The sequence below is a fragment of the Rhipicephalus sanguineus genome, chromosome 7 (assembly GCF_013339695.2).
Source record: "Rhipicephalus sanguineus isolate Rsan-2018 chromosome 7, BIME_Rsan_1.4, whole genome shotgun sequence".
Taxonomy (NCBI): domain Eukaryota; kingdom Metazoa; phylum Arthropoda; class Arachnida; order Ixodida; family Ixodidae; genus Rhipicephalus; species Rhipicephalus sanguineus.
This window is the reverse complement of record NC_051182.1, coordinates 102,584,902-102,656,990: the sequence shown is the minus strand read 5'-3', so window position 1 is coordinate 102,656,990 and position 72,089 is coordinate 102,584,902. Positions and strand designations below refer to the sequence as shown.

The following is a 72,089-nucleotide window of genomic DNA, read 5'->3' as shown; positions in this document are numbered from 1 at the left end:
GGTGTGTACACCAATGACCATTGTTGAAACCCTACACCAGTGGCAACTTCCTTTTGTTTCTTTGTTCGTTTCCGTGCACGTGCACTTATCTCCGCTTCCCTTTCCATGTTTCTTTCCCATTTCTCCTCCCCTTAGTGTAGGGTAGCAAACGGGATGCGACAATTGTGATTGACCCCTCCCTGCCTTACCCTTATGATATATATATATATATATATATATATATATATATATATATATATATATATATATATATATATATATATATATATATATATATATATATATATATATATATATATATATATATATATATATAGCGAGCTGCGGATATATTTCATAAATTTGCATATTTACCTAGTTTTACGACTGTACGACACTGCCCTGAAATTCAAGAGAATCTGCAATAAAGTGGTTGGCTGTAAACTACATACATGTAAATGCTATATGCACAAGTTTCTTCGTTCTTGTACTGCGCAAGTAAACATTGTCGCTATATGATATTTGTGGCTGTAAAGCAAGCTTACAAAATTACGGCATTGCTATGTTTCTCCATTAGACATGATGACGTATATGCTGTAGGATCAAGCCAATAGCCTCAAGGGGTATTTCCTAATAAAATGCCGCTTAGCATCGCCACGCATGCCTTCTTGCGTTATGGGTGGCGCTATTAGAGAACTACGTTATATCGGCGAGAAATGGCGGTGGTAGTATCGGCTCCCGTTGCGTCTGTAAAAATAGGAACGTGAAAATACGTAACGTAGCGTAGTTTTAGAAACGACTGAGCTACATTAGACAACGGAGGCTTAAAATACGAGTTCATAACATTATGGTTTACGTCAAAACAGTGAAAATAAATTTAATTCAAAACTCGCAGTATGCGGGGCAGTTTGTAGATTAAAAAACAACGAACGGGACTCCATGATTCATGGGTGGCTTACGGGGACTGTCCATGTACATGACTGATAAAAACACTTTCCATAAAAAGGCGGGGCTGCAATAGAATTCGCAACCTATGCACTGGGCTATAACAAAAATCATGCCATATCCACGAAGTGAATGATGATTGAGGAGCTGGCTCGGAGATAATCGGGTAAACCGTGAATGCTCCATACAATTCCTCTATTGTCATATAAAGACGTTACACGTTTTTATAGTAGCGATTGTGGTCAGGTTGTTGTCGAGCCACAAGCGGTCGCAGACCTTGCAGCTGTGGCCGAACATGTCACCGAGGAAATCGAGGAAATGTTGTTTTGCCTGCGTTAAAGTCATCACCAAGGCACTAGAAGAACAAGAGGAAGAAGACTTTTCTTTTGCGAGAGCGTGCGCATGCTACAGTTGGCTATGCTATTTGTGGTTTTGCCTGCGTTTATGTCATCATCAAGACGCTCGAAGATGAAGAGGAAGAACACTTCTCTTTCGCGCGAGCTGCGCCTGTAGCGGTCGCCTATGGAACTACTGTTACGCTTACGACGCGGGACATTGCCCCAGCTTAAGAACCTGGCGAGCCAGCTCCAAAACGCGAGGTAATCAATATAAACTCATTGAATGCAGTCCTCATCCATCCTTTGAATATTTCATGGTTTCGTTATGAATAATCGCATTTTTACGTTTTGTTTACAAATGTTCCCCGATTCTCCTTAGTCGGATGCATCTTCCTGGGAAAGTTCATTGCAGCTGGTGAAAGTACAGCACTTGGGAATCCCTGCGTTTTTGTATCATGTTCTCGTAACGGACAAACAGTTTCAATCACTGGGTAAGCAGCTTTTTTGCCTATTTCTCTCTGTTGTATGCTCACTTCATTTTTAACGCTGATTGTTTAGTCCCGAGCACTTATCTTCCGAAAATAGTTTCTTAGAAAACAGTATTTTTTTCAACTTCAGTTGAGACAAAATGTTCTGTCTCGTTAGTTCTGTAAACACTGCTGATGCTGAAATTGAGTCTGATTTAACAAGATATTTTCTTCAGAAGGGCACATGACCACCTAATAGCCGCCTTCGAAGTTAACAATTAGTGTCAACATTATTTAGAATGTGGCGCCTTCGAACAATTTTAGCGTAGAAATTTTTTGTGAGCGCGGGTTCAGGACATGCCGTGTCAGTGTTCTCACTCTAAAATGTGTGTACTTACTATGGAAAATTTCAAAGCTGAACACAAGGCTGGTGCCCAAGTTGAAGACATCTGCATCGATATTTCACATCTAATGTTGCTGCTCGTCTTTGGGTGACAGTCACCAAATCTATTTTCGAGTATTTAACTGTCGCTTATGTACGGAGTATCAAAAGCACGCCACAAACAATAGAAACCAAAATGCGACAAAGAAAGGTTCATCACTCATAGCTGAAAAGCACAGCCACCTTCAAGGTCAGATAATGCTTGTGTACTTTGGTCATTCAGGCGGCACCTTAGGGCGAGATATTATTAGTGGCCGTATGCGTAGAACGAAAAACATACGTTATCGCAAGTTGCGTAGCACTGGCTTTTATTGTTCGGTTAATTGATCACTGTAGCCCTTTTAACAGCGGAGATGTTGTAGCTCGGCGTAAAATATCTGCCCTGACCCAAGGACTATCATCATCAAAGGGTATGTGCCACAGAATTTGGGCAAATCCCAGTACTGAGCGCTCGTCCACTATAAAAAGAAGCCAACAGACGGGGTCCCCGAACACGCGCGCTAATTTTGCCGGCGTATAGCAAGGGAATTAGAGAAAGAAAGCGAGAGAGAGAAAAAAAGAAAGCAATGGAAAGGAAGAGAAAGAGAGAGAAAATCTTGGCGAAAAAAGTCCTCGCGAGGCGGCAGGATTCGAACCCGCGTGCCCACGATCCGGAGGTGGGCGTCTGAACATCTTGGCTGTTCAGGCACTCTGACAGAGCATAGCATAACCCTGTATAGTATCGTATAGCAAGGGGGTAGAAAAAGAAACTCAGGGTGAGGAGGATGGAGAGGAGGAGGAGGAGAGAGAGTAAAGCATAGCACATAACAAATGAGAAATGCAGAAATAGGAAGAAAGAAATGCTGACAGAGGAAACCAGTGAGAACTAGAGAGAGAGAGTGAGACAAAGAAGGGAGCAGAGAGAAAGAAAAAAGAGAGAGAAATAAAAAGAAAGGAAGAGAGAGATATAGAAATAAAGAGACACAAAAATTATGGAGAAGAGAGAAAAGAAAGAGACCAAGAATGAAAGGGAAGAAAAAAATCACAGCATATCCACGGGGTGAATGATGATGAGTGGGGCGAAGCTACGGAGGGAATCATCTGTAAACCGTGAAACTCTTCCGTGAAATGCGCCCAGTACATAATATAAAGAGTGTGAAACATCGTGTATATATTAAACATCAAACTTTTATTGTACTGTTGGTTTACGTGGTCCCTTCATTATCACTTGTGATCGGTGAAATGCAAGGAAGAAGTCCGCTCCCGAGCGAAAGAGCGCCAAGAGCGACCGCATTCCCCGCTCGCCCTGTGCGAATTAAAGGCAAGGCTAGAGGGAAGACAGGACGCGCGTTCCACGACGCGAGGTCGGTAGCATGCCCAACGAAAGCCAACGGAACGCGATCGTGCAAGTGCTCCGGCTTCGCATCGCCTCATGGTTCCATTTAGCGTCCCAAAACCAAATATATTGCTCAAGGTGTGCCTTGCGTTTTTCGTAGAAATAATTTCTTTATCATGTATATTAAGACGAAAAGTTGAAAGCTCACTAGAGTGTATCGCCCGCAAAGTATGTCTTTTAGTGTGATTTAACTCTCGTACGGCAGGGTCCTCGCGCCGTTGCCGGTCCACCTCGCCCGTTGACGATCGGGCGAGGTGGCTACATACAACTACTACTACTACACTTTAAGAAAAACATCTGGCATTCTTTCGTTCTGCTTTTACAAAACATCTGGCGTCTTTCGTTGGTTTATTTCATCAGTCAACGGCGTTTTGAACAAAATTTTTATTGTTTAATCACGCACAGGAGAAATCTCACCAGGCACTACCTTGGAGGTAAACAATGGCTGCTAATGGCAATGAGAGACAGAAGAAGTCGGCTTTTAGCTAACACTTACACTTCTACTTCTACTAACGTTTCCTACTGGAACATGCCAATGGCTGCTAATGGGGAATGAGAGACAGAAGAATTCGGCTTTTAGTTAACGCGCACGCTGCGAATTTTTTATTGTTCAACAACGCACAGGAGAAATCTCCCACCGGCACCACCTTGTAGGTCAAAGCGTAAGACTTGTTACGGACTACTACGATGACGACGACTACGAGGGACGAACGGGTGCCGCCTTAAGGAGCTTCGCCCCTAAAAGAGAAACAAAGGCGGCCGTCCAGCTCCGCCCTTCGTTCATGCTTGGCACCACTATTCCGAAGCTGCCCATCAGCTTCGCTGTCTCTTGAGCACTGCGCCTCCAGCGCAAGCTACGCTAGGTATTTCTTCTAACTCGAAAAGTTGGGACAGATGTATACGCATAAACGACGCCATACTTGTTAGTACGGGCGGATACATCTCAAAGTTTATGTGGAGAAAAGTAGCAGTCGTCCGTAAAAAAGTCTCGACCATTCCAGTCGTGAAGCACACGCACATCGGTCACGCAATCATTCGCAAAAAGTTTGAGCATGCTACGACCCTCTGTAACACTTGAACGCGAAAGCCTCCTGCACACTTGGTGATGCATTCAGTTACACAATCACGAACCAGATCCGCAGTGTGAGAGACATGAAATAAATTACTTTGAATTTCCCAGTTCGTGAAATTCTTCCTTCAAGCATGAAACTTTCTGCGTTTGACGTGGTACTGCACTACCTCCATTATCGGCCCATCAAGCGATGATGCCATATGACGGGGTCACAATATCCTAATGGTAACGTAACAAGTGTCTGCGGCCACTGTAGCTTCATAAAGCTGAGCTCCTATCTCTACACCGAAAGCAAATCATGAGAGAAATAATTGACGCTTACAGCATCAAAAAAGGGCTGAGCAATGTATCAGCGGACCTTCGATTGCCCTACATGACAGCGAGTTTGCGTTTTTTAGAAGGTACTGTATCTTTATGTTCCTCTTCTTAGAGTGTACGCGTGGTCTTTTTCGCGTTTCATTTTCGTATTCAAGATATAGGCTCGTTTGCCGTTTTTTGCCTTAAAATGGTCACATGGATGTGAGAGTAGTAGTAATCTTTTCTGCCATATGCTTCCAATAAACATTCAGTTGCGAGTGAGTGCTGTGGATTGTCCTTTCCTTTTCTTTGTCCATGTCGTATTGTTGCGCTGTATTTCAACATGCTCAAGATATTTGACACCGTTATGACCTGACCTTTTGTGGAATTTTGACCCCAAGTGCTTCCCTCTACTTTCCTTCTTTTAATCTCTTCATCCCTTTCTCCCCAGTGTAGGGTAGCAAACCGGACGCGCGTCTGGCTGACCTCCCCGCCTTTCATTCATTTCGTTCCTCCTCCTCCTCCTTCTTGACCTCACGTTCTGCGACGTCGCTATGACGTCCTGCTTATTTGATGTTGGGGTTATTTTGTGACGTTGTATAATAGCGTGCACGGGGACGTAGGAACAATCGCCGCATTTTTCAGAGAGCTGTCTATACCCTGAAAACTGGTGTGGATGCATCTTTGACTCTGCACCCCAGTTAATGATAATTGCGCAGTTGCACTTACAGAAATATTGGATTGGGCAATTACGTAAACATTACCAAAACGCAGGTGCCCAAGTGTTGCAGGGCCACCTCAGCACGCCACCAGAGTGCCTGCCCAACGTCCTCAAGGTTATCCTGAATGTTGTGAACGTTGCAGACCTCTTTAGCCAACGTCGCTGGTGCCACGGTTATCAAAACAACGATCGTGCTCAGTGGGGGTAGCCTTCTCTGCGAGTATTCGGTCAGACAAGAAAGTTGCCTGAATAAACAAACGACCACTTTCTCTCGGTCACCATTTCGAGCAAACTTGTGTGACATTTAAAGAAGGCATAGAAATTGGTTGGTGTGCCCACTTTTGATCGCCCTGCTCCCCATTATAACCATATCCCCATTATAACCAACAAGACTATTCAGCTACCTTAAACGCGTAGACTGATGATCAAAAACTTACTGCGGATGTAAATCGTCTGGAGAGAGCATGGAAGATGTGTTGTTGAAAGCAATAAGTATGTTGTTTAACAATGACACTATGTCCAACGAACCATACTGAAAAAAAAAAACATCTTCTCTATGGAACCGAACAAATAAAGGATAATAAAAGCCCGCCACGATGTTTACGTGTCGCAGCATAAATAAGCAAAACCGAACAACATAAAACTGGGCATTTCACTGGTTCACTGAATAAATTTCTGGGCGACCCAAAGCGTCGTGCAGACTGCGGGATGAAGATGGTAAACGAACCACAGGGAAAATTTCGTTACGCCACGTTGTTGCCCTTATTACTTACTTTTTGCATGTACACGACAAGAGGCAAGGTGACGGACACGGATGAGCGCCAGTTTTTAGCTAATTCTACTAAATAAAGGGCTGCAAAAACTGGCGTGAAAAATTGGTGATGTTTGGCTGAGTGGAACGCTTTTTTTTTTCAGTTCTTTAAAATCTCATGCGTACTGGTTCTTTCCTATAATGAAAGTCGCTGGAAGAAAGCGCTGGTATATGCGTCTACTACGTGCTTTTGCGTGTTTTCTTGCCCTAAAATTTTGTGATCACGGATTATGCTCTGGCCTGCTTCAAAGCCTTGCTTCTTGTTCGCATTATTAGCATTTAAAAGTGCACAGGTTTTGTGTATTTATTTATTTGTAGTCCTAAAATTACACACTATCAATTCTCTGAATTGCTTTGAAATACTTAGACAAGCCAGTGAAGCACGCGCGCATACTTTAGGCAAATTGATCATTTAGATGTTTATACTCGAAAATTCACATTTCCTCATACAGCCGCAAGTGTAACTCCACAAAAATGCGAATATTCAGGATTTTGGAATAGTTTACTCCGCGAAAATCATATTTAAGCGGAATGCAATCAACAGTGTAAAATATTTTCGCTGTATTGAAAATAAACAACGTTTTTGTAGTAAACACTTTAGTTCTTTATTAAAGTTATTTGCCTCTATAACGATGACGAGACATAGCACGAGGAGCTACGCCTAACATAAGGCGACAACAACAGGAGGATGGACACGGCGTAATGACAACTGTTCGAGTTTTACATCCCAAAATTATGATGTCATTATGAGGGACGCAACGGACGCAGAGCAAAGGCAACAATACGCCTAAATGTATTACGGAAAACTGTTTGACTACAAAGATCACAATGCCTGCTATAGCAACATCCACACTGCAACAGGGATAATTTACAACTTACAGGCAATGTGCACTGACGCTAAACATGCTTCTCAACATCGTTAATGCAGCAAGAGGTAGCTATGAGCGTCGTATGATTGCGATGCGTAGTTCACCGAAAGCCCTAATAGCGACGACGAAAACGAAACGTGACTATTTTGCATGTAGGTTTCCATTTAGTGCTCCTCATTGAGTTTGGTGAGGTCTCCGAAAAAGCGAGACAGAGCCGACATATTTGTACTCTCCAACATTCAGATTTGTGCGCGCACTTGTGAGGTTATTAAAAAGGCAGCTACTAAAGGTCACAGCAAAATGCGAGGCCGTGGGCACAGAAGCGCTGCCAATTATCAAATATCGCATGAAGATAGCAGAAAAAAGAGCACAAGTTTCTGCTTGACCTCACCAGAGCAAAGAAGGAAATATACTCATGCATCTGTCAGCCTTCGGATGAGCCATGCGCCCGAATAAATGCTCTCCGTTTGAAGAAGTCTGAATCATTTCATTTCCTGAAATATTTAGAGGCTGCGACATATTAGAGATGTTCGACGTCACGCGTGGTCTTTCACATGTGACGTAAACCGTGGAGTGGACTGCGAAGGCTGTGCTTGCGCGCTGGCTGCTTGAAAGCAGCTTGATGCTCACGGCCGAGTTGTCCTGCTTGAGTTATCGAAGGCTTAGTCAGCCAACATTTCAGAATAAGAGCTTGTGTAAAATGTTCAAGAGCACCCCGCACTACTGGACGGATTGCAGCCGTCGTTGTGAGCACGTTGAGCGTGGATTGCGGCAGAATTGACGCTGGATGGATAAATGAATGGATGTTATGAGCGTCCCCTTCATAATGGGGCGGTGACATGTGTGCCACCAGGGTCGACCAAAAAAGAAAACTTTTTTCTTTTTCTTAATTGGCGTATTGCCTTATCTACTACGAATAAATCAATTTTACTATAGGGAAAAAAAAGAAATTCACAGCCCACTTCCCTTCCCCTTACGGCAAAATGTCCTTACTTTCCCCACTATTTATTTTTGTCCTTTCTCTATAGCTTTTTGCCACCAGTACTCTAACCGTCTCTTACTTATTTCTATCGCGGACGTGTTCAGCTTTCCATTGTTGTCCCTAAAACCCAAGGCTTCATGTAGGCTCGTGCCCAAACGTACACCTGGGTGGATATCTCCACATTCATTCAGAACATGCTCCGTCGTTTCCTATCTTCCCCACAGCATGCGCACTGTTCTTCTTCTTTACTGAATCTCGCTTTATAACTACGCGTTCTAAGGCAACCCTACCTCGCTTTAAACAGTAAAGCACTTCCTCTCGAATTATCATAAAATGCCCTCTCCTCATTTCCCTTTTGCCTTTTCGGTAGTTGCTCAGAGCCAGTTTTTTTCCATCGCTGCCATCCAGTAGCCCTCTCCGTCTTTCTGACTTTTAGTCTAACGCTCTTTGTTGTCATATCGCTTACACTGCCAGCCGTATATTTACTGGTAAGCCTCCTAGTTCTTTTTCTCCACTTTTTGTCAACGATCTTTCTGTTCAAATACCGGAACACCTTCTCTGCCCACTTACTCTCTATCATATTCCTTAGCCTCTCTTCGAACCTTATTTTTCTCTGAGGTTCCCTCACCTCAAAACCTGCCCCTCCCATATCGCCCTTTACAGCCTGATTTGTCGTCTTCCCGTGAGCGCTGAACGCAAGGCGTCCCACAGTCCTTTGATTTACATCCATTCCTCATTGCACCTCAGACCTCATGCACACCACTGAGTTCCCGTATGTAAGCCCAGGAACCATTACACCTTTCCACAAACCTCGAAGCACCTCGAACCTATTGTATCCCCGTAACGTTCTGTGCTTCATTGTTGCAGCTTTCCTCCTTTTCTTTGCTGCCGATGCTTTTTCCTGTACCTCCATGTACCTATCACCCTCATTTACCCATATTCCGAGCTACTTGTATTTGCTTACCCTCGGTATTTCTTGGCCCTGTACTTACACTGCTTGATCATTAGAATCATGGAATACCATCAATTCACAATTAGTTACACTAAATGCTAGTCCTAGAGCTTCACCTTCCCTACCACATATATCCGCCAGCCGCTGTATATTATCTCGACTGTCCGCAAAAAAGACAATATCGTCAGCATGAAATAAACCTGGAAGCTTCTGCTCAATCAGCACGCCGCCCTGTGTGTGGGACAGATTAAAGCCAATGTTGCTACCTTCTAGCGCTTTTTCCATCCTCACCATGTACAGTATCAATAATAGAGGGGACAAAGGACATCCCTGTCTAATATTCACGTTTTCTTTGCCAGTTTTTTTCTTCCCATTAGATGTAAACTGTATTTTCTCGGTATATCTCCCTCAAAAGTTGTATAGATCCGTCAGCTATGACCATTCCATCAATATATCCCCCAACATTTCCTGATTAACGTTGTCATACAGACTTGTAATGTCTAGAATAGCCATGTACAAGGACCTAGCTGTTTTCTATTTCAGATATTTCTGTACACTGAGCAAGAACAAGTTATTGTCTAACCACCTGTCGACTCGAAAACCATTCTGAATTTCTTCCGAAATGTTGTTATGCTCTGCCCCCGTTTCTATCTTTATTTTCGCTGCCTGCGCCGCCAGCCTGTATAGCACCAATACAATTGTTAGCGGTACTGATGTAAATATTTGCAAAATAGTGAGCGCCCCTTAGCATACACTTTACAAACACCTGTAATTTGGCTTTCCTGCATAAATGTTTACCCACAATACCTCTCGTTCCCAGACTGAATTTCTCGATGTAAGCGCGTTCGTCTCCACATTCCAGCGAATGTGCCGGGACAGCTCAAATGCTTTTCAAAACACACTGCAGGAATGTCACGCCTTAAAGGGCCCCTCACCAGGCCACATAGCAAATTTTAGTTAGACGCTGGAAGTTGTTGTGTGCCGAATGAAGAGCAGTATGCCGCAAGAATTTTTCAAATCTGTTCATTACGAGCTGAGAAAAACAATAATTTGTAGCGGCGCGAAACCATGATGCGAGGAGGCACGTTTCAAACCCTTGCCACTCGCCCCGTCTAGCCTTCGCAAGCCGAATCCCTTCCCTGCCCTCTTCACTTGACATATACGCATGAACACGTCATGCGCATGCATGGTCACGTGCGCATGACGTGCCCGAGCCAGCCCGAGCACGCGAGCGGCGTTGCACGGCCGCTAACTTTTTTTTATGTAGCGGCCATGGGCGTTTTGTCGGCGTTCTCTGTGGTGCACTGCCTGTTTCTGCGGGTCGGGCATGAAAGTTGAGACATTTGTACGGGCACGAGAGTGGCGGTATCATGAGCCAGTGCCGCATTAACGTTTACTTGGACGCGGTAGAATAAACGAGCATAATGAGCGCTCGAACGCGCCAGAACATCACTTTCGTTTCCAGGGCTGGCGTCTGCTCGATGCGCTAACCGCGTGGACACGAACGCATGGGAAAGGGATGCACATTAGCCCTGCATCTCACTGCAATTCACGAAAAAAAAATTAAAAAGACGCACACATTCTCTTTGTGTGTCTCATTATTTCTCTCAAGTTTTATTAATCTATTCAAGCAACAAAATACACAAAATACACATGTCGTGTCAAATACTTATCGCAGCGTCACGTGCTACTGTTGGCGACGTCAGAGCACAGTCGTCTACGTAGAGGAGCGACGTCACAGCACTACCATCTACGTAGGGCCATTTTCTCATGTACGTCATCCCCTCATTCTCTAAAGCGCGCGCCCGCGAGAGGAAGGGCAAGCAGCGTTCACCTTGAAATTTGACCATTTCCGCAGCGCGTAGCGTTGCAAATTTTGGCAGACGTGGTCGTGAACACCCAGTGTATGCTTTGCGCTCGTTAGCTCAAAATTGTGAAACCTGGTGAGGGGCCCTTTAATGTAAGTTTCCTCGTGTACACAGAGTAACGGAGAAACGAAAGAAAGACAGAGATTAGTGGTGAATTGAAACAAGTTTGTCGGCTAGTCCGTGGTTGAGGCTGTTCGTGTGAAAAACATACCTGTTCCCAAACGTGTGGTAACTATCTTGCAAACTGACAATTTGTTTGCACGCGCTGAGTGTCAGTACGCACAGATCCCAACTTGCTTGCTTAAAATATTTAAACGTCGCTGTTCTTTAGGTAGCACCTTATATGAATGTCACAAAAATAGCGCTGTTTGCTAGAGCAGCGAGAAAGAAGACGTTTTAGGAAACCGCGCTCTTTCTTGTGGCTTTTGTTGACGGCACCAATGGAGAAGACTTCATTGCCACACTATAACCAGAGCCGAAAAAGACAGAAAAATAGAGAGAAGAGAAAAAAATAAAGGGCGAGATGAAGAAAAAAAGCAAAAAATAACGACAAACAAAAATCACACCATCTCCCGCTAAAGGGGACCATGAGGCGATGCGAAGCAGCGTTTCGGCATGTCGAGCCCGCGTTTCAGAGGGGGTGTGGGAGTGGAGAGGGGGATGGGAGAGGAGAGGGTAGGGGAGTGGATGAGTGGAGTGTAGGTTGGTGTATGTATTTTTCTGGAGTCTGCTTGGCGTCGTACAGTCCACTGATGTGAGGTTCTCATGTGGTACCTGATACATTTTTCTATTATGCATGAAATATCAAAGAATTGATTAAGATTTGTTGCTGGGCGAGTTAGTTGAAATCTATGGGGTACATTGTGGCGCAAACTATGACAGAAAACATAGGGAAAGAGTAGGAGAAAGCAGAAAGGTTGAGCGCTAAACTCCAACTGTTTATTCAAAAGGTGAAGCCAACAACAAATAACCACACTTTCATATCAATCAAATTACACTTTCATATCAAATAGTTCCATCTCATTTTGGAACAGACAAACAGACGTATCACTGATACAACTCGTCCCTCTCTTCTTAATGTGGAACGCCTCGAATAACTCTCGCGCTCATGTGTCACTGCTCCTGCCTATTATTTGGATTTCATGAAGCAGAGGCTCACAATTGCAGGCTACACAATGCGCAGGTAAGTGCACGTATCCTTTATTCTTTAAGGATAATTCATGCTCCCGTGCTCGGTCGTTGGCACATCGCCTAGTTTGGCCCACGTACGTCTTCCCACACGACAGCGGTATCTCATATACAACGCCCGTCGTGCGTTTCACATAAGGTCTGGTGTGCGTCTTCTGGCAACCGAACTTTCTGTCAGTGCGGCTTCTGTCAACCATGGTACCAACGAGACCTGAGGTCACTTTGACAACTTTGAGCAGTGTTTGAGAAGTAGAGACCTAGCAACAAAAACCCCCGGGCCTGCGCTGAAACCGCAGCACAGTCACAGCGAAAGCTGGAAGAGCGGCGCTTCTAAAGCACCGTTGTAAGCTCTCTTGGGGCTACTAATACAAGTACACTAGCAAGGTACCCACTACGCCATAAATCACAATTTTTGTGAAGTTCGGAAGCACCTACTAAGCCATTATCCATCATTCTGCGGAGAAGCGAGGCACCAGCTACACGTTTGTAAGCATTATGTGCACTTTGTTGAGGCGACGACTGATGAAGATAAAGAATTATGGCTCAACCCTTTGTAATGGGTTGGAAGCTTTAAACGGCCCACCAGTTATGTAATTTGCATTAGGTGACGCCCGGACGCTATGTCCCTCTCCCGCCATACTGTATAACATACGTTGACGTGGGAGAGAGGGGGGAGGGTGAAGAACTTTACTGATACCCCGAGGAAATGGATCATGCGCTTATGGGCTTCCTTGGCATCTAATACAAGTGCACTTGCGAGGAACCCACTATGCTATAAACCATTGCAATTTTTGAGAAGTACTAAAGCAGGCATTATGCCATTTTTCGTCATTCTACGGAGAGCCATGGTACCTGCTAAACGCATGTAAGGCATTATGCGCACTTTGTTGATGCTGTGCCTGATGACGATGAAGAATTATGGCGGAGACCTTTGTAATGGGTTGGAACCATTCAACAACCTTCTCGTTGAGCAATTCGCATTGTGTGACGCCTGATTACACAATTCGCGTTGTGCGACGCTCGGTGTTTATTTTACTCTTCTACCACGCTATATTGCATATGTTAATGTGGTTCCTTCCCGACATGAAGCCTGTATAGGACCTTTTTGCAAAGCAGTTTCAAGCACCGGCATGGCTCAGAGGTTGAATACTGGGCTCCCACGCAGAGGGCCCAGGTTCGAACCTCGTTCCATCCTGGAATTTTTCCTTATTTAGTTTTTTTTATTTCGAGCGACAGTGGGTACGGACACCGGCGGCGGCGGTGGCGGCGGCGGACAACTACGGCGCCAAAAACGGCCGGTGAAATGATCTAATAACAGTTTTTGCTGTAAAAAATGTTCCCTCAGATATGTGGAGTCCACAAGATACATGCCAAAAATACACCGGTATCTGAATTTAATGATTTCACAGCTTTCAAGACTGCAAAGGTAGAGCATTTGAAATTTCCATAATGGGCTTCAAGGAGTTGTCCAAACATTAGAAAGCACTCAACAGGAGGACTTAGCCCACCATTGAAAATACGTGAGAAGCAAAGTGGTATATCGTCACGCTGCTGTGACGTTGATGAATGCAATCGAGCCGGTGAAGTTGAAACTATTTATGGGGTGAATGCCTGCCCAGAAAAAGAATGACACTCAAAGGGCAACGATATCATCGCACTCAGTCGTAGTCGTCGGATAATCTAATAAGAAAAAAGTGCGCGTTGGCATTTATGCATGTAGCATCGAAGATTTCAGCGTTATCGTTGGTGGCCGGGTGAGCTTCAGAATAAACATTTAATGTTCGCGTTTGGCACACAATCTTCTCGGAAGATTAAACGATAATGCAGAATGTTCTGAGGCATTAGGATACGGTTTGCGCGAGGCATCGGTTACATGAGTAACGAGCCGGTTATATAAAAACAGCAAAAGAAGCATGTGTGGCGATATAATGAAAACTTGGACCATCTCCCCGAAGGGAACCCTGATGGAATGCGAAGCAGCAGCGGTGCGCACGGCGTTGACCCGGTTGAAACGGGCGTCGACGCGGGTACTGGAAGAACGGTTTGAAGCGAAACTCGGTGTGCGTTTACTCGAGTAAACGTTTGTTTGAAACGGAAAGACACGGGAGGCGGGTTGGGTTTCGTGTAAGTTTCATTAAAGCGTTTGGCAAGACTTCATAGTCGTTGTTTCTTCAGAGTCGAGACACGGACGCTGGACCGGAGCAGGCGCGCGTTTCGCCTTGACTACTACGGGTGAAGCGAGAGAGAAGTGACACGTTCAGAGGTGCTGTGAGCGGGCGGAGCAGCCGGCAGCTGCGGGCGCTACGGCGAGCATGCTGCCGGTGAGGGAGAGAGTGACGTCAGCGCGCACCAGCGAGGGAAGCGTGCGAGGGGAGCGTGACGTCAACGCAAAGCTGTGGCGTGACCTACTTGGCAACGCTCCAACACCTACGGTGAGGGGAACGCGTTGCGGCGCATTCGTACGGACGCACGTAACGTACGGCGTTACACACGTGAGTCAGAGAGCTGCTTCGCATCTAATAAAGACTAGAACACATGACTTACGAATGTTTTCCGTACTAGAACCCTCGTCCTTTTGAGCATGTTGTGTATCAAATCTTTGACCTGCAAATATACAGGATCTGGAAAAGCCATATGTAGACAAGCTAGGCTAGGAAAATAAGTAAGCACAACCAAAGTAACAGCCAAGCTGAACAACGCTTATACATTAGTAGCCAATTTTACGAATATCTGATATTTTTTAAACGTCCATCCAGCATTCCCGCGTTTTAGTACTAATTCAAAGTTTCTGTCAAGTGCGCTATGCTTCGGTGATCCTACCCAGTTTTAATTTTGTTAGTCGAGACACATTAGTAGCCAATTTTACGAATACCTGTGATATTTTTTTAAATCTTTAAGCACCATTCCCGCGTTTTAGTACTAGTTTAAAGTTTTAGTCAAGCGATCTATGTGATCAGTGATCCTACGCAGTTTTAATTTTGTTACTCCAGAGTTCTTTAACAGTACCTGAAATAACATCTGATGCCACGGTCAAAAAATGATGCAACTGATATCAAGACGCCTAAATCTGGCACTTAATTTTCAGCATTTTCGCACTACGTGCGCATCGTGCTGATCTTAAATGAAGGCGAGAAGTTTTAAAAGTTTTGATCTGGCGTATATGCATGAAATAAATAGGTAAATCACTCAAAAGGAAAACTCGGAGGACGTACAATCGTGCTGTAAAACGCTGACTTATAAGTTTGTTATAAAAAATAAGCAGTTCAGATATTAGTAAATTAAATGTTTGCCGATCATTCACGCTCATCTGGAGGTGCATTAGACAGAAATAACCTAATCACGAATAGTTATATAACCAAAAAGCTGACGGATTGTTCAGCAGGGTGACGTTTTGGCAAGTTGGCATGGCACAACTGTTCTCCAAATTTCCACATTTTCTTTGTGTAACAAATATCAAATAGCCTAGATTTTTGAGTTATGCCACACTGATATTTTGTTTAGTTCTTATGGCAACGTCATGTGAAGGTTTTCTAAGAAGTAAGCTTGAAGAGCTTGTTTTTTTATCGTTGGCGTTCGGGCTTTTCTCAACATGCCATGTCAGAACGTTGGCCTAGTGCTAAGACTGCCCTTTTGTGACCTCTATTAGAATGCATTTCTAGTGATGCACACGTTGCAGGGGAGTCCAACATATGGCCTCAAATAATATTCATATCATTTTCACGATAAAAGTGGGCGGATTGTTTGAGCACAAAGGTCTGTTGTAAATGTCTACAAAAGCAGCGCACCTTCGATAGCTTAATGAGGCTACATGAGAGCCATCTTCACAACTTCATTCTCCTCTCCTCTACATCCAGCAGCCTTCTTACATTCTTGTATCTTGCTCTTTTTAGCTGCTTGTTCGTGGCTCGGTGAAGTGTGTGGACGACTATATCTGTTATAAAAAGTTGTGCCAGAAGCTATCACAGACGCAAGAAATATTTTGCTATCTTCCAAAGGCACTTTGCAGGTTTCTTCGCAAATATCTAAGAAGAAGGAAGACCCTGGAGCAACTACTTTGTTGATGTGAGCAATCTATAGCAGCTGGAAAAGGGACAGGTTGATTTTATTTTTTGCTTTTTCTGTAATCGTCGCAGTCTAGACATATTCCGTTCGTTTTAGGTATTGTGCTGATGGGTGAAGTGGAGATAGATGTGAATAGGTGCTTAGCACAAGGGCCACGAATGCTCTTTAATTTATCTTGCGGCAATAGCCTGTCCCAAAAAACGTCGAACGGGTTGTTGTCTCAGAACTATTGACTATTTGTTGACTCTGAAAGGATGCTTTCAATTCGGTTGTTGCGTTAGCACAACTTGTATGCATAAAGACTACGTGTACATGTCAGTGATAGCTGCTAAACCTGCGCGCTCCTCAAGGATTTTACGAATAGTGTTGGGAAGGCTAACACCTTGGGTGTTAACTTGGTCATGCCCTTAATTATCTAGACTTAGCAAATGCGTTTATGCGCACGACCAAAGCATATGATATTTTACTATATCATGAAGAAGTTATGTTGGCGTGGTATCCTTGATCTGACTTGTGATGAACCTGTGCAAATATTCGTTGTGTACAAGTGGAACAATCTCTATAGACGTGCTAAAGAACTTTTGACAAGGTTGATTTAGAGAATGCGCTTCCTGTTCTAAAGGTCATTTGAGCTCTGACGTCAGCCACCGTGCTCGCCCGATTTCTGTTTATTTCACACAAACCTATACGAAATCATTGTGACTTACAAGAAGTTTTTGGTTGTACTTACACGAGTAGCCATGAGAAGTATACTGTTCTGATTATAAGTGATTAGTTTATTCACTGGAGCAAGCTGAAAACTGTATTTCCTTCTGGTGTATTAGCTGAGGTTGCGATGTCGGAAACGTCACGCGCAGTTCTTCCCGGTTAACTGGTCTACTTAATTCTGTGAGGCTTTCGTCGTGCGGGATGTTAGCTCGGGCATTGTTGTTCTTAATGCCTTAGACGCATTTACAGCTATTTTTAATTTTTTCCTTTATGAAGTCTTTAACTGTAATTGGTGTGCACTAAAGGAGCCCAACAATTGCATATCCTTTTACGCCTCCCATGCTCAAGGCATAAAGCCAGGATGCCCTAGCTGTGAGGCGGATAATTGCACACTCGCTCATATGCTCTGGCAGTGCCCGGCGTTACTTAGCGCAAAGTTCAGCACAAAAGATGACTGGGAGAGGGCTCTTAAAAGCCGCGAGCTCTCAGTCCAGCTGTAGGCAGTCCAGGAGGCCTGCGAACGGGCGGAGGGCCATGGTCTTCCAGTACCGGCATGGGCGCGGCCAGTAACTGCGGCGGACTCCCCTCCAGGAGCCGTCTGATCGGGGTTCTCCAGGGCCAAATAAAGTTCATTTGACCATCATAACGAAGAAGCACACCTTCTGGTCTTCAGACATTGCCGGGTTTGCCTTTCGGATAAGTCGGTGCATATCTTCCACGTAACATCCGGACAGATTCACCGGGCTGTTGTGTGCGTGTTTAGAGCAGCGCGTTCTTTCCTATTTTCACAGGGGAACGATCCTAGGGAAACTCTGTTTCCCTAGAATCGTAGCTTAACGATAGCGTAGCTTAACATTTTTCCAACGAAAAATGATGTGCCGAGCTTACTGTCATCGTCCCACGTGCTAAAGTTAGCTACCTTTGCGAACTTGTCAAGCCAATATTGGGCATGCTCTCACAGTAAGCCACAAAACGTTGGCGGCTCAGTTGGCTGCTGGAAGGTTACCGGTGTCGTGGTTGAGTCGGCCACGCTAGTTTCAGTCTTCTTCGTTGCCAGCTTTATTGCAGATGGTCGAACTCCAGAGATAAATTTTTGCAAGCGGCGGCTTGCTCGCTGGCTGGTAACAACGCCGATTTGAAGCATATGTATTGGTCTTGGACTCCGGCTTCTAGAGCGCGACTTGAAGGTGGTACGTTATCCCCTCCACCAGATGTCACGTAGTCTTGTTACTAATGCAGCAGAATCCCGAAGACGTTCTGGAAGACGACCACTTTATTGTGCGAACATGTGCGCCAATTCCACGGCGGTGACGTCACAGGTGCAGCTGTTGGTAGGAGTGAAGAATACGGTTGCTCGGTGCTGCGTGCTCTATTAAACAAGGCATGCAACATGTTTTACTTTTCTTATCAGAACGTCAAGCGAAGGAATACGTAAAAAGAATGCCATGGTATCACACACTTCGACACACTGGGCGCACATTTCAACGCATACCGCACAAAAACTGATGCAATGATTAAGACGAGAGAATGCACAGACTGCTAAGAACGCCGAAGAGAGCCTTTTTATTACCACTACAAACTGACTTTATATCATCAAATGTTGTGGTAATGTGCCTGAATGATTTTTTACAGCCACAGTTATCAGACGGGCAACGCTGGACGATGTTAAGCCAGATGTTCTACGCTGTTTTTGTGTTCAGATGGATAAGCCCAACTGTCGTAGAATGTGAGTGCTCTCGCAGTTCATTTTTCTCGATTGTTGAAGAAAATAGATAATTTACTACTGATACATATGACACGGCGATAAACATATATTGAATTCCAATGACTGATTCGGGACAGCTGGCTGCATCTTTGGCACTGGCCACTTACGCTCCGGAGAGAGCATACAGGAAATCACCAATAAATACTCTGCGCTCACCGCACATCGCCCGAGATTGTCTTATCCTTTGGAAAGCACATTGGTGATGGCAGTAACGATAATTGTTTAGCAGATCTAGTTCAAATTTACCACTGTGGAAAAATTGTGAACAAAGTGGCAGTTTTAAATAGCGATGGCAACATTGGGTAGAACTTTATGAAGTTAAAACTATGAAGGAAGCCTTAGCAAATGAAATATTGTTCATCATAACCATCAGTCAGCGTTGCTTTGATACGGGGTAGAATACCAATGAGACAATAAGTCGAAAAAAAGAGGGCCATCAAAAAGAGAGAAGTTCGCACTAGCTAACGTAAAATTACTCGCTTCATTTCGTAGACACTTTCTAGGTACACTTCTCGCACCGTGATTTGTGAGAGCTGCAGGTGTATTTTGTGGCGTCTGCTTTGTTAAAAAAGACGACGCACTCTTGCATATTTGGTTTTCAAATTCACAAAATTTATTTCCTTCTGCAGGTTCAAGTTGTGAAGAGAACGGGCAAACAGTTCTCTGCACTGAAGGTGAATTTGTACTTCCAACTATGTATCGCGGTACCAAACCTTTGGTTTGCAAGCCGGTATAATGCAAACGCGCGTGCTCCCCAAAACTGCGAGATTAGACGTTCAGCATCCGTCCCTAAAAATAAGAGCCGAGAGGACAGTGCGCATTTACAGTATGTAATTCCGATGCAATGGCGTTGTGCAAAATAAAATAATTTAAAGAAATGGCAGAATAGCTGAAGAAGTACGAACACTTCGTCTTGCATAAACTTAGACAACGCCGATAAAACAAGACGTTCACGGATGTGCATGAGGAATTTCCTTCGGAAAATAAGCTGAAGGACTGTTGCTCAGTTTTGGATGAAGTCGAACGTATATAGCTTTTTTTTGCAATCCACACTTCTATGGAATGTGGCTACATGAAGACACTTTCTGCAGGCATTATCATAGTTTCGTAGCTGGTAAAGGGAAAACAGCGCAAAATAACAGGGACCAAGGAAGAGTACACACGATAGTGTTATTTTACGCTGTTTTGCCTCTACCAGCTATTATTTTCGTTACCAACTAGCCCAAGTTTCAATCCCACTCATAGTTCCTTTGTTACAAAATGCGTGTCAAGTTTTCAAGTGCTAACTTGATTGACATTTTACAGTACCACTGCAATATTGTTGATGCTGAACTCATTAGAAGGATTATAAAAACAACATGGTTGATCCCTCCGACCTAGGAATCGGTATCGGTCGTTTATTGTCGATCGATGTATAGAGTAGATCGATGTATGAGAGCTTGCACAAAGGCTATTGGCATTTGGTAGCTATAGCATCGTTTGACATGGATGCACCAAGTGACGCCCGGGGGCACATCTCTACCCAAACAACAATCGTTCATGATCATTGTTAAACCTTTGTGGTAGTTCAAATAATTTAAATACACCTGGACACAGTGTATGGTGAATACAGCGCAAAAGTGGCATCAACAACAGATATAATAAACATTGGTACTGAATATGCGCTCATTGAAAGCGTCGTCCATTAAGGACAGAAAACGTCAAGGTGTGCGCTCCGAAGAAACAGGGTAACCTTCGCCTGTGCTAATGCATACACCACCCCACAGCGAGTTTTTAGCTCGAGCCATGACTGCACAATGGCGTTCCGCCTTCCGCTGACGTCTCTCGCTGCAGCAAATGGCACAGGTATGCGCTTATGGCAGCACATTTATCATGACGCAGTTATCGTGAGTGTCATGATGCGTGCCTAACCGTTCCTTGACGGCGATACCGCCCCCGCCAACCAAGAGCGCTTTGAGAAGGAGAAGGTGTGAGAAATATAAGGCGTGTTTGTAAAGCCTCTTGCTTTGTGTCGGTAGCGAAGTGGTTAGAGTGCCCGGCACTCATTGCCGCGCACCGAGAGGTCGGGGGTTTGGCTCCCACGTAATGCGCGTCACCCAAACTCATAATCAAAAGCTTCCTTTGGTATCTATTCGTGTGCATTGTAGCGGCATCATTTCTGGGAAGCAAAGGACGTCAGTGAACCGTTGGTGGACCCCACTTTGAAACACCTTCGTGTTAAAAAAAACGCCGGGCAATATCGTACGTGTGTTGTCCGTGCATTTGCATTTGCATTTAAGATATGCATTTAAGATCGATCAGGCGTTTCGACACGATACCAGTTGGAAAAATCAACATTAGATGCAGAAATTGGGACAGGGCGCGGATAGAGATTTACTGTGGATTCAGAAGAATGCATTTAACAGGGGATAACAGAAACAAAGTTAGAATCTGAACAAATGGATGGCATACGGATGACAGGGCCGAAAGCCAAGACATTGATCGGGCACTCCCGCAGAGTGCTGGAGAGTAGGCTTGCGTCAGATGGGATTGCAGCATTTTTTCCACGAGTCTAGATTCGAAGGCTTCTCTTAAGCATGTGGAGCTAACTTGAGAAGTACTGTACACTTGGTTGGAGCAGAGCAGAGCAACCGTATGAGCACGGCAGACAGACATTGTTGTTGCAGATGCTACTACAGCAAGATGTATCAGAAACTCGCGCCTCACAGAATTTCACGCTATAATGAAGCAGCGGTGAAGCCGTAGCCTAATGTTTCGGACGAGAATTTTAGTAACGAAACTGCAGGAGTACCGAACGTACCGTTTGCGCAAGCCTCTGATTATACGATGGCGATTACGCATTCGAATCGCCAGGCTTTCTGAGTAACCATTGTGATAAAACAAATATCAACGCGGCCTAAATAGACGAGCGATATAGTATAAAAAGAAGTTTGCCCAAGTAATTAGGGAGAAAGATTTACCGCTTGTAAAACAAAGGCATTGTTTCTTATGTGCACTTTGGGTACTACGGACACGATAGATTTTGTACCGTCGGCTCTCCTTCACTATTTCAAAATGCTAACGCGGCAATATGGACACATGTTTGCGATTTCAGCATATATGGCAGGTGTCATTTTACGGAAGTAACTTGCGCTGTCCAATCTTCCACAAGTTATATCGAAGACGTCCCCGACTTGTGTAAGAAAGCCAACGGAACCATCTCTGAGTCTGATAAGATCCGGAACAGTACGAAAGGCAACGACGACGATGCCTTCACCATGCTGCTCGCCAAAAACCCTGGCAGAGTGGCCGAGGTCACAACGCTGTGCCAGAGCTACGAGGAGCTCCGCCGGCAGCGTTCAATGACCCGTCGCTCTGCATCAGGCGATGCAGAGCTTGCTGGCTTGGCGGCGATATGTGACCAGGCCGCGTTGCTGTCAGAAGTCAAGTCATTTGTGCGCGCGCAAATTGCACGCCAGTTCTCTCTTCTGGACAGTGCCCACCCGCCGCACGTTCGACAGTTGTCGACCGCCTATCTTCCTCCCCTCCGCCGAGCAGCGAATTGCGGAGGTCATGCCTAGGTACCACTTTGCCGCTTACTCTGAAAAGTGATGACGCCCCTTTCTGGGACGTCCCTCCGTACCGTCAGATAGAACAGTATGCACTACTCCCGTCGTCATTCAGGATGTTCTCTACGACGTCGAGTTCATCATAATTGTAGCATGCTCTCACGACGTCATCCTGGGATGGGATTTTCTCTCCCGCCACGACGGCGTAATTTATGCGCACCAGCCGAAATCGAACTCTCACCATTCTCACATTTGACGCCGGCAGACAGTCCATCGGCATTGAGCATGATCCTCGTCAAAGATGATACAAAAATTCGTCCAAGCTCGTCAATGGCTTTGTCGGTGTACTGCGCCGGTCTCTCCGACATCATTGCACTCCGTTCGCCAACTGACCCGGTCAGCGTTTGCACTAGGAGAGGGTTGCTGGTACCTTTCGCGACTGTTGAAGTCACTCAGGGCAGCACTGCTATTTTTGTTACCAACACATCCCCGTACGTTGTTACGTTGGTTCGAGGGGAATGGCTCGGCAGAGTGGAACCCGTCGTATACGCACAAGTTCTGGACGCACCCGATGACTCGCATTGTACCAGTTCCCGTACCATCAGTGTTGTTTCCTCCTCTGATTCATCGCCCGCTCATGCATTTGGTCCCTCCATTGCTGAGAACCTTACGTCAGTCCAGCGTTCCCAGCTTCTCTACCTGCTGAAAGAATTTAGTTAGTCTTACGATGTCGGGCAAACTTCTCTCGGCCGCACGTCCGCTCTTACGCATCGCATCGACACTGGCGCCCAACCACCCCTGCGGCAACGTCAATATCGCGTGTCTCCCGCAGAACGTCGGGTAATTAATGAGCAAGTTTACGATATTATTCGACGTAATGTAATTCGCAATGCCCATAGACTGTCGCGCCACCGAGCGGAATTCAGGAGCGTCCTCTCGAGGAGGGTTAGTAGACGACAAAATGTCGGCACTATGCAGTCGCTCCCTTGTTCAGCTGTGCTAGCCTAAGTGTTAACGCGTTGGCAAGAAAGGAACACTACGACTTTGCATGTTCCCTGCATCAGTGAACAAACCGGGCCCTCCGTGACACGAGAAATCTGATTCGTTCTTGCGAGACGCGAAGTTTTCGTGAAAATACGTGGCAACTCGCGCTTTCAGTGCTAGCCCACAGTGTACACATACTATCAGCTTCGCGAGGCTTTCTGTAGCCACGTAGGTAAGTTAAATGTTAACGTCTTACATATTCAGTTGAAGCTCACCCTGTTTTACTTGCATATATAATTGTTCAGTCTTTTTTGTAGTGCATGAGTCCCATAACACTGTACGCGGGAGGGAGGTCGCGCGGGCTCGCGATGTGCTCATGTATAACTGAGCGATCTCAAGTTGGCGATACATTAAAATAGGGCCTCTATCCTTTGTCAGCAAAGCGCTGTTACGAATCGTGCGAGCGACGTTTCAATCATTCGAGGACGCGTCTGCTCGACGCCTTTCATGGAGCGAACGCTTTCCATCCACGCCGTCCTTCGCCAGTGTGTTGGGTTTCATAGCCACCGCTGCGCCTCTTGTTTTTGTACGTTTGTTGATAGGTGGCAGCACACTGCAAGCGATTTGCTTGTTGACCGGTCCGAGAGCAAAACGTTCTCCGCGCCCAGACGTCTCTCTAATTGTAAACCTGGTGACGCGGGGTGGTCGAAGTCGTTCGGCGGAGGAAATTCTTCAGATTGCCTTCAGCAGTGATGTTGAAAGAAACCATCTTGACGATGATTTTCCACTGGACGTAGAAGACTGTGAAAGCGCCGAGAGTGACAGCGACGATGAACCACCAGCTGCTACCGAGAGTGACAGCGACGATGAACCACCAGCTGCTAACTCACGAGGAGCGAGTTGCACTTCACGTCCCCTCGTGCGTTAATGTTCTTTCACGCTCGTAAGTCACTTTGATTGTATTTAATGTATAATATCCTTGAGCGGGATCGAAATAAAATCATAGTTCCTCTTGTGCACTGCATGTATCACAATTATTGTGGATATTATGGAGCGCCGCATGCCGCCAACACGCTCGAGCTCGACCAGCGAAGCGAAATGGTTAGAGCGATGGAACGTGCAGTCACGGCCACAATCCACGCCTCTCGGCGAACTTCTTCGACGTTGCGAAAAGTATACGTGTGCATTCTTTTCGATATTCATGTTTCGATCGTGCTGATCGAACCTGCAACATGCGAGTGAAGTACACACGGCTAGAGTATCAGCATGGCTGTGACACAAGCGATATTGAATGGCATGTGACATGCTTCTGTTCCGTTGAAGATGTAACTCCGCGTTTCCGACTGCTGAAGTAATGACTACGGGGTATTATCACAGAACACTTTTATGTTTGCAAGCCATCATCACACGCGGCAGCGATGGCGCTACTCGCTGGCGGTCTACTACTGCGGCAAATCCGTCAGGCAGGCTCGGTACTTACTACCTCGGAGTGCCGTTCAGCTCATACCTCAATTCTAGGACATACAGGTTTATGTAGCACGCACAGGATTTCGCAAAGCATCGTTATGCCCGGTAACGGAGCTGAAATATAACCTTTCACTTCGCGGCAAATAATTAGGTGGCGAGTACTTAGCACTTTCCATGGTTTGGGAAAGTATTTTACTCTCATATCCATTTCAGCGCAGCTCATGACTTCATCCGGTGAAAGTGGCACGGTCCGTACGTCCGCACGTCCTATCTGTTCCTATGCTAACAAACGGGTTGACCCTCCTCCTGGCGCCATCTTGAAAAGCACGGCGCGCCACCTATAGTTCGTGGGCATTGCGAATTTGGCTCTAGGACAGCCCAAGGGCTTCTCCTGTTCTCGGTGCGAAGGACGGTTCTGTGCGGTTCTGTGTGGACTAACGACGCCTCAGCAATATCACCCGCAATCATGCCTATCCACTGCCGTGAATTGACGACGCGATTGACATCTTCCAAGGAGTAGAATACATTTCATCTCTCGATTTGCGCTCGGGGTACTGGGAAGTACCCATGGCTGACGACGCTCGACTGGAGACAGCCTTTGTCACGCCCGTCGGCTGGTCCGAGTTCAACGTCATGCCATTTGGTTTGTGTAATGCGGCCGCGACCTTCGAGCGCATGATGGACACCGTTCTGCGCAACTTGAAATGGCACACGTGCTTGTGTTACCTAGACGGCGTCGTCGTTTTCGCTCATGACTGCTTTACGCATCTCCAACGTCTGCGGCATATTTTGACACGTTTCAGCGATGCCGGCCTCCAACTGAATGTGATGAAGTGCCGATTTGCAGCTCGGCAGCTGGGAATCCTAGCCTACGTCGTGTCCAAGGACGGACTCCTTCACGATCCAGCCGAGCTTCGGGCCGTGGCCGAATTTACCAAACGTACGTCCGTCACAGAACTGCGCAGTTTTGTAAGACTGTGTTCGTACTTCCGACGCTTCATTGGAAACCGCCACCATCATATCGCCGCTGACGAAGCTCCTTGGAAGTTACGGGCCCCTAAATTCGTGTTCCCCAGAGTGCGAGGACGCGTTCGCAAAGCTCACTCGTTTGTTGACGTCACCTTCCATACTTTGCCACTGCGACCCTACGGCTCCAACGAAGGAACACACGGACGCCAGCGGTGTAGGCCTCGGCGTGTCCTTGCACAGGGCAAACCAGGATACCGCGAATATGTCGTGGCATAGACAAGCCGTACGCTTAGTACAGCCGAAACCAATTACACCGTCACGAAAAATAAGTGTCTCGCGGTCATCAGGGCCCTTACAATGTCCCCACCTTCTTTGTACGGTTGCCCATTTGATGTCGTCACCGACCATCATGCACCATGCTGGTCGTCTTCATTGAAGAATCCCTCAGGCCGTCTCATCCGCTGGGCACTTCGCTTACAAGACAACGACATCCGCGTGCTGTACCGCAATGGACTCCAGCATGCTGACGCCGACGCCCTCTCGCGCTCCCGCTTGCCTGACGACAGTGGACCCTGCTCAGTATCTTATTTTGCTGTTTCTTACATTGACGCTCACACCATCGCTACCAAACAGCGCAAGGATAAATGGATCGCCTCGATGATCGATTTGTTTACTGATCCGTCGGCAACACTATCCACTCGCGCGTTACGCCGTCAAGCCCACCATTTAACCAGTCGTGACGACCTACTGCACCGACGCCAGTACAACCCGACGGCCGCCAGTCGCTACTAGTGATACCCCGCAGAATGCGTTCTGAAATATGCGAGTCCTTCTACTCTGATCCACACCTTACCACCTCATTCGACAACGATACTTCTGGCGAGGAATGCACCGCTAGGTGCAGAAGTTCGTTCGCTCCTGCGTCAATTACCAACGCCGAAAACCTTCAATGCACGTGTCGACAGCTGGTCTACAACCATTACCTTGCCCTAACCGGACCGTTTGGGCGTGTCGGCATCGATTTGTACGGACCACTTCCTCTGACGTCGGCTGGTAACAACTTGGCCATCGTCGCTGTTGACCATCTAACACGATACGCCGAAACCGCCACGTCCTCCCAGCGGCTACAGCGCGTGATGTTGCCTTCTTCCTGCTACAACGATTCATATTGCGTCACACTCCTCCCCAGGACTTCGCAGTGATCGAGGCCGTGTCTTGTCGGAAGTCGTCGAAGCCATTCGCAAAGAATGCCGTGCTGTTCACCCCAAAACTACTGCTTACCACCCGCAGACGACTGGTCTGACCGAACGCTTTAACCGCACGCTCGGCGACATGCTCTCAATGCACGCCGCCGCTGATCACCCATTTAGGATGCCATTCTACCCTTCGTTACCTACGCATACAATAACGCCCCTCAGAGCACTACTGGTTTTAGGGGCGTAGCTCCTCTTAGTCTAAACTTGTCACGTCTCCGCTGTCCGGCGTACCTCCCGGCAGCCGGCAGTAAACGGCAGTATCTGTCCGGTGGTGGTGGTGGTGGTGTGCGGCGTGACCACCCCTTACTGCGCATGCGCATACCCTCTCCCCTTCCCCTCTCCCCTTCCCCTCTCTCATAACCAGTCTTAAAAAATCACAGCATATCCACGGAGTGAATGATGATGAGTGGGCGAAGCTGCGGAGGTTCATCGGTAAACCGTGAATCTTCCGTGAATTCTGCCCAGTACATCATCACCGACGTGAGATCGGGCGCGTTTATACTAAAGGTTCGATGAGTTATGACGACTTGCAGCTCACTTTAATTTTACATGTACGCTGTGAATTTTCATTGTTTAGAAAACCATTGCTTTAGAAAACATCTGGCGTCTTTCGTTAAGCAGCTGGCGTCTTTTCGTTTTGCTTTAGAAACATCTGGCGTTCTTCCGTTTTGCTTTTACAAAACATCTGGCGTCTTTCATTGGTTTATTTCATCAATCAACGGCGTTTTGAACAAAATTTTTATTGTTTAATCACGCACAGGAGAAATCTCACCAGGCACTACCTTGGAGGTAAAGAATAGCTGCTAATGGGAATGAGAGACAGAAGAAGTCGGCTTTTAGCTACCGCTGCGAATTTTTTATTGTTCAACAACGCGCAGGAAAAATCTCCCACCGGCACCACCTTTGAGGTCAAAGCGTAAGACTGGTTACGCACTACGACTACGACTACGAGGGACGAACGGGTGCCGCCTTAAGGAGATTCGCCCCTAAAACGGAGGAGGCGTGCACACATGAAGGCTCCCTAAAGACAATGCGCTGCGACAGTACGGGATGTGAGCCCTCTCCTCTCCTACGCTTCCCCCTCTTTCTCCTCTCCTACGGTCCCCCCCCCCTTATATTGCCTCGCGGCGCAGCGGCGCCGACGCAGGCAGCGTCGCGGCAGCGTCTTGATTGAAAAAACCGACCGCTCGCGCTGCACAACCGTTGACTGACCACCCCGTATTTTGACCTCCAAGGTAGTGCGTGTGTGCGATTTCTCCTGTGCGTGATTAAACAATGAAAATTCACAGCGTACATGTAAAATTAAAGTGAGCTGCAAGTCGTCATAACTCTCATCGAACCTTTAGTATAAACGCGCCCGATCTCACGTCGGTGATGATGTACTGGGCAGAAATCACGGAAGATTCACGGTTTACCGATGAATCTCCGCAGCTTCGCCCACTCATCATCATTCACTCCGTGGATATGCTGTGATTTTTTTCACCATTCTTCTTATTGTACGGAAGGCATCCGTCGCATACCACCGACGCGATACTTCCATGCAAGCCGGATCCATCTGAATTAGCCTATTTCTGCCCCAGCAATGCTTGCTGAAGAGTGTCGCGGGCTTACCCAGACATTTACGACGCAGGAACGAGAGCTGCAGAAGAGCATTCGCGATGGCACCACCACTTCTGAGCCCATGTTTCTCCCTGGAGCGCTCGTATGGCTCTCGGTCCCTACCAGTGCAAGTGGCCTCTCTTCAAAACTGCTGCCGAAATACGAAGGCCCCTACCGGGCCGTCGAGCGCACATCTCCGGTCAACGACCTGATTGAACCCATAGAACCATCTGCGGACATGCGCCGTCGAGGGCGCGACATTGCCAACGTGGAGCACCTCAAGACCTACTATGACCCACTCATAGTGACAAGCAGTTAGGTCGCCGGGCGGCTCCCTTTTCGTACCAGGGGGAATTGTAGCGAAGCCTTAGAACTTAGTAATGGGCTGCGCTCTCAAGCGCCTCATAGTGGGTTGCCCTCTTCGGCTTCTCCTGAGAGGGCGCCGCTCGCGCTGAGAGTCCGTGTGTTGCCGTGAATGTCGCCAGTACGTATTGTCGCTGAGTGCTGGCAGATAAATACCTTAACCCATGCTCTACTTTTGCGCGAATACTGGTGGAAATAATGAAGTATTCATTTCAAGCAAGTCCGCTAATACGTTACCGTTGCGCCCAACGACTCCAAAAAAGATTCGCTGAACTTTAGCATTAATTTAATGAAACTCGTCGAAACAAGACACCTTTTTCAACAGAGTAATCTAGAAAGCGCGAAAACATGGGCTGTGATTTCCAATTAAGCCATTGAGGTATTCCTTATTTACATGCTTGTATGAGCACAGCCGACTAAAATGTATGACAGTGATGTGCGTAGTGTCATATGGTGCAAAATAAACTACGGAAATCGGAATCATATTTCCATATTTATTCCTTATTATTATGAATAAATAAAAAAAGTGGCGACGGCTGGAGGCATCAGACTTGCAACTTGCTATACTGTCGCTTCTGTTCAGCGTGAGCCGTGAGCAGCCATGAAATATTGTATCTGAAAGGCAGAACATGATATTATGATGAGAAAACGGAATCGGAGTAAGAACGAGTTCACAAAACCTGCACAATTTACACAGACATATTGACGGCTCAAAACAAAACAACAGATGCAGACAGACATGGTAAGGAACCAAGTTTTTTGCTGTTATCGTGTAAAACACGACTTCCAGATAGTAGCTTTTGTAACACGTCTCTTGGAGACAAATTGCAACCCCAGATGATGCGAGCCTCTTTTAAACGAAAAACGAAATTGCTTTGGGCGCCTTTGCGTGGGTTGCACTCACCTCTTTTCCTTCGTCGTGTCGCCCAACCAAAGGGAATGTTGTACCGACTTCGTCGTAGGCAGGGCGAACGCCGCTGTTGATTGACGAGTGGTGAGGCGCCAGACCATAGCGACGCCTTCGTTTCCCGGAGTGTGGCTGTTAACTGGAGTGAAGAGGCGGGAGAAGTGATCCGGAATTCTGGGAATAACCAACACACATACTGATTATTTGCATTTAAAACCACCCTTTGTTCAACACGCCGTTACTGTACACACATATCAAAGGTGTGTTTCGTTTAGAATAATTTCACAACGAAAACAAATTTTCACGCAAAAGAAGGAGGATATGCTTTCGCAATAGGCACTAACTATGCAAGAATGAAAGCACTTCTTTTCTGAGAAATCACTTCAGAATTTGGTATCAGAATAAGCCTGGCTTTGCGCCGCCATATTCCAACACCCAAGCGCATCCTCCGGTAGTCACGGGCACGTAGTGAGCGGTTACTCACCGTGTGTTTTACAAACGTAATTCATGCTTAAATACTCCGATAAACACATGCGAGTACGAGTGGCCCAACGACACCCAGCGCGCGCAGACATCGCCTACGTCGACATCAGACATGTCATATGCTAGAAAACCGCTCATAGCTCCCACAGTCACGTATACTCACTTGATTCTGTTATAACGTCAGACGACATCGCAAATATAGGCAAACCACGAAAACAGCAAACAGAAACGAGGGACAAGAGTGCACGGCGGCGGCCGCAACAACGCGCGCCGTCGAAAGCCTCGAGCTTTGCACCTTGCCGGCGAGGCGTGTCCAGCTTAAATGACTACTGCGTACGCGCTGGAAACATCATACTATATCTGCATTGTAAACTACCGTCTTTCAGCTAACAAAAAAACTAACAAAAAAACATATATAGCACGTCTAAGTGTTCCGCAAACAGACTTTTTTACAGCGAAAGCTGTTATGAGATCATTTCACCGGCCGTTTTTGGCGTCGTAGTTGTCCGCCGCCGCCGCCGCCGCCGGTGTCCGTAACCAGTATCGCTCGAAATAAGAAAAAAACTAAATAATGTAAAGGCGTTTATTGACGGCGGGATCGACGGCGACGATGCGCAGCGACGACAGTAACGACAGACCGCAGACTCGCAGACTCTCACGAGCAAGAGCACGAGGGGCGTGCTCTCCGAGAAGAGGCGAAGAGAGCGACCCACTAGAAGGCGCTCAAGAGGACGGCCTATTACGGCGTTCCAATGCTTCTTTACAATTACCCCGGGTACGCAAAGGGAGCCGCCCGGCGACCTAACAGCTGGTCACTATGAGCGGGTCATGGTAGGGCTTGAGGCGCTCCACGTTCACAATGTCGCGCCCTCGACGGCGCATGTCCGAAGATGGCTCAATGGGTTCAATCAGGTAGTTGACCGGGGACGCGCGTTCGACGACACGGTAGGGGCCTTCGTATTTGGGCAGCAGTTTGGAAGAGAGGCCAGTTGCAGCGGTCGGGACCGAGAGCCACACGAGCGCTCCAGGGAGGAACGTGGACTCAGAAGTGGTGGTGCCACCGCGAATGCTCTTCTGCCGCTCTTGTTCGTGCGTTGTAAAGGCCTTCGCAAGCTCGCGACATTCTTCAGCAAGTCTGGCTGTGTCCGAAATAGGCGCACATTCAGATAGATCCGGCCTGTAGGGAAGGATGGTGTCGATTGTGTGCGACGGGTGCCTGCCGTACAATAAGAAAAATGGCGAGAAACCAGTAGTGCTCTGAGAGGCGGTATTGTAGGCGTACGTGACGAAGGGCAGGATGACATCCCAATTTGTGTGGTCGGCTGCGACGTACATTGAGAGCATGTCGCCGAGCGTGCGGTTAAAGCGTTCGGTGAGGCCATTCGTCTGCGGGTGGTAAGCAGTAGTTTTGTGGTGAACGACGTTGCACTCTTTGAGAATGGCTTCGACGACTTCCGACAAGAAGACACGGCCTCGATCACTGAGCAGCTCCTGGGGCGGACCGTGACGCAGCATGAATCGGTGGAGCAGGAAGGAGGCCACATCGCGCGCTGTAGCCGCTGGGAGGGCGGCGGTTTCGGCGTATCGCGTTAGATGGTCAACAGCGACGATGGCCCAGCGGTTACCAGCCGAAGTCAGAGGAAGTGGTCCATACAAATCGATGCCCACGCGCCCAAACGGACGGTTAGGGCAAGGTAATGGTTGTAGACCTGCTGGCGACACGTGCGTTGCAGGTTTTCGGCGTTGGCAATCGAGGCAGGAGCGAACGAACTTCTGCACGTAGCGGTACATCCCTCGCCAGAAGTATCGTTGTCGAATGCGGTGGTAAGTTTTGGATACCCCAGAGTGCGCGCATTGCGGGTCAGAGTGGAAGGCCTCGCATATTTCAGAACGCAGACTGCGGGGTATCACTAGTAGCCACTGGCGGCCGTCGGCGTTATAATTGCGTCGGTGCAGTAGGTCGTCACGAATGGCGAAATGGTGGGCTTGGCGACGCAACGCGCGAGTGGATGGTGTTGCCGACGGATCCGTCAGCAAGTCGATCAGCGAGGTGATCCATTTATCCTTGCGCTGTTCGGTAGCAATGGTGTGAACGTCGATTGAAGCAACAGCTATGTGAGATACTGAGCAGGGGGTATTGTCGTCAGGCAAGGGAGAGCGCGAGAGGGCGTCGGCGTCAGCATGCTGGCGTCCGTTGCGGTACAGCACGCGGATGTCGTAGTCTTGCAGTCGAAGTGCCCAGCGGGCGAGACGGCCTGAGGGATCCTTCAGTGACGACAGCCAGCATAGTGCATGATGGTCGGTGACGACATCAAATGGGCGACCATACAAATAAGGTCGAAACTTTGTAAGGGCCCAGATGATCGCCAGGCACTCTTTTTCCGTGACTGTGTAATTGGTCTCGGCTCTGGTAAGCGTACGGCTTGCGTATGCCACGACATATTCGGGGAACCCTGGTTTGCGCTGCGCAAGAACAGCGCCGAGGCCTACACCGCTGGCGTCCGTGTGTACCTCCGTTGGGGCCGTGGGATCGTAGTGGCGTAGTATGGGAGGAGACGTCAACAAACGACGGAGCTTTGCGAACGCGTCGTCACACTCGGACGACCATGAATTTAGGGGTCCGTTACTTCCAAGGAGCTTCGTCAGCGGCGATATGATGGTGGCGAAGTTTCGTATGAAGCGCCGAAAGTACGAACACAGTCCTACGAAACTGCGCAGTTCTTTGACGGACGTAGGTTTGGGAAATTCGGCCACGGCCCGAAGCTTGGCCGGATCGGGAAGGATTCCGTCCTTGGACACGACGTAGCCGAGGATTGTCAGCTGCCGCGCTGCAAATCGGCACTTCTTCAGATTCAGTTGGAGGCCTGCGTTGCGCAAACGCGTCAAAACATGCCGCAGACGTTGGAGATGCGTGGAGAAGTCCGGAGCGAAAACGACGACGTCGTCCAGGTAACACAAGCACGTGTGCCATTTCAAGTTGCGCAGAACGGTGTCCATCATGCGCTCGAAGGTCGCGGGCGCATTACACAGACCAAACGGCATGACGTTAAACTCGTACAAGCCGTCGGGCGTGACAAAGGCTGTCTTCGGTCGAGCGTCATCCGCCATGGGTACTTGCCAGTACCCCGAGCGCAAATCAAGAGATGAAAAGAATTCGGCTCCTTGCAGACTGTCAATCGCGTCATCGATTCGCGGCAGCGGGTAAACATCCTTGCGAGTGATCTTGTTGAGCCGTCGGTAGTCCACACAGAACCGCACGGAACCTTCCTTCTTCGCTACGAGAACAACGGGAGACGCCCATGGGCTGTCCGAGGGCCGAATAACGTCGCGTCGAAGCATGTCGTCGACTTGTTCATTAATGACCCGGCGTTCTGCTGGAGACACGCGATATGGACGTTGCCGCAGTGGTGGTTGGGCGCCAGTGTCGATGCGATGGGTAACAGCGGAAGTGCGGCCGAGAGAAGCTTGCCCGACATCGAAAGAAGAACGAAATTCTTCCAGCAGGCACAGAAGTTGGGAACGCTGGACCGATGTGACGTTGTCAGCAATGGAGGACCTAAACACATCAGCAGGTGACGAATCGGACGTGGAAACAGCACTGAGCGTACGGGAGCTGGCGCAGTGCGTGTCACCCGGTGCGTCTATAACTTGGGCGTCTTCGAGGGGTTCCGCTCTGCCGAGACATTCCCCTCGCACCAACGTAACAATGAACGGGGATGGGTTGGTCACAAAAATATCCGTGTCGCCCTGAGTGATTTCCACGGTCGCAAATGGCACCAGCAAGCCTTTCCTAGTGAAAACGCGGTCACATGGAGAAAGGAGTGCAATGGCGTCGCAGAAACCGGTGCAGTAGACTGACACAGCCGTTGACGAATTTGCAGGAACTGTGATGTCGTCTTTGACGAATACCTTGGTCGCAGCCGATGAACTGTCTGCCGGCGTCAAATCTGAGAATGGTGAAAGCTCTATTTCGGCTGGCGCGCAATGAATGACGGCGTCGTGGCGGGAGAGAAAATCCCATCCCAGGATGACGTCGTGAGAGCATGAGGAAATTATGATGAATTCGACGGCGTACAGAGCGTCCTGAATGATGACACGGGCTGTGCATACCGCCGTCGGGTGAATACATTGGGCGCTGGCTGTACGGAGGGAAAGACCGGAAAGTGGCGTCGTCACTTTTCGTAGCAGGCGGCTTAGTTTAGCGTCCATAACGGATACGGCGGCTCCAGTGTCGATAAGGGCAGATGCGCGAACACCGTCCACAAAAACGTCTATTACGTTCGATGGGCTTCGCTGAGGGCTTTCGCAGTTCGATAGCGTCGCAGCCCTTGCCTCGTGGACTGCGACGACTAGTTTTCCTGGTCGCGTGCGACCGGACGCGGGCGCATCGGCGACAGTGAGCGACGTCGGGGAGACGGCGAGCGCCGAGTAGATGGAGCTTGGCGTGACGTCGGTGAAAGAGGCGTAGGTGGGGCATAAAATGTGCGGTTCGTCTGGCTGGTGGCGGGCGACACGACTTGAGGCGGCTGGACGCGATTGCAATAACGCGCCACGTGGCCGGCGTAACCGCATGCGAAGCATATGGGGCGGTTGTCAGGTGTGCGCCATCGGTTTGCTGGAGCAGGGCCCGCCCATGGCGCAGGACGTGATTGACGGGGTAGCGACTGATATGACTGCATCGTGGGCTGCGGTCGTGGCCTCTGCATTACGTCGGCGTAGGTAGCCGGCACAGCCGCTTCGAAGGACTGATGTCTAGCGGCGGCTTCGGCGTAACTATGTGGGGCTGTCGTAGGTATTACTGGGGACGTCCTTGCGACAACTTGGGCGTAACTCAGTGGTGCAGGAGCGGGATGGTGCTGGTGGTACTCAGGCATGACCTCCGCGATTTCCTGCTCAATCGCTCGACGGAGGGGAGGGAGAAGAGTGGTTGACGGCTGGTGAACGTACTGAGGTTGAGCAAAGTCCAGCAGAGAGAACTGGCGCGCGATTTCCTCGCGCACGAATGACTTCACCTCTGCGAGCAAGGCGGAGTGGTCGGATATGGTCGACAAGCCAGCGAGCTCGGCGTCGCGGGATGGAGAGCGACGGGTCATGGACCGCTGCCGGCGCAGTTCCTCGTAGCTCTGGCAGAGCGTGATGACCTCGGCCACTGTGCTGGGGTTTTTGGCGAGCAGCATCGTGAAGGCATCGTCGTCGATGCCTTTCATAATGTGCCTCATCTTGTCAGATTCCGACATGGTGGCGTCGGCTTTCTTACACATATCGAGGACGTCTTCAATGTAGCTGGTAAAGGTTTCGCCGGCCTGCTGAGCTCGTTCTCGCAAACGCTGTTCGGCCTGCAGCTTACGAACGGCAGGGCGGCCAAACACGTTGATGATGGCGGACTTGAAAGTGGACCACGTCGGGAAATCGGATGTGTGGTTGTTGTACCACATGCCGGCCTCACCCGCGAGGTAGAAAACCAAGTTGCTCAGCTTGCCTGCTTCGTCGCATTTATTGGGGACACTCACCCGTTCGTAAATCGTGAGCCAGTCCTCCACGTCGGTGCCATCCGCGCCGGTGAAGATAGGAGGGTCGCGGATACGGGGGACACCGGGACAAGCGGTCGGGGCAGGAGGCGGCGTTTGCTGAGCGGCGTCTTGCGGCATGGTAGATGGCACGGTACGGGATCGAAGCTCCAGGGGCATCAGATGGAGACCGAAGTTGTGGGGACGGTACAGCACTCTCCACCACTTTGTAAAGGCGTTTATTGACGGTGGGATCGACGGCGACGATGCGCAGCGACGACAGTAACGACAGAGCGCAGACTCGCAGACTCTCACGAGCAAGAGCACGAGGGGCGTGCTCTCCGAGAAGAGGCGAAGAGAGCGACCCACTAGAAGGCGCTCAAGAGGACGGCCTATTACGGCGTTCTAATGCTTCTTTACAATAAGAAAAAAATTCCAGGATGGAACGAGGTTCGAACTGGGTCCTCTGCGTGGGAGCCCAGTATTTAACCTCTGAGCCATGCCGGTGCTTGAAACTGCTTTGCAAAAAGGTCCTATACAGGCTTCATGTCGGGAAGGAACCACATTAGCATATGCACTATAGCGTGGTAGAAGAGTAAAATAAGCACCAATCGTCGCACAACGCGAATTCTGTAACGAGACGTCACACAATGCGAATTGCGCAACGAGTAGTTTGTTGAATGCTTCCAACCCATTACAAAGGGCTCTGCCATAATTCTTCGTCGTTATCAGGCACAGCATCAACAAAGTGCGCATAATAACTTACATGTGTTTAGCAGGTACCACGGCTCCCCGTAGAATGACGAAAAATGGCACAGTGCCTGCTGCCCTACTTCTCAAAAACTACAATGATTTATAGCGTAGTGGGTTCCTCGCAAGTGCACTTGTATTGGTTGCCAAGGAAGCCCATAAGCGCATGATCCATTTCCTCGGGGTCTCAGTAAACTTGCAATGATTTATAGCGTAGTGGGTTCCTCGCAAGTGCACTTGTATTGGTTGCCAAGGAAGCTCATAAGCGCATGATCCATTTCCTCGGGGTCTCAGTAAAATTACAATGATTTATAGCGTAGTGGGTTCCTCGCAAGTGCACTTGTATTGGTTGCCAAGGAAGCCCATAAGCGCATGAGCCATAATTCTTCATCGTCATCAGTCGTCGCGTCAACAAAGTGCACATAATGCCTTACAGACGTGTAGCTGGTGCCTCGCTTCTCCGCAGAATGACGAATAATGTCTCAGTAGGTGCTTCCCAACTTCACAAAAATTGTGATTTATGGCGTAGTGGGTACCATTCTAGTGTACTTCTATTGTAGCGCCAAGAGAGCTTACAACGGGCTCTAGAAACGCCGCTCTTCGAGCTTTCGCTGTGACTGTGCTGCGATTTCAGCGCAGGCCTGGCGTTTTTTCATGTTGCACACTCATTGTCGATGGAAATGTTATTATGCATAGACTACATCGCATCTCAAAACGACATCTTGCACCTTCAGCAGTGCAGACATAATATGCGGTCAGCAAACAATGACTCTCCATAATTCTTTGCATCGCTCATTTTATGGGAGCTTGTACAGCATCGCGCATAACGGTGTCAACTCGTTTATTGACAGTTTTAGTTGGGAATCCACAACAGCCCCGCGGACGCAGAGTGCTGTTGGAAATGGCTGGCAGCCTACTTCGGCAGAGCTGCTGCAGAACCACAGGTAAAGCTGTATAATTAGTAACCACGAAAACAGTACACTCAACGTTGTCCGTGTGCGCAGCCTCATGAAAATTCCGCCCTCCAAGTGTCACTTCGAGCACGGAGCCTGGCGTCACCGCCACCGAAGATGCGCATGTTAACTCGAACACAAAACTACAAGACAGGCAACTGACGATACCCGCGCAACCAACGCAACGCATTCCAAAAGTCCGAGGAGACTGAGAGAGGAGGCCTTCATCACGGAAGCCACTCGAAACGCGCTTCACGAGAGTACAGTGACTCCTTCAGAAATGCTCTTTTTTGTGTCCACCTTCCAAAAGGGGTCAAATGGATACACGAACAGAGTCACGGTGCAGTGACCCTCTTTTGACACTTTTTAATCTTAAAGTGTGATACAAAATGAATTTGCGGCTAGTTGTATAAAACAAGTTTTCAGATATTTTTTTGGCCTTACAGGTACGGCGTTCGTTCCTGATGCTGATAACCTAAGGGGCGCCGAGGAGGTATTGTACCCTGAAGATTCACTCATATCTAGTAATAAAAGCACTACGCAGCCGGTGCTTCCTTCCATGAAACATGAGCTTTTTAATTTCTAAGCTGACTGGATATGTCTCTGCAGATTTGTTTGAAAAGGGTTTACAAATCAAGACACCTATGAACTTTGCAAGTTCTCGTAGCAGCACTCCGCGGCAAAGAGTCATATCAGAAGACTCGCTCCGCAGGCTCAATAATCCTCTACAAGAAGGACGCTGTTAAATCACTGCGCCGAATAAAATGAGTTTTCGAGAAAGTAAAGAACATAAGCTGTCCGATGTAAGAAGCACAGCTGGTCGATTGTAGCTGGAGGTTAACAATCGCAATGTCATATCGTACAAGGCAAGGGAATTCATAAAATCACGTGGATATCAAGAAACAGTTCACGGGGAAATAGGCACAAAATAATATTTATTCATGTGATGTTGTCGAAGAGCGTTTTCTTGCACGCAATTCATTTTGCTATGCGTGCGAGAATAAAATGTTTCAGTGGCTGAAGTCTCTAATTTTCCGTAACCGCGAAAAGCACCGAATGACACATAGCCGCTAGGAGCTGTCAGTGGACGCCTACCGATACTACGACAACAGAGGCTAGACTAAGGCAGCTTCTGTGTAAAAAGTAAACTTCTTATACATCTGCGTAAAGTAATCCCCTCTTGCTTCTAGGACTAAGCACAATATCAAGTTTGCTTGAGTTCTCTGAGTTGCGAAATTGTAGCCGCACGCAACGAGAAATAGCTACGTACTGAGTACACAGACGGGTACTACTGAAGAAGAAAGACGAGGGTCCGCCCAGATGATTGAAGCGCGGCAGCCGATTACCTCCGTCACGAAAGAAATCGTCCTCCTGATGTTCTCGGCGACGTTGTCCGCCGGCAGGATCACTGACCGTCTGCCTTGCGGCGTAAGTGTAGAGTGCGCCCCCTTTGTTGCAGACTTCCGTGCATCGACATTTGACGTGGAAATAGCGCTGCATTTGAAAATCGTAGTCTATATAGGCGCCTAACATTCCGAATTATTGTCAACATCTGAGGTAGGCACACATAGAGACAAAACATGCATAACTAATGAGAGAAAATAATTGACATAATGTGTCACAGAAGCTTAAAAAAGTTGTGCACACGTAAACACCATTTTCTGTCACAGCTTTGCTGTAGAAAAAAATATAGCCATTACCTTTTTGTTGTCTCTATATTTTAACTTGAAGGTTGGCTTTATTTTATGTGTATCAAGCAATGGAACCTATATTTGCGGCTAAAAAGTGCTGTTAGGCATAATGCTAACAACGCTAAATGCGCAGTCAGAACATACATATAAGGTTCTTCTACACTGCCTATGTTCCAATTGATATTTTACGTGTCGCTGATAGCTTAGAAAGGTCGTGACTTCGACAGCTTGTAACAGTTCAGGCAGGAATGCGATCAGCACTCTTGAATAATCCGTTCTTTGACCGAGTAAGCAACCAACTCCCCTCTTATTCTTGTTTTCTCTTTAGAGCCGAGATCGCCCATCTGGCGTAGCCGCTGTCAATGTGGAAGAGAGTAGAAAGTCTTTCAACTGCCACGGGCGTTGTTATGCCTCTTTCCATGGATTCAAACCACCGTCTTGCAGCACTTAGAAGTGGGATTTATCTTCACATATATGCATAGTTACATATGACGTTGTTTAGAGTGGTACTGTTGCAACATAACTCGGCAGAGCCGAAAGTGCAGAGCACCGCTCTTCTAACCAAAACGCTCATGGGGGCCAGGAGCCAAGTTTTAAGACCTTGTTTGGTTTTCCCAGATCGCACCACGGCAAATAATGACAATTTAGTGAGCTGGTTGGGCCGACTGTAATTTCATCTGCCGGCGGCATTTTTCTCACACTCTGCGACCTTTCAGCAGCCTGCGTGAAAGAGACGAAGAGAACGACGGGCAAACATTACCAAGGATGTTTGTCGTGATTCTGATATCAAACGCAATGGTTGCATCGACTAGTTTAACTCAAGCAGCTTAATGGTAAGCCACCGCCATCTTAACATGTGTTCATTGTCAGCGAGCGGGTCCATCACAAACCGTCCATGGCGGTGTAGCGTCTCTCCACCATCTGTGAGCACCTGCCCAAGGCTGTCGTTTGCTCACGACCAACTGACCCTCACCAGGCAGCCCCTCCGTCACATCTTCCAGAAAACGTCTTCCAAAGGCGTCGCGCAGGTTTCAGACGCCTGCCGCTGATGCCGTCGACCGGGCACAGAACATTGCCCTGACACGCATTTTGGGGAAAAGACATCGTCAAACCTCCTTCTTTGCAGACCTTACAGATGGAGTATTCGGCTGATCACTATCGTGGCTTGCTGTTGCTGTACGGGCAGAAACACTAGGTATAAATGACGGCCTCCTGCTGAGAAATACATAATTATATCAATCTTAAAGAAAAACATACTGTACATGCATATCCTAACGCGATTAAAACAACGAATTATGAATTCGCTTTGAAAACAGTTGGATGCCTTTGGAAGCGTTCGGTGTGCGGGGTGACACATCTATATTTTGGAACATATGTTAAAGAAACTGAGCTTTTAAGTGCGGAACACTGTAGGGGCCCGGGCTGCCGTATGCTCTCGTCGCTTGGCGCAACGCAGGCAAAACCACGTATAATATAAATAAAAAAGGATGAAGTAAGCCAGAAATAGAAAGAAAAAGAAAGTAAACAAAGGTAATAAGAAAAATAGAAAGAGCAAGAAAGAGAAAGAAGTAGATAAAGAGAGAAGAAAAAAAGTAGAAATAGAGAGAAAAAACACAAAGAAACGGAAAAAAAGAAAAAGAAAGAAAAAGACGAGGCAAGAAAGAGAAAACCGAAGAGAAACAAAGAAGGCTGCCCAGCTCCGCACTTCCTTCAGGCTTGGCACCACGAGTGTGAAGCTGCCTTAATTTCTTTTATAACATTCTTGCTTTCATTACAGAAGCACGTAGCTGGTGCGTATGAAAAATGCCAGACATTGTGAATGTGGGTACTTGCTGATGAATGTTACGTAGACGTACACGGCTACGTGCATATATTGAATAATGAAGCACATTTTTCGCTTCGAAACCGAGTGTTTTCATTGCATTATGAAGAGAAAAAAGAAAAGTCTGCATTTTTAAATATCTCAGAAATTATGATGACCAGAAAGCTGTTTGCATCGATGCAGATTCTTGAAAAAGAGGAGACATTTGTGCAAGTTTTAACGTCGAGACAGCCATCGTTTATAGACAATTGCCATTGTCTGCAATCCGAATACGTTGGATATATTTCACCACGGCAAATAGAGCGAACCGTGTCGTGTTACATGGCCATTCAATTTGGGTGAGTATTCGCTTGTCATTTTTAGAAAAGTTATGAGTTCAATTGCAAAATAATTTTCAAAAGAAAGCTTTTCTCAGACTTCTCAATATCTAGTTGTTGGATAATACTTTGCTAATTCAGATTTCCAGGAATGCCTTATCTTTCTTTTTAGCATGAGGACATTCAGCCAGGATAGGAAGAATTCGATAAGTGTAAACTTTGGAAGAAGAAGAAGAAGAACAAAACTTTATTTTGAGGGAATGGGTAGAAAAGGGGGTACTCAGGAGCCTGTTGGTTGGAGCCCCAAGTCCAGGGCCCCACTGGCTTGCGCCGCTCACCTAACTTGACTCAGAAGCGCTGATTGTACCTCTGGGTCCGAGCTGGCAAGTTGTGCCTCCCACTGCTCCGAACGTCCTACAATGTTGCTGCCTAGAAATAAGTTTAAATTCGCTGGCTTTCTGTCACACTCCCAAGAGGTATGGTATAAAGTTAGCAAACCACCGCACCACGGACAAGCGTTACGGTACAAAGTGGGATTATTTTACTGAGCCGCGATAAATTTGAAAAGACTCCCGTCTGCACCTTGCGGAGATCCGCAGCGTCTTCCCCTTTAAGCGATTTATGGGGGGCACTATATTTTTGCCGTGTGCTCCGCTGGTAAGCGAGAATGTGTTTTGGGGCCATTAAATGGGGTTCGAATGCGGGGGGCTGATGCTCCGCTCGGTTCGTCAAATCTCGAGCTAAAGCGCCCGCTCTCGCATTCCCTTCTAGGCCAACGTGTGCGGGGCACCAGATTAGCCGGCGTCTCTTGGTTAAGTTAGGTCCAATCACTTTAATTATGTTTGCGGGTAAGCGTCCGTTCATATAAAGTCGGCACGCCTCTTGGGAGTCTGAGATTACGATTGATTGTTCTTCCTCTCTATGTTATTGCTCTCTAATGGCGAAGGCTACGGCAAAGGACTCCGCCTTGGCAATTGAGGAAGTGCATAGAGGCACTCGTGACTGTCTTAAAATCCCAGTCAACTGCTGTTGCTACGCATTTCGCCCAGTCGTATCTGGTCGCGTCAACGTATACGACGTTTGTCTTTGCTGTTAATTGTTTCTTAAGCCACTTGACTCCTTCTTCCCTCCTTCTTGTGTTTTCCTGTCTGGTCATATTTTTCGGTAAAGGCGCGACCGAGATCATGCGACGGATGGTTTCTGGCACGCCTGTCAGTTCCTCGTCCAAGTGTTGGGGGATGGTGGTATACCTAGCCGTGTCAGGATCTCTCTGCCAGACCGTGTTTTGCTTAGACGGTTTCTTTGGTAGATGAGAACTGCCGCTTTTAGCTCGGCGTACGTATTGTGCACGCCGAGCTCAAGTATTTTACTGGTTGGCGTATTTACAGGTAGTCCCAAGGCCGCTTTATAAGCATATCGGATTATGGAGTCGACCTGCCCTTCTTCGCTTTTGTTTAGCGTGTGGAAAGGCAGGCCGTATGTAATCCTGCTCATCACTAGCGCCTGCACCAGTCGTAACGTGTCTTTTTCCTTCATGCCTTGCCGGTGAAATGTGATCCATTGAATAATCCTTGCAATCTGTTTTGTTGTGGTTTTCAATGTAGTGATGGTGTGGCTTGCTCTACCATTGCTTTGAATCCAGAATCCCAGGATTCTTGCTATGTTAACCTCCCGAATGTTATTCCCTTCCACTTGAATTTCTACGTTGCCATTGCTTTAATATTGTTTGCCGTATATTTGGGTGATTTCTGATTTCTCCGGGGCGCAGTGAAGTCCACTGGCACTGGCAAATTTTTCTACAGCTTTGGCGGCTTCCTGTAGAGTTTCCTCTTTCGCTGCCAAAGATCCTCGCGTGGACCAAAGAGTAATGTCGTCCGCGTAAAAGGTGTACCCTAGTCGCGGGACTTCCTCCAGAGCACGGGCGAGTCTTCGCATCGCAATATTAAACAGCAAGGGGGAAATGATCGCCCCTTGAGGGGTGCCCTTGTTGGGCATCTGAAATGTTTGGGATTTGACTTGGCCAATGCTTATTGTAGCCTTCCCTCCGGTGAGGAAGGCCTTTATATAGCTGAATGTTTTTTCGCCGCATCCAATTTCATTCAGTTCAGAGAGGATGGCGTCGTGAGAGATGTTGTCGAAAGCTCCTTTTAAATCTAGTGCTAGGATTAGGTGTTCACTGCCTTTTTCCCTTTAGCACATCTTCCTGTAGGAGGAGGAAGGCGTCCTGCGTAGACAGACCGCAACGGAAACGCAGCATTGTGGCAGGGAAGAGGTTTTCTTCTTCAATGTAATTTTGCAACCTTGTTTGCACTACCCGTAGCTTCCCCATGCACGATGTTAGCGATATTGGTCTCAATGCGTCTGGGGTAGGCTTTCTGCCGGGTTTGGGTATAGTAATTATATTTGCTTCGTTCCACTCATCGGGAACTATTCCTTTGTTCCAGTAATGTTCATTGAAATCGTTTGTGAGACCTTCTATTACGCTGTCGCTCAGATTCCTAATCATTGCGTTGGTTATCCGGTCTGCTCCAGGGGCTGAGTTTCGCTTAGCTGCCTGAGCTGCTGCGAATACTTCATTCGTTGTTATAGGGGCGTCTAATTTCATGTTTGGGGTTCCGGTGTACTGGATTGCACTGCCGGTTGTTTGGGTGTTTCCGATGTACCTATCTTTTAGTGCCCGCATGAGCTCCTCATTAGAGCCCGGAAAGTCATCCGCGATTCTATGTATTAATCTTTGCATTGTATACCTAGACTTGTCAGGTTCCAGCATGTTCCTGAAGATTGCCCATGTTCTCGCAGTGCTCTGGGTGTCAGCTAAGGAACTGCAAAACTGGACCCAGCGTTCTGCTGCTAATTTATTGGCATAATAATTTGCCTCCTCTGAAAGCTTTGCTATTCGCCTGAGAAGGCGCCGGTTTAGTCGTTGTCTCTACCACCTTTTCAGTAGGCTCCGCCTACTTTCCCAAAGGTGTAAAAGGTGTCAATCTACTGTCGGCATTTCGGCCGTTCGCGCTATTCGCTTAGAGTTTTTGTCGTGCGCCTCACGTATAAACTCAGTCCAATCCTTGATACACTCGGGCATATGATCGGGTAGGTCGTGTTTTCGGAACGTTTCCCAGTTCGTCAACACCGCTTCTCCGATGACCCTGTGCAGCCGTGGTGTAGATAAAGAGGTGCTGAGGATATAATGATCACTGCCGAGGTTTTTCTCCATGTTTGTCCATGTGGCGTCTTTGATACTGCGTGTAGAAGTCAGATCGGGATATGTGTCCCTGCTGACGCTATTTCCCAGGCTAGGTGGTGCCGTGGGGAGCGTGATTAAACTTAGGCCTAGTTTGGAGGTCGTTGTCTCGAGACGAACACCCTTTGGTGAGTCTCGGCCGTAGCCCCAAGCAGTGTTTGGTGCATTAAAATCTCCTAGAGCCACCAGAAGATCCTCAAAATTTTCGCCTTTGTCTTTAGGTGGACTAAACGTTTGACGCCACATTGTTAAGTCGGTGCCACACATGATGTTACCGAGAAAAGTAAACCTTCTTAGAAAATCACGTGCGAGGGCCGTCTCTACGGGGGCGTTGTCTTCAATAGAGCTCTCGTGGTCATAGCAAATGTAAAATACCGGCAATATTTTCGCTCAGAGGTTCGTTCTAAAGTGGCCCTGCTACGCTTTTGCGTCTCGCTATTTAGCGCTGGAATGCGTGTAGTAACGAATGCCGAGATGAACGCAAAAAAATTAGAAAAATTGGTGCGCCAAAAGTGATGTTATTAGTCTTCAAAGTTCAAAACTCGAGCAGACGACGACAAGAAACGTTTCCTTCCGCATTTCACTTTCCCGCACGCCTCTCATAAAGACATACTGGAAACCTCGCCTCATGGTGGCCTTCACGCAGTGCCTTGTCACCGCTCTTTTTGACAGCGTTGCAACCATGGCTACGACGAACCACGTGCGTCGCCTAGCGGACGGTCCCGTGGTTTGTCGTGTAGTGCACACAATGAGTCTGGATGATCTAGCAAGGCTTGAGCATGAGCTCTTGCGACGCAGCAGTGCCCTGCGTGTAGTGCCTTATCCGGACACGGATACGGTACTACATGGTACTATACGCAATTGTAAATTTAAAGCGCGTCGCTGCTCCAGCGCAACGCGAGGATAGCCCCCAGGGCCCGGGCGAAACGCTACCGCCCGACGACGCGGAACCCATCGGTTGGTAATCGTCTAGAATTTTACCTTTTCTCGCTGACAGCATTGTGCAGAACTGAGCGTTCCGTGTTTTGCAGGCGCCCATGTGGCCGATGTCACGCGATCCCGCAAAAGGCATAACGCGAACGAGTATCGTTTCATTACCATTCCTACCTAGTGTGCCTCGATGTGTGTGGCGGACAAAACGCGCATCAATGCACCCTGTTCCTACAAGTTCAACAGCGCACCTAGCATCGTTTACGTTGTTGTGAAAATATATCACTTGAAATAGAAATGATTCGTTTCTGAGAAAGCATAAAAGGGCTCAGTAATATGACCTTGCTGCCACCATATGAATATTACATGATGCTTGTCGCGCCAAGCCAATAGAAACGCACGGCCTTTGTCATCACGGCCACATGACGAAAAGTCACTTCCCATAACAAAAACAGCCGATGTGTGTCGCTGCAGTCCGAAATTAAAGTAGTTTATCCGGTCAAATAAAATTATAGCTGCTTCGTTTTCGGCGATGCCACTTGCGCAAAAATGTCGGCGCATTACACAGTACCAGAACAAGTGTTGAAAACGACCTGCTTATGATGTGCCGCAGGGCCCCTTTAATAAATATACGCGCCTAGGTGCCTGCCGATGGCAGTAGCGATGTTGAAGGTTTTAACGGAGATTGTGGTCTTAGCTAAATAGTGACTGCGAAAGCACTCGTAAGAAGTGGATTAAAGTAATGCCACTCTTTTATTGTAGATTTTTCAAGAATTATCAATATGTTTTGTGTCTCATATATGTAGCTCCCGCAATTCAGGCAGTATTCGCGTTCTGTCATTATGCCGTTCTATAAAACTACTTCATTTAGGAGGAAAATTACGCATATGAATAGGAAACAGATTTTATATACAGGCGAAGGAAAAAATAAGGAAACGACGAAAGGCATGCGATCTGAGAACTAGAGAAGTAGGTAGGTGCAACAATGATAAACAGCAGCGGGACGTGCTAACGCAGAAATATTTGAGATATTCATTGCAAAAGACTGCCAATGTGACATTTAACTGTCTTTTACCGAGCACTCCAACAGCACAAGTTCATTTGTGAACTTGCGCTGTTGGAGTTATGTAAGGGCCAAATATTATGTAAGGGTCAATTCCTTATTCTTTTATGATTTCTTAATTTGTCGTTGGGTAATATTTATACTACATTTGTTATCTACTTCACTTATACATATGTAACAGATGTATTTCATTTAAAGAAATGTCCTAGATATTCCATCAGCCGATGACAACTTTTATTGAGATTATTAGAATTTTTAGGCATAGTACGCAAAATCGTTAGGGCAGATGACCAATCAATTCTAAGCGCCCAAACAGACGAGGAGAAAAAACACGTATGACACACAGGCGCTAACTTTCAACACTTTATTGAAGCCGTGGGAACAGAATATATAAAGGCGCGCGTGACCTTACATGACGCCAGCGCAGCGGGCATAAAATATGACACCATGAATGACTTCGCAGGTAACACAATTCTTTGAAAGACAGAAGCATTCGACGGCGTAGCCACACATTTACCTCCTAAACTATCTTTTCCACCTCAATTATCTCCCGCGCGAGTTTACTTTTGCTTTTTGTCACAATTGCGAATTTATTGAACATTGGTAAGCACTTCTTTTCCAAACAGTGATCTACATTACGGTCAGCACTGGAAACCGCAGAATCATCATAACCATCACACCTGCAGTGAACATCGGAAAACCCTCCGCACCTCTCCCTAACATTTCGACAATGTTCCCTGATGCGATCATTTACACACCTCCCGATTTTTCCTAAATAGCTTTTGTCTCATAAAATATGCAAGCTGTACACGACAGATTCCGCACAAGCGAGGAACTTCACTTTGTTTCTTCTTGCAACCTGGATTGTAGGCGAACTGGGGTTCGTCATTCTGCACAGTTTTCGAAGTTTCTCAGGAGCACAAAAAACTACTTTTACTTTGACCTTCTGCTCTATCTTTTTAAACGATGTGGTACGCCATGAATATACGGGATGATAGCAAGCTTCTGCGGGCCATTAACACCCTGCAAAACATCAGCCTGTTTTGACGAACTCTTTTGCATCAAGCCTTCAGCGACGCTCACTAGTACCTGAGTGCGTTAACCGGAATCAGATAGGCGGAGGGTTTGTTCGTGAAAACAGACGCCCATTAGTTCCGGACAAGTTTTATGCAAGGCATTAGAAGGGCCTAACTTGTCGGTGCATCCGTTTTCACGAACAAACCCTCCGGCTATCTGATTCCGGTTATCCCACTCAGGTACTAGTGAGTGTCGCTGAAGGCTCGCTGAAAAAAGAGTTCGTCAAAACAAGCTGATCCTTTGCAGGGTGTTAATGGCCCACTGAAGCTTGCTATAATCCCGTATATTCATGGCGTGTCACATCGTTTAAAAAGATAGAGCAGAAGGTCAATGTAAAAGTAGTTTTTTCTGCTCCTGAGAAACTGCCAAAATTGTGCAGAACGACGAACCCCAGTTCCTCCCACAATCAAGGTTGCGAGAAGAAAACAAAAAGCAAGTTCATCGATTGTGCTGAATCTGTCGTGCACAGCCTGCCTATTTCATGTGGCAAAACCTATGTATGACAAAGCGGGAAGTGTGTAAATGATCGCGTCGGGGAACATTGTCAACATGTTCGGGAATAGTGCGGAGGTTTTTTGGATGTTCTTCGCAGAAGGTGTCATGGTTGTGATGATCCTGGTGCTTCCAGTGCTGGCCGTAACGTAGATCACTGTGCGGAAAGGAAGTGCTTACCACTGTTCAATAAATGCACAATTGTAACAACAAGCAAAAGCAAACTCGCGCGGGAGACAATTGAGAAGGAAAAGATAGATAGTTTAAGAGAGAAGTGTGAGAAGTGTTTAAGAGAGAAGCGTGAGAAGTGTTTAAGAGAGAAGCGTGTTTCAAAGAATTGTGTTACCGGCGAAGTCATTGACGGTGTCGTATTTTATGCCTGCTGCGCCGGCGTCATGTAAGGTAACGTGTGCCCTTATATATTCTGTTCCCCTGGCTTCAATAAAGTGTTGAAAGTTAGCGCCTGTGTGTCATACGTGTTCTTTGTCCTCGTCTGTTTGTGCGCTTAGAATTTATTGGTCATGTTATACCAACAAGCCCAAACCGCCACAATTCTGAAGGCAGATGAAGTGAAGAACAAGGTTCAGCTTCAAGGTTATTCCACTCAAAAACAAATGCCGCAGTTATGAAAGCTGCCCTCGTTATTTCAGAAATGCTGACGTGACGTTGCTACAAAATTTGCAGTAAATCTCGAAAATGCTCCACTTAGAAAGTGCATTCATATTGACATGTTTTGAGCATTTTTATATGACTTTTTTGCAACTTGGGAAGGATGATTACATCACTGGCAATTATTCAGATACTGGATTTTGAGCTGCATTATTTAGTGTATTTATCTAGTAGGGAAAACGCTTACGCCCCTATTGATCCTAGCTTTTTTTCCTCTGGGCGATTGAATGTAATTTCAAAATTATGATGGCTGTATAAGGATTGTCCTGCAATCACAAAACCAGGAATCAAAATCTGATTCCTCTTCTCTGCATAACTTTTACCTAGTGGCAATAATCACCAAGCGGTGCGCTGGTATAAGTGTGATTAGGCTTTGTATACCAATAATGCGCCATTGAATGCATACTCCATTAGGAAAGCTGACATGACTTCACCTCTTTTTTTCAGACATTTTCAGAACGCAATGATGAAAGTGTGAGTCATACAAGGTTTACTGCCTTTCTTGGTACCATCCCTAGAATCATTAGGAAGTTCTGAACTGAGCATTATGTGAAAAAATAAAAAAAAACACTTATTGGATGTTCATATGCCGCCACATAGACACGAATTTAAGTCAATGATATGTAATACGAAGTAGGTCCAAATAGGAGCATCTTTAACGCGAAAGTGTTTTATGCCAGGTGACCAAGACATTCATGACGCATTTCCGTCACGGAAATACGTCAGCAAAGCGAAGGCCATCAGATGGTAAAGAAAAGAAAACTAGGAAAACGTTCCGTCGACAGCAGTCGAACCAAAGACCTCTCGGTCTGCAACGATGGCTGGCGGGCGCTTAGCTCACTGCGCTGCCGCGAAACACATGAAGGAGCCTTTTATCGTTAACACTTTCCTCTCACAGTGCTCTTGATTCGTGGGGCGATCTCACCGTGTGAACGCGGTAGCAAGAAGTAATGCGTGGCCTCCGCACTTTGCTTCGGCAACGAGCCGTCGCTACGGCCGTCTCATTCTTCGCATTTCCAAAAAGAGTATAATTTTGCCAGCGCCTTACACCCCGAGGTGTTGGCTAGAGCCCGAACCTCACTCATAGTATTCATTTATAGGTACCGTACAGTCGAGTTTTCCAGTGCGACTGCAGCGCCAGAAGGCAAAGCCTAGCGGATAAAGAAAGCAATAATGAGACGGGGTCTGTCAAAACGGCACGCGATGCGTGCGTCTCCCTCCCTGCATGAGTGGGCGGATTGTGGCCGGGCTATACGGGGAACGCGTGCGCGCGTCTGTTTTCTGCGGCCGCTAACGGCCAAGGCCAGCGAACTTGGGACGGAGCAGTGCGTAGGGAGCATTCATGTGCGCGCCTTCGTGCCTCCGTCTTTCGGAGGCGCGCACATGAAGGCTCCCTAGCAGTGCGAGCAACGCAGCACCCTCTGGTCAGTGCACGGTTCAGAAACAGCGCCTGGCTGCAACACCGCGTTCCTCACTCGAACCGTGAGCCAACCGGACTCTGTCTGGTTAACCTTCCTGCCTTATCCCTTTTGTATTCATCCCGCGTTAGCAAAGCAGAAAATTTGTTTGAATACGCACAAGCAAGTTGTTAGTGTAAACATTTACAACACCAAACTATGATGGCCTCATTTCCTCATGTGGGTCACAAATCTTTCGTCCGCTGTCACAAGCAAGAACACTGCACAAACGTTACTGACGTGGAAGGCGTTCATCGTACCGATTCTCTAACACAGTGGTTCCGTCCTGTCATGGTGCCTTAGCCCGATTTCGCTGAGCACTTCAAATCCTCAATCTGCTTCGTCCGCTGCACGGTACCGACGCTCTCGCTCCGCGCACTTTTCAGACACGTGGCAACCAACATGCTTTATAAACGTAGCTGGGTACTATAGCCGCCGGGACAACACTGTGGAGCTACCAACGCGGAACAAAGAATGGATACTGTCCACCACGATTCCGTACGACCCGCCATGCTGGTCTAGTGGTTAAGGTGCTCGACTGCTGACCCGAAGGTCGCGGTGTCTAATCCCAGCTGCGGCGACCGCATTTTCGATGAAGCCAAAATGCGCGAGGCCCCTGTAGTTAGATTTATGTGTACGTTAAAGAACCCCAGGCGGTCGAAATTTCCGGAGCCCTTTATTACGGCGTCCCTAATAATCATATCGTCGTTTTGGGACATAAATCCCTATAAATTATTTTTAATTATTATAATGATGTCATACGAGACCTAAGAAAGCACGAACGGAAGCGCATATGACGCCGCCGATGCACAGCAAGAGGCGTGCCACGTATCCATAGCAACGGTGTCATTGTGCCCAGTGCATATGGCCGCTAAGACGTCATTTCCTCCACACTTTTCTCCCAGCGCACGGGCTGGGCAGGGCCTCTCCTGAGTTTTTTGTTCCTCTGTGGGGTGCGGTATGGAGGTGACTACAAGGTAGCGCTGCCGGCGCTACTCATTCGTGGGCCCGCCACCAGTTTTGAATCGTAGTCTATACTGGTCTTATTAGTATAACAAATTTTGCTCGTCTCTTAGATGTCCTTTGAATGTCGAATTGCCGGTAGGGGGTAGACAGTTACTTGTGGATGCAAAACAATTGACATACGTAAACTTGATGTGAGTGGTCCTTCAATGTTCGCCTAAACCGAAGCACACCGGCATCTTGCATTTGGTCACGATATGATTATGATGAACGCTGCAGTAAAGTGCTTCGAAAGGGGGTAAAGGGCACTGAAATCCCGCTTGAAACAAGCCTCTATTTTTTCACCTTCACCAAAATCCAATCGCTGAGGCCGGAATCCACTCCGCTTATTGTGGGTCCGCAGCCCAGCACCGTAACCACTGTACCACAGCAGTGGTTTGAATGTTTTAAAAGCTAGGCTTACATTTTGCCTTGATTTGACAATATACATATAGAGCATTATAATGCAATAATTCTAGGGTCTTTAAAGTATGTAACTTATATGCTGTTTCTTTTATTCCAGCACGATGAATGTTATGATCTTGGTAGAGAAAGAAGGCAGCGCCACATCACTCAGCCTCCTCAGATTAGGTGCTGTATAGTTTGGCCAAACATTTGTGGTTCGAATTGACGTTGTCCTGCTAAGATGTATATTTTCATAAACTTCGAGGCTGTATCTTCAGCTACTTGCTTACGTGCTGCTTCTCCCTTATGATAAATCAGTGCTATTGTCAAGGAGTTTATTTGGGCATCCAGTACCTCGCTTGCAGGAAAACTACAATTTTCATGCATTCGGGAGGCTCTTCCTAAATATTGGCTCTATATTATTGATAACCTTTAATCAATCGCCGTATGACTTTCGAGAATTCGCCTGCTATGTAGGCAAGCTCAGGCGATGAAATGCTTTCGTATTGGAAGATTATTTGTACGCGTCAAGCGACAAACACGATAACCTAAAAGTTTACCATTTAGGTATTCGAGAAGAAAACGTGCAATGTATTGATTTTTGTCAACGTCCCAACGAAGTGGTGGTGGTTTGGGCGAGTATCCCACGATCGATTCCTAGGTGTAAGACTCATTCTTCGCAGAGAGAGTATACGACGGGCATTTTCCTTCAATTGCTGCAGCGAGCGAAGCGACCAACGATACTACAACACACTCCTGGGAAACACAATCCGCACTAGCAGCGTGGTTTAACATGGACTTGGACCCATAAATTTTAGTCTGAAGCTATACGTACAAGTAAACGCTGTTTTGTATTGATGCTTTCAAAGTAAAATGGGCATTTATATGAGAACATTCATATCACAAAGGGGATAAATGATGATCAGCGTGCCTGTGAGCTTGTTGACAGATGTTTCACTGTTGATACAAACCTTTGCCTGTGAAACCTCGATCGCGGTGTGGCTACAAAGCAGAAAAATATTAACTCCTCCGTTCCCCTCTTGCTCTGGACGCGGGAACAACGCATGAGGGAGCATGGGAGAGATCTGTCGCAATGTCGTCAGCGGATTCTTCTTAAAACAAAAGCTGAAATCAAATTCTATAGGATATGAAAGGTTTGCAAATCAGAAGGACACTGCGAAATCCTCCATTTGCATCCTAAAAAGCACGGAAGCACTATGTTTCCTTTGATTAGAGCAATTGGCTACCTTAACTTGCATCTTGATGGCAGCACCGTCCTGTAATTTTCAGCGAATCACCAAACAAAGATTTTCGTCCAATGTTTCTTGAAGTGTATTGGTTAAAGGCCACAAGTTCACGAAAAACTCAGGCTGCAGATTCACTGCTTGCTATGAAAAACGGTGACGTCCGTGCTGGTGTAAGGGCAATGGAAATATTGTTGTTCCATGAACTAAACAGTCTTGCTATATGCAAATCGGCGAAAAAAGTTAACGCGAGAGCGTTAAGGAGCCCATGTCGCAGGAAACGCAGTGCCGGTATCGACAGCGTTGTCCGCAAGCGCACCCTGCTGAATCCACAGAATAAACTCATGATATCAACGCGCTGCGACTCACCTCCGTAAGGGCTCCCACAGGCTGGACCCCGAGCACCACTACCTGGAAAAGTGCCTCAGAACCGAGCTGCGATAATGCGCATAACGTGGCACCCCCTGTGCAGAGTTCTGTCCTTTGCTGGCGTCCCTCTCAGGGACACCGGACGCGTCCGAACAACGGAGATGTGCCCTCCTCCTCTTAGCGTTTCAGTTCTTATAAAAGGCTGGTGCATCTAGCGTCGAGGCTTCTTTCGTCCGCATGCTTTGTTCGTGCTTTGTCCTCGTTACGTATTAAACGTTTCTTTTTTCCTTGGCAACCTTTTGCTTTGTCACTTCCTGGATATTCCCAGCCCAGTCCTTTGGCCCTCGTGTCAAGCTACCCGTGAGACCCAGGTGCCTCTCGTAACACTCAAAAGGTAACTTCTGCATTCGCATAAGGCGACTAGAAGGCGAAATCCGTTAGGTACGATTTAGTTTAACATCATTTGGCGAAGTGCCGAAGTACCCACTACGTGTTTGTAGGGCAATGTGTGAACCTACGTAGCGGCATACTGTATTTATGTTGCGGCCGTTGATGATGAATTATGGCTGAGCCCTGTTGAAGGGGGGGCAGCCTTGATGCACCCACTCGTTACATACGTCACATGGCCTGACACCTAGTGCGGTTTTAAATTTCTGAAACACAATGATCAAATCAAATCGAATCTTTATTTCCACCGTGTAGCTTACAGATGAAGGACAACGAAAAAAAAGCTGCCTATAGGCAGCTTGGTGCGGACGCAGCTAATTTGGTTCGCTGAAACCACAGCTGAGAGCAGCACGTTCGCTGCCCGCGAATGCGCTAGTCACGTGGTTTCTGTTCCATTTCGCGGGCTTTATTTGCAGCTTAGAAATAATGGTATACATGAGACTTTCTTTATCGATAAATACTGCAATGGGGTTTCTGAAGACGCTCTCGAACTTTGCAAGTTGCATTTCTTGCCTAAAGTCAATATTTAGCAATTTAGTTAAATACTCCTAATATACAAATTCATTAATTACAAAAAAAAAGATTGTCTGTAGTGCGCAAGGTGGCTGTCAGCAATTTGCTACTGATTTCGCTCACCTGTCTCTAATATTGTATGTTTTAACCCTCGGCTAAACATAGCTGGACACCCGGTATAACTAGTTCTTTACAGTTGCGTAACGATGCGAACAGCAATATAGGTATCGCGAACACAAGACGCGGTAAGCCGATATGCAATGCTGACACTTTTCTGTTATAATGGAGACCGTAGGCACGTTTCACGAACCAGTGTGCGTGTGTGGGAGGGGCTCTTGACACTTCTCACGTAGATGGCGGCGAGCGCAATATCTTTGCTATTGTGACTGATGTGCGCCACGCAGACCTCGCCGATTCCGTTGCTTGTCTGTGTGTTTTCGGTGTCTGGTGGCCGGCGAAGTGGAATGCGGCTTACGTTGAAGTGGCGCGTCGTCGTGCTTTATATGTGCCCATGCCATTGCACCTGCAACGAAGCCACTCGCTGTGGACGACACATTAGAATACCGCGATTCAGTGGGATCATTGCTACAGGTTTCAGAAAGTGCTAACACGCCAAATTCTGTGAGCAGAGCGTCTTTTTCGAGGTCGTGCACGTGCGCGTTCACAGAGTGTACGTTGAGAGCGGCGAACTTGAGGCTAGATGCCTCAGGTTCGAAACAGGCTAGATGCCTGTTTACTAGCCTGGTCATGTCGTCCACAGACTGTGTCGTTAGAGCCGGTTACATGTCGGATCCTGAAGTCACCTTTTGCGTTGGTCAAGTATATGCCACCGAGGCTGGTAGTCCTGGGAAGTGCAATACGCGACCAACTTCAGTGGATGGCGCTAATCGTATCCGAGGTCTACCTGGGCGTATGTGGCCCTTTGTGACTTCTTTATAGTCATGGCGTTTGCTTGCGCAAAGGGAAACTGTGCCCTCTTACAGGATATATTTTTCTGGTATATGTCGTGGTTGTGGTGGTTCGCAGTTCCACGGGCACTCATTTCAATTCTATGAAGGGTGTACGGTAGTGATGTGCTGAATCCTGGCTGGGACGACAACGCCTACCGTGGACGTTGTAAATGCAAGCCACAATCGCAAGAGGTTGCCGTGTTCGTCACGCTCGATGTATCACAAGGTGCCCATGTTTCCAATAACGACGCCGTCGCTTACGTGGATATTGGCAGTGACCATTTAGGGTTGCCGATGCTCAGGTAAATTGAGGCCGGCAGACCACTCATGACGCTTGCGTCTATCTTGGCCACCTTAGCCAGGGCATTCATACGTACCTGCTCGTTCTTATGGGTATTCATGTTATCGCATGCGGGATGACACAACACGTTATGCTCAGCGTCGAAGCGACGTGCGTTATAGCGGTCGACGTCCGCATTGCTGTAGTATAGCCTTATGGCATCAGGGCACTTAGCGGCGGCTTCTTCGCGTGTCACAAAGCGGCTCTCAATCAATATGACGGGATCCGCGGTCGGCATGAGGCCATCGCCCAACCTCATATGAAATGAAGAAAACAATGCGTCATTCGAGCGGAACACGTGGACGAGTGGATGGCAATCGAGCGTCTTCCAGGGGTGTTCTGTCTTCAGCTCCCTCACTTGCCTTGCGTTTCAATGTGTGTGTTTGCCATTAATGTGTTGATGGAGACTGTGAATCAGCTGAGGCGCATACTCGCATAACATGAACTGCGGTATGCGGGTGTGTGCCAAAAGTGACTGGTATAAAGGATTTCATGACGTACGCGACAAGCGTTTTGCGTTATTGATGTCATGACGAGTGAATAGTGTTCTTCATGCACTGATCTCCTGCTATGCGAATTCTAGCATATTACAAGTTATGGAGACGACCAGGAGAGCGCCCAGACACAGGCGGCTACAGATATAGATAGATAGATAGATAGATAGATAGATAGATAGATAGATAGATAGATAGATAGATAGATAGATAGATAGATAGATAGATAGATAGATAGATAGATAGATAGATAGATAGATAGATAGATAGATAGATAGACCACCACATCTTTTTCGTCTAACTCCGTATCGTTGACTTGAAGGTCAATCCCGGTAGGCGATTCTTCGTGGAATCGTGGCGCATTTAGGAAACACCCGGAAATACCAAGCGGTCGACAGGGGCGCTTCCAAGCACTTATTTCCACCACCTTCGTCTTCTCTCTGTAAACAAAAAGGCGACCCCTACGCACCATTGCAGCGGGGAGAGCATACATTGCTCTCCCTGATGCATCCCAGTCATCCCTATTGAAGACAGCGGGTCTGCGCTCACACGTCCAATTCTGATCCTAAAATGAAATGCGCTTCCTCACTTGAATTTTTTTTTGGTATCTTCCTCTAGACAAAAATATCTGCTCGTTGTGAAAATGTCCTTTGTTTGCGTGAATATCCGTTCTATGAAACACTGCGATACTTTCAAGGCGGATAAATTTGTTGTAGCAATGTCCTGACAACGACATAATCGTCAAATGTTGCAGGTTCCAGTCAGCTTCCGTTTCATCTTCCCCATAAAGTCACTGTGCTTTATGCCAACCCTCAGTGCATTGTACTGCAGTATACCGTAGCTACAAACGGTAAGAATAATTTCCTGACAGCGTGTTTTATTATTCACACGCCAATGATTATTTCATTTGGAACCCGCTCTAAAACAATGTTTTCCTGCATTATCAAGATTCATTCATTCACTTACACATAGGTATGTGTTTCCTAAATTAATGAAAACGTGCACTGCTCGTCATTTTAAGAAACACACATCTTTGTTAAAACAAAAACGAAATGCGTAAATGCGCTATCACACAGTGACTAAAGGAAGGTAATGCGCGAATAGTTCCACATATCGCGCTTATTCTTTCATTTAAAGTATCAGTTCGTCGGCGCCGTTGAGATGATGTACGTGCCACGCAAGTGCCTCCATATGAGAGCTTTTCTGTTTAATTTGGCTTCGTTTTCTTCGCGGATCAGTAACAAACGTACACAAGGTACCACCGATGAGAATTACATGGCCTCGCAAGAACATGACCCAGAGAAAAGCAGAGGAGAGAAAAATGAACAGTGGTATTCATCAAGAGTGGAGGGGATTTTATATTAAAACAAGTAAACCACAGGGTATTTCCCGCGCATAATTTCCTAAGAATTTAACTGTACAAGCGTCTCACGCAAATGCCAAATTTATATCATAATGATAATTGTTGGGGTGCCACGTACCAAAATCCGAATTTGATTATGAGAGACGCCGTAGTGGAGGGCTCCGGAAATATTTACCAGCTGGTGTTCTTAATGCGCACCTAAATCTAAGTACACGAGGCTCAATTATTCTCGCCTCCATCGAAAATGCGGCCGCCGCGGCCGGGATTCGATCCCGCTAGCTGCGGGTCAGCACTAGAGCGCCATAACCACTAGACCGCCGTAGCGGGGCCAAAGTTATGTCAATACACAAGAAGGGTGACAGAAGAAAACTTAAGAACATATTGAGCCAATGAGCCAATAGAATGAGCTCATTGGCTTCCTTTCAGCATTTTACAAAATATTCACGAAGGTAATTTCGGATTAGGTTAAAGAGGCACTCAACTTCAATCAATCCAGGGAGCAAGCTTATTGCCGGAAGCGATATTCCACGATGAATCACATCCATGTGATCGACTACGCGTATGAACAATCAGGTGACTGCAACGAACCCAATGTAAGGCTTTCATGGACTGCGGAAATGCGCTCGCCTTAATGAAAATACTAGCCTCCTTGGAGGCATGACGTCGTACGTAGTCAAGGAGCACTAGAAGGATATGTGAATAATTTCGCCGATATATGTGGACTCCGTAGTTAAATCCTTTCATAATAATAAAAAGTTGGGTGAGTTGGTGTTGCTACATTACAAACCGTCCGCTTCGTCCTGTGTCACTGTATTCTTTTGTGCCGTTTTATTCGCGCCCCCGTTTCATTACATACATTGTTTCGCCAGGTGAAAAGCAAAGCATAACAATTTGGAAAGGGCTGAGCGAATGAAAAAGAACCGTTACAATGTTGTTCTCTACATTATTTTAGGCAATAAAGTGAATACATTAGGCATAATTAGGAACAATCTTTACCGGATATTATTCATCAACGCACGGTTTGCAGGTGCTATACTGCATGACGCAGTCATGAGGGTGACGAATCAGAAGAAATGATTAGAGAAATCAACACAAAAACAAAACTTCGGATCCTTCCACTCGGTAAAGGTGGATGACCAGTAGAGTTGACGGGTGCGAAATCGCCTTTGGAAGTTGTCTAAGTGAAGCGTAAGCGTAGATTTATTGTGAACTGCACCCTTCCCTTGAACGCTGTTTCTGAAACCTTTCTTTGTAAGTTGTCTAAGGGATGAGTAAACGTAGAGCTTTATTGTAAACTGCGACCTTTCCTAAAATCCTCCTTCATTCATGCGTTCGTGAGTATGTTGAGCGGCCTCTCAGATAACGCATGGCGAAACGCATGTTATGTATGAAATGTTCGCAAAGCGATAATTTTACTTGTGTGTGTGATTCTCCATGTCGGCTTTGCGTGTTTTCCTGCAGATAAATTTGATCCCCCCTCCCCCAGTTTACCAGCGTATAACAATGCGCAGCAGCAACGATAGGCGCGCCGACGCAGCGGCAAATGGCAAGATGGCAACCGCTGTTATCTATGACCTACGCAGCTCGGCCTACGCAGGCAGGGATCGGCTGAAAACTGTTATAACATCTCCGCTGTAAATGTGTTACAGAAAAACTGACAATCAATGGCAATAAAGTAACAAAAAACAGTGATTCATTGCCTGGAGAAAGAAAGTGCACGCAATACCGCCATCCAGGTCAAAATATCTTTGCAAGAGTACGTATACATTGGTTAATTCTTAAACAACTGAGCCGATTTATGTAAAATTTACCAAAAGATAAAATTTATTTGGTGTGCATGCGGCCGGCATTTTGAGATGAGCTACAACTTGAAAATTTTTCAATCACTCCACGTTGCCGCTACTAGCATGTGGGGCGTTAAGTTGGAGGATAAAGAAATTTGAGAAATTAAGAACTGTGCAGAGAGCGATGGAACATAACTAACAGGTATAACATTAAGAAATACGAATACAGAAGTGTGGCTCAGAGAAGAACAAACAGGGGTATTGAAATGGTGTGGGGATGAGGACGACGAGAAATTACATACGAACTAATACCTCCCAGATATAAGACCAGAATGCCCTAAATGCCAAAATCCCAGGTGCGACTTAAATCATATGCTGTGGCAGTGTCCCGCGCTAAACGCTAGCTTCGGGTCTCCTGCCACCGAGGAAGACTGGATCAACCACCTCAGGAGCCCCGACAGGGCCCTTCAACATCAGGCCGTCCAGAAGGCCCAAAAGGTGGCTGGCGAGCTCCGACGCCCAGTCCTCACATGGGCGGAGCCACCGGGCCGGCCCCCGTAAGGGGTGCCCAGGCCCCTTCAGGACCTTTAATAAAGTTAATTCTCTCTCTCTCTCGTAAGTGCTACGTGCACGCTTAATATGAACGTTTCAAATTGCTCCCAACTTCTGTGAACGTGCACATAGCATTGCGGTGGCATTTTATATGGGAGAGCTCATGTGATAAGTGCAGTGAACCCGAACTGCAGCGCCTGATATGGATGCTGATAATGGAGTGAATGGTTATCACAAGTTTATAAACCGGAATGCGTATGCTGTCTGTTTGGAGTGTATGCGTAATAGATATTCGACTACTATTTAGGACCTGTTGCACCGTTTTAATTTCGGTTGTGAGCGCGCGAGATTGAATCAAATGTGGTTTTTTTTTCTTTTGTAGAGGAAAAGAGCTGCTCTGTTTGGGAGCCAGTGAAAGCTTCAGGAGAAAATGAGACAGGCTGCTTTCACACCTTCTACAAATACTGTGGAGCTGAAGTAGTGTTCTCATTTCTCGAACGTCGTCATCGCTGCAAGATACATGACCAGCTAGCTCAAGAGGCGCCGCGACACAGTCAATTAAACTGAGGTCAATAATAAATGCGTTTGTGTACCTGGACTACTGACCCTGAAATTGGCCTCTTATGAAATAAACGTCTGTCATGCGAAATCTCTTTATATGACACCACTCTGTTTCGTCGAGGTACGCCAGTTGCCGCACCTTTATTTCCTATAGCGTACTTTTCGATGGGAAGCGCATGCTTTACAGAAGAAAGAAAGAAGAGGAACTCATGATTTCTCCGCACTTCAAGTAGGTGTGTCGCACTAACCCACATATTTTACGTTAGCAAGCATTGCTCTCATTGCCGGCATTGCATGGTGTTCCGTACATTTTGTGGCGCGCACACCCTTTCTCGTTATAAATTGTATAACTTCCTTTATTTTAGGCTGCCTTGTGTTAATCATAGCAGTTCGGTTAGAACAGCTGTCCTATACTTCACGAACTGCTGCTTTCACAAAAAGCGAATAAGAAGTGCTTGCTAAATGGGACATATTTCAGTTACAGTCATATCGTTTGAAACATCTCGCGGAGTTTAGGATGGCTCGTACTTGCCGTCTCTATTTTGCAAAGCTGGCAGTAAATGACACGTGTTGCTTACATGGAATAATAAACATGTTATGGCAGCATATACACAACACAGATAAGTTCTATTCAGACACCACATGTATGAATCAGGGTTGTTCTTGCTGTCTTCGGAACTGTATCGCATCTCAGCTCCGCAACGCTGCATATATCGCTGTTTCGTTTAATGTGGAAGCCTCAGATGCCTCATCAAACACAAAAATTACCATCGACGTCCCGCATCCGCCGCGTCAACACTAATGGTGCAAGAAATCATCATCATGTGATACGTCACCATGAAGTTACATGACGTGAGGTCACACAATGATGTCTTCACATTGCATCATCTCTTCGTCAAACGTGCGCCGATCACGGAGGCAGCGCAAAACAAGTTGAAGTGCCGGATTTTTGCAAAACTTCCGGTCCTAGAGGCAATGCAAAACCGCGTTAGGTGCAGAAAGCTTTCGGAGGGGCCGTGAGAGTTCAAGACATCGACTAAGAAGAAAACAAAATCTAGTGAGCTTTACTTCGCGAACACTGTAGAAACAGCGAAGCTTACCCGCAGTTCCTGATGCTATATCTTACATATATATATATATATATATATATATATATATATATATATATATATATATATATATATGTATATATATATATATATATATATTTTTTTTTTTTTCAAGTCTTGACTTCGCACTTGACTTCGGCCTCCCTTGCACGAACATCGCGGTTGGCTCGGCGACGACATGCCCGTTCTCGCGCCAGCTCTCGCTGACGCTCAGTGCGGGTGGCTTCTTTCTTCATCGGGAGAACGAGAAACGTTCGCCATTCTGAAAACGCAAACTCCTGAACACTGACACGCTGTTTTCACGCTACACTACGCCTAACAATCACCCCTTCTTGGCGCGTTTCTCGAAGGTTCACCCCTCGACATCCTCTGCCTTCGCCCTCGCCCTCGCATCTCGCAGCACGCCCTCGCCTCTCGCAGAACGCTCTAGCCTCTCGCAGCACGGCGCAGTTCTCCCCTTCCTAGAGAGCCTGACTGTCACCACACTGCAAGGCCAAGGGCCACGTCATCAGTTTTACGCCGACCCCGGACAAGAACGCGTCGACTAAGAACAGCCTGGCTGTTAAAAAGATGGCTTTCGCCTTCGAGCCGTCTTAGGCGATTGCATAACGGGCCCTGTGAGTCTTATATAAAAAGGTCATTAACATTTTCGAAACCACTAGTAACACTCTAACGGTGGCAGGTTGAGAAAACAAATAACATCTGTGTGCAAAATCACATCACTGTCATAGAACAGTAAGGCCACTCAACATAGTAGCCTTTAGCTGCGCTGTGAAACACGCTTAATCATGGACGAAGCAACACGCAGCGCCACCCAAGGTAAAAGTGTGTTAATAAAAAAACGTGTTGCGCTTCCCGCACGTGATCCTTGTGCACAATTGTGAACAAGGCTGCCGTGCGGGAGCTGAAACGTCTTTTCGCAGTGAAGCTGCATATAACTAGGTCATTCATAACTCCGCGAACAGTTCATTACCTGCTCAATTTAAACTATCATGAACGGCTTTTGCATTCTAAATTACACAAAAAAGTGACGGTGGCCACACAGGTTGAGCTCAAGTGGCACCTGGCGAACTGGGCGAATGAATTGACATGAGTGCGACCCTGGCAGTATCAAGAAATGTGAACATGTCCTGGCTCCCGGAACAGTCAGCTATTCAATAGTAACCTGCTCAACAGAAAAACTCTTAGCAGGGACGTGCGCAGAATAAACGAGCAGTACGTCCAACAGAAATCTGGGTAACACCACTACTCACTACTGGGCCACTAAAAATAAAGTTGGCCTACGTGTATTCGGTAGTATTATGTTAGTAGTGGGCAAACCTCACAACCAACCACAGGTTCAATTAAAATGAAAAATAAAGTTCTCCGCGGGCAGAAACCTATTTGCCACATAAATTGGGTAAACCCTACTACTCACCACTGGTGGACTAAAATGTCTAAAAAAATCACAGCATATCCACGGAGTGAATGATGATGAGTGGGCGAAGCTGCGGAGGTTCATCGGTAAACCGTGAATCTTCCGTGAATTCTGACCAGTACATCATCACCGACGTGAGATCGGGCGCGTTTATACTAAAGGTTCGATGAGAGTTATGACGACTTGCAGCTCACTTTAATTTTACATGTACGCTGTGAATTTTCATTGTTTAATCACGCACAGGAGAAATCGCACACACGCATACCTTGGAGGTCAAAATCCAGTGCCTATATATGCGGGGTGGTTAGTGAACCGTTGTGCAGCGCGAGCGGTCGGTTTTTTCAATCAAGACGCTGCCGCGACGCTGCCTCGCGACGCTGCCTGCGTCGGCGCCGCTGCGCCGCGAGGCAAGATAGGGGGGGGGACCGTAGGAGCGGAGAAAGAGGGGGAAGCGTAGGAGAGGAGAGGGCGATACATATCACGTACTGTCACAGCGTATTGTCTTTAGGGAGCCTTCATGTGTGCACGCCCCCTCCGTTTTTAAGACTGGTTCTGGGAGAGGGGAAGTGGAGAGGGCTATGGGAGATGGGGGAGGGGAAGGCGAGAGGGTGAGTGGAGAGGGAAAGGGGAGAGGGGTGGAGGACATGGGGAATGGTAAGGGGGAGTGGAGAGGAGGTGTGTGGAGAGGGCATGCGCAGTAAGGGTGGTCACGCCGCACGCCACCACCACCACCGGACAGATACTGCCGTTTACTGCCGGCTGCCGGGAGATACGCCGGACAACGGAAACGTGACAAGGTTAGACTAAGAGGAGCTACGCCCCTAAAACATGGCTGATCCCTCTGTCACAGGAATCGGTATAACAGGAACGTGAAACTTTTTACTGACGTAGTTGATCATTTGTTGCGCATTCTTTCGCCCCAAGGTCGAAGGAATGAATGCAACAGCAACAAAGTGTAATGTCACGCGAACAACGGCAAGCAGCTCGAAATTTGCAACGCGCTGCTCAAGAAGAAAGGACGCATGGAACGAACATAGACAGGATGAGAGCGAACTGTCACATTTGTAACTTATTTCTGCGTGAGCACCGCGCTCCTTTCGCAAAAGCGGCCACTGCAGTGGGCCAAGTGACCTTCGTGCTCTAAACGCAAGACGTACGAACCACCGCGATCACGAGATAAGCGCACGCACGAGTGACCACGCCCTGTAGAGGCGGGCGCTCGTCGCAGCGGCGGCGACTTTTAAAGCGCGCTCTTCGAGCCCTTCGCGCCATCTCGCTACTGATAACGAAAACACGCTGTAACACGGATCTCTGGGTATCGCCACCGGCAAATGGTGTATATAAATAGCTCGCCGTTAGTATTGCGGAGGGCGTCCCGTCCGTGGCCGTATCGTTTCGCGCTGCGCGCTACGGATCGAGGGGCCGGAGTTCGATTCCCGTTGACGGAACTTTTTCTTCTTTTTTTTTCTTTGCCCACTGTTAGTCTTTATATTTTACAACGTCATATCCGTGACGGAAATACGTCAGTGTAGCCATGGTGGACCCCGGCATAAAACACTTTCGTGTTAAAATGCGACAGAAATATGGAGTTAAAATGGCTGCCCAAGATCATGCACAAAACGCCATGTGCATGCGGCAAGCCAGACAAGACGACGGAAGTCACGGCAAGAAAGACGCGTGCTGTTTAAATGAAGCAATTTAAAAGAGCATACCCAAGGAAACTTTTTGTACCTTTTTATTCATAACCAGCTAACTATACTGTTCTTCATCCTGGCGAAATTTTTATGATTCACTCGTCTAAGATTGCTCATTTGCTGAATGAAACAAGTAGGATAATAGCGTTCACTCATTGGAGAGTATCCGCTACACTTACTACTTAAAGTAGCCTTGGCGTTCTCCTAATTCAGTACAGTAAATCGTTAAAACTAGACATGTTAATGTTTCGTGCGCATCAGCATGACATCGAGTTAGAAAGGATCCCATATTATTATCTGCCAAATGTTCAGGGGCGTAGCCAGATTTCTTGAGGGTGGCGGTGTTCGGGGAGGAGGGGGGTTTGGACACCAACAATCCCCCTACCCTCGTGGCTATGCCAGTAAAGTGCTTATACGATTACGAGTGAAAAACAGCGTTAAAAAGACGGGACAAGAAAGGACATGGAACCACGGCGTGTCCATTCTTGTCCCGTCTTTTTAGCGCTGTTTTTCAATCATAATCGCGAACCAAGCAGCCCACAGGCGTACCCTGCTTATACGAGTAGATTTTCTGTATGAGAAAGCTAATTGTGGCCGTAAGTTCACTCGAACTACGGGGAAGAGATAGCGTTGGCTTCTCGTATTGTCCTTTGAAACTCGTCACCTCCGTTCATTAAAACCTGCCAAATTCAAAAAATATTTAAAGTTCATTTGAAGAAACATTTATAATAATTTTTAAGGTAACTTTCGATAGCCCTGTTCCCACGAGATGGTCCTCTATAGTGTCGATTGCTAGCTGTAGCGGAACTCCTACTCTACCGCCCCACGCAAAGGGGTAGACCACTCGGGGGCGGTGGGAGGGCGGCGATAATTAGGCGAGAATACGAAGAGATCAGGCTGCACACGAGCACCGGAGCAACCATCCCGATAGTAAAGAGAATAAGGGTCCTTGGCATGATAATTGAGACCAACGGCGTCAACGGCGAAACGATTGCTAAACTAAAGCACAAGACGACTAACGCCATGAGACTCCTCAAGAGGGTTACTAGCAGAAGAAGCGGAATGAGAGAAGAGGGTCTCATACGACTTATACACCCTTTCGTCATGTGCCACATTGCGTACGTCGCGGCATTCCAGAACTGGTACAAGGCAGAAGAAGCCAAGATCGACGTCCTCATCCGCAGGGTGTACAAGATAGCTCTGGGGCTACCCGAGTCTACGAGCACGCACCTGTTGCTTCAACTTGGGCTTCACAACACGCTCAGCGAAATCGGCGAGGCGCAGAGCACTTCACAACTAGAAATACTATCGAGCACGAGCGGGACGCCAGATCATGGAAAGTCTCGGCATCCGTTACCACACACAACAAGGCAAGAAAGCCGCCGTTCCAGACACGTTCAGGCAAACGCTAAGGGTTGACCCGATTCCACGAAACGTTCACCTGGAGCACAACGGAGGCAGAAGAGTGGCCAGGGCCGGAGTTCTCCTCCACACTTACGGAGACGAAATGGGGGCGCGGTTCGTTGACGCCGCTGAATGCGCAGAACGCTCACGATTCGCGGTCGCGGTCGTCGATTGGAAAGGCCAAACGAGAATATCGGCAAGTATACTGTGCGAGCACGCACAAGAAGCGGAGGAAGTGGCTGTGGCGCTCGCACTCACGGATCCGACGTGCACGACGATCATCTGCGACTCGAGACAAGCGATCAGAAACTTCGCCAAAGGATGGATCTCGCGACGAGTGGCCCGAATGCTGCGCAATAGCCAAGTCCATCGGGCGGTAGAATGTCAAACGAGACTCATCTGGTTTCCGGCTCACATGGGAGAGGTATCAGAGACTCAACGCAACCTAAACGAGACGGCACAGGTCAAGGCGCGCGAGCTCACGAACCGCACCGGCGACCGTCGTCTATGGGCAACACCAAAGACCGCTTGACCACCTATAATGAAATTACCAAGGCCTTCTACCTGGCCCGCCGAACCTTTCCTCCGCCCAGCGACAAGCTGAACAGGACGCAGGCGGCGGCCCTCAGACAACTGCAGACGCACACGTACCCAAACCCCGCACAGTGTAACAGACTCTAGCCGAATACATACCCGACAAATATATGCAAGGTCTGCCATACTGAGGTCGCCACATTAACTCACATGCTCCGGGACTGTTACAAAATCCTGCTAGGTGCTAACTCCGGAACCCTTCCGCCGCGGTGGGCCGCTGCCTTGCGCAGCCCCAGTCTCGGCGACCAACTTTGGGCTTTTCAGCAGACCCGCGAGGTGACGGTGAGGCAAGGCCTCGACGTCCCCACGTGGAGACCTAAAGCCCGGTCGGCGAAAGCTCTGCAGGACCATCAATAAAGTTGTTACCAACCAACTTTCGATAGTAACACCTGTCGTATGTTCATTCATTCATATGTGTGAATCGAGTATTTGCGTTCATTTACCTGTTTCGTGTATTGTTTAAAATGTACTATCTCTGTAAAATATATGGCAACAGAACAGCGGACGCGGACTTAGAAACTCAGACACAACTTTATTAGCGTCCGCATGAGCCCAGTACGTAAAGATGGCTCCTTGGTCTCTCGTTGAACGAGCTCATGTGCTCGGTAGCACAAAGCTTGTCGTCTTCTTCGTGTGGGCTGAGCGCGGGAAATTCAACAATTCCTTTATGTAGAAATTTTCGATATTCAAGATTATCATGTCAAATGTCGCTACTTCGCTAATCGAGCATCCCCGTTCCTTTGTTTCATTAGATATAAAAAATTATGCTTTCTGTATTTCTTTTGTGATTACACTTTTAAAGTGCAATAGCTATAATAAAGACATTCTTTAATTTTACTATTTTGTAAGCTCCTTTATGCTTTACGTTACGTTTCTCAATGAATTGACAACTTGCTCTTCCATACAGCTGCCCTGTATTTTACCTACGCAATATTGATAGGAGGTCCCGGTGACAGTTTTCGCATCAGCATCTCCTTCTGTAGCATTCATTTACTATGTAACCTATAATAACAGCGAAGCAGTTCCAGCTCGGCGGAAAGTACGTGGTCGTGTCCTGAAACTGTCCTGTGTGTTTCCTTTCCATGGTCATCCGTTTTTTGCGCTGTTTATTTCAACTAAAACTGTCATCATTATAAACGGGCCTGTACCAGAAAATTTGGGCAGATCCCACTCATCACCGCCACGGCGTGGCCTGTATTAACCCTGAGAATGAGTATGAAGAGAGAGAAAGAGGGAAAAGAAAGAGAGAAAGAAAATGAGAGACGGAAAGAAATGTACAAAGAAAGAGGAAGAGAAATATTCTTGCCGAAAACAAGATTATTCACAAAGCAAGATTTGAACCCCTGTACCCTCGATCCGAAGGCGAGCGTCCGAACCAATGTGTCATTTTTTCTCTTGGTCATGGTACTTAGAGACTGCGTATTGAAAAAATAACGCACACAATATCGCACGGAGAGACAGTGTTGTAGTTACATAGTGACGTTAAGCGAACAAGCACTGCGAAGAAACGAACTCGAAGACTAATATAAATTCCTATTTTCCCGGTAGTGTTCTTAATAACGGGCGGCACAGAAAAAGTGGCGAGGCTAAGCACCTCGCAAAGATGGGGTACCAGTCCGGTCTAATGTAAAGTACGCTAGCAGAGCATAGCATAGCATTGTACAGCATTGTGTGGCAAGAGGGTGGGAAAGGGAAGTGAGCTTGAGGATGGGGAAAGGAGAAGGGGAGAGAGTAAAGCGTAGCGCAGAAAAAATGATAAAGAGAGAAATAAAGAAATGCAGAAAGGTAAAGAAAAAGAGATAGAGCGAGCATCAACGAAAGAGAGAAAGAAATAGCGAGAGTGAGAAAAACTATAGAACGAAAGAGGAAGCAAGTATGGCATCGTCTAGCGACCAGATACCGCACCATCTGGCCAAATCACGCAAGCGCAGTTGCTTAGCCACGCCCACCGATGGAGTCATAGCTCGCAACATTTATAGTACATGTCCTCCGCTTTATAGTGCATAGCCTGGCTGCGCCCGATCATATCGGGAGAGTCATGGCGCGTGCTAAGAAACAGCGTACTCCCGAGGAGGAAGCCACCCATCTCGAAGCTAGAAGTGTCGGTCGACGGGGAGTACGAGCGGCGACGGGCCCGTGCTTCGCGTGCCAAGCTCTGCGCGACCTAGTGCAAACTGCCTGCATTTTTTTTTGTGACGCCCTGATAATAGTAAAACACCTGTTGCGAACGTTCGGTGTCTTTCTTTATCTTTCATCAAAACTATGTGTCGCCTCTGTACCGTGTGCTAAGTAGCTTCGCTGGTCACCCACCATCACGTAGTTCAATTGCTCATGAATTTTGTGTATAGATATATTTTTTATTTGGTCGACGCTGGGTGCTTTTTCGTCCATATTATTCCCCCACCCGACGGGATTCCACCCAACAATCGGCTTCCCAAACAATCATGACTGGAAGTAAAAGTTGCGACGTCAGAATAACCTGGTACAATTGAGTGAACTGAAACACCTTCTTTCCGGAAGTTTCTGCTTATTTAACAAAACTTGAAATTCGGCGAGACGGTGCATAGCTGATGGGAAGTTTTGTGCGCCCGTCCTGTCTCTCTCGTTCTGGTGAATTGTCTTGTTTTTGCGCACAAAATTTTCTGCTTATTTCACATGACGAACTATTTTTCGTTTTCCAATATTTCTGAACCTCGCATCCTTTGCTTTAAATTGATGTGAAATATCTCAGTCCTCCATCGAGACTGGTATTACCGAAGACTTGTCTAAAGGGACTGCTCGTAATTAACCGCAATGTCCTTTATATTAAAGCCCGCAAACAAATGAAAAGTAGCACACACCAATCCAGCAGCGCTCGCAACCGAGGTCATCAGGCGATTTGTCGTCTACGTCACCATGGTGATGTTATTGGGGTAGTAAGAAGAAAGCAATGATAACCTAATACCATCGCCTCCTACACGGGTACTTGGGCACATAAATATTCAAACATAGCTAAAGATGGCGGCGAGTTGTGCTTGTCAGTTTTTAATAGTTAACGAGCCGCTTGCACCGACGCATCACAAATCGCACCGGCCTCTGGTGCCACCACGCTCGTCTGTCTCCAAGACTTCCTCTTTTCCTCTAGCTGTACTCAGTCACAATTCGTTCGACTCGAATACGGGACGCGGCACACACGCGGGAGCATCCGATAAATTTAGAAAACAGGAGCGCAAACCTTGAAGTCAAATATCAAATGCGGAAATAACACTCGTACCATTCAGAATCAGCAAAGTTCAGGTATCGCGGACATTTTGAGGTCAAAATCGACAAAAATCCTAAATACAGCACGAAGACAGTTGGCCGTAAACACATGGCGGGGGGCCACAATTTTAGTGCCACAATGTTAGTGCGAAGTGAGCAGGGTAACGAGTTAGCCTCTGCCCCACCTTGTTTTTAAATTCTGATTATTAAAGCCCGGAATGGTACAATAGATTGTTAACGCCTCCCTTGCCAGTGTACCTTGGTCGCTGGCGAGGCACCTGACTGGTGTGTACTTCTTTTGTAATCTCATTAGGACTCACTCTTTGATCAGAACAGGAATTAGCCTCCCTGGTGCGGTATCTGGCCAACACGTCCCAAATCAATCTCTCAAGTACACCCTGGCCCTCAGGCTATCGCATCTGCCAAACACTCGACCACGGCTGCGTTCGTGCTTGTAAAGCTGCGGATTGTACTTGTGACGACAAGAACGTATCGTAGTAGGAGCCCAGGACTCCTCGCCGAGGAACACAATCCATCCACGAGTGCTATCACACAAACAAAAACGTTTACACTATTCGCCGCGAGATCGGGCTATAGGTGGCAGCACCATCGCCGCGTTTGTGTGGATAGTCGGTCGGCGGCACGCATACAAATATACGCAGCGGCGCTTCGCCGTAGGCGGTTTGAGTCGATCGTTGGCGAGTAAAGCGCGTTAACTGCAGCTTATTGGTGATGTATGCGCCCTCCATTGCCACATAAATGCACGCAACTGTCATAACGTACATATTAATTGTGAGAGAAGTGCAATCTGCCAATCAATGGGGTACTGGCCTTCAGTCACATTCGTGTTTTGCACTGTGGTCGATGTTTTTTCTTGCTTTATTTGCAAGTGTTTAAATTGTGTTTCCTGTACCACAATATAAACTGTGTTGCGTGACTGAGCCAATGAAGTATTTACTTCTTGCTCTAGCCGCTACAAAGAAAGAGAGCCTGTACTTCTGCGTAATTAGATGAAGTAGAACTTCGTGCACTCTGCTTTTATGTTTGCATGAATACGCGTACTGCTGTAGAAATGCGTGGCTTCAGGACTTTTTACCGCTAATCACCCTCTGCAGACGCTAGTTCATGCTTTGCGGTACCACAAGACTTTCCAAATTGCCAACACATCACGCGATGGTGTCGCTAAAACTCTGCATTCACACCTCGACATTTCGTGCTATTCTTTTTCGTTTAGGACGACGCCGAATGAACTATGTGACGTACTTGAACGAGCAAGCGCTCCCCATATTGAAATGACTTTGGCGAATGGATGGTACGATGGTTAGACCTAGCGCCATACCGACACGGGCATGTACTCACTTATTAGAGTGCATACAAGTCTCGTAAGGCGAAATGCTTATGTATATCGTGTAGGCATACGTACACGCATTTGATGCTGTGCTAGCACAACGGAATAAGCTGTAATCTGAGGACGCGCATGATGTACGCACACATGCGAACACGGTGTGGCTAGCAGACGACGCAAGGAGCCATCCACACCGCGGGATTTCGTCCGCTCGCCTCTAGGTGAAGGCTCTGCTCGATCTCGCCGCCAATAGCGACGCCTTGGGGTGCTATGATGTGTAAGCGCGTCGTGCTGCTCTGGGTGCTGTCTCAATCATCTTTACAAATTGGTGGAGGTGCTTCATATTGGTCCCCATCACTGACATAATAGACGCGCTTGTGGACGGTGTTCGCCCATCTGCCCTGATAGACACTGGAGCCACCGTATCCATGATGGATGTAAAACTTAGTCGTTTACAAGGGAAAGCAACCGCGCAACTTTCTTGGCTGTCCCTCCCCAGGCAGCACGCCGGCATTGGACCAATCTCGGAACAATGTTGGTAAACATTGGCAGAAATATTGGTCCTGCGTTGGCTTTTGGGGGTTTGCTACACCTAAATGTGCATTGGTCCAATATTGGATGCCAATGATTTTCCAATAATGGCAAGGATGGCTTTAGCCAACATTGTCCGTCCAACATATCGCCAATAATGGCAAGGATGGCTGTAGCCAACATTGTTCGTCGTACGTATCGCCAACATTGTATAAATATTGGCAGCTCCAATATTTTTTGCCAGCCTTTATCGTTGGCTGCACCATCGTTCTTTCATTTCCAGCGTTTAACGCTGGAAATGAAAACATTTTCCACTGAATGTGTAGTTTAACGTGAGGTAGATTT

The 72,089-nt window shown here is 47.2% G+C and overlaps 1 protein-coding gene and 1 long non-coding RNA gene across 2 annotated transcripts in view; both read left to right on the top strand.

Annotated features, from left to right (window-relative positions):
• Positions 1-1,758, top strand: part of LOC119400826 (uncharacterized) — a 7,467-nt gene extending 5,709 nt beyond the window's left edge. Inside the window, exons 2-3 of the long non-coding RNA XR_005185257.2 lie at position 1; positions 1,642-1,758. The exon at position 1 is cut by the window's left edge and continues 124 nt beyond it. This is a non-coding gene — a long non-coding RNA (uncharacterized LOC119400826). The remainder of the gene's footprint in view (positions 2-1,641) is intronic.
• Positions 1,759-16,304: 14,546 nt separating this feature from the next.
• Positions 16,305-60,462, top strand: LOC119400825 (uncharacterized). Its single transcript, XM_037667754.2, has 9 exons — positions 16,305-16,401; positions 18,709-18,802; positions 19,471-19,515; positions 38,074-38,120; positions 41,324-41,478; positions 49,377-49,403; positions 51,912-51,979; positions 56,905-57,000; positions 60,232-60,462. Exons 2-9 carry the CDS (start codon positions 18,739-18,741, stop codon positions 60,414-60,416), a joined length of 687 nt encoding a protein of 228 aa, XP_037523682.1. The 5' UTR covers positions 16,305-16,401; positions 18,709-18,738; the 3' UTR covers positions 60,417-60,462.
• Positions 60,463-72,089: the final 11,627 nt, after the last annotated feature.

Bases quoted from the DNA above. Each gene is read 5' to 3' on its own strand.
- LOC119400825 (XM_037667754.2), top strand. From the start codon at position 18,739: ATGTTAAGCCAGATGTTCTACGCTGTTTTTGTGTTCAGATGGATAAGC. The intron at 19,516-38,073 runs GTGAATTTGTAC...TTGGCCTTACAG, and splicing joins AACAGTTCTCTGCACTGAAG to GTACGGCGTTCGTTCCTGAT. The intron at 51,980-56,904 runs GTGCTGTATAGT...CAAATGTTGCAG, and splicing joins ACTCAGCCTCCTCAGATTAG to GTTCCAGTCAGCTTCCGTTT.